We start from the raw sequence: 70,411 nt of genomic DNA, 5'->3' as shown, positions 1-70,411 counted from the left end.
CATGCTTCTGCCGCTTCCGGGTGGGGCGCCGGCGGCTGGAGAATGACGTCATCTACTCGCGTCGCGAATGCAGCTGTTTACACGTTGCCAAGAGACGAGATAGGGCGGTTGCTAGGAGACGGGGCTACAGGCGATTGGCTCCGGAGTTATCAGTTCCGGCCGATCATATAAACAAACACCGAGAGCCCCGGCACTGGGCATTGTGGGAAGGCGGAGATTCCTGTTATTGGAGCTTCCTGATTCCTGAGAAACACGCGGGGAAATGATGTGCTGGTCCCCAAAACTTTCTCTCTGTTCCCCAAAACGTTATCTATCTGCACCTTAAAACTTTCTCTCTGTTCCCCAAAACTGTCTTTCTGTTCCCCAAAACTTTCTCTCTCTCTCTCTCTCTCTCTCTCTCTGTTCCCCAAAACTTTCTCTCTGTTCCAAAAAAATTATCTCTCTCTCTCTCTCTCTCTCTCTCTGCTCCCCAAAACTTTCTCTCTGTTCCCCAAAACTTTTTCTCTCTCTCTCTGTTCCCCAAAATGGTCTCTCTGTTCCCTGAAACTTTCTCTCTCTGTCCCCAAAACTTTCTCTTTGTTTTCCTAAACTGTCTCTCTGTTTCCCAAAACTTTCTCCGTTCCCCAAACCTGTGTCTATGTATTTGCCTCACAGGCGTCCAAATATAATGAGACTGAATGAAAAGTCGCAGGTAAAAACGACATTCCCTTTGACACAACAGTCTGAATGTATAAAGCTGCGTCTGACAGTCAAACTGTGTCATTTTTACCTGCGACTTTTCATTCAGTCCCGTTATATTTGGCTCCTGCGACTACATCCGACGCGTCTCCTGCGTTATGTCCGATACGATGCAATGAAAGTCGCCCGTGGATTTCAGCCCGAACATCACCAGCGGGGGATGGGCCGCATTGCTGAGAGCGTTATTGCAGTCTCTGCACTAGAAAAGCTGAATTTCCCACTTAATGAGCATAATTTGGCTCTAAAAGTTACAAGGAGCGGCTTTTTGCCTGGGGGCCCCTGGGTACAGGGTGGAGAGGGGCAGATACCAGCCTTTGACTTGACCAGGAGGGCCCCTGCATGAGGGCTGGGGATTTAGCGACCTTCCCCTTGTGCTTTGGGGCTGATCTGTGGGGTGACTGTGCCCCCCTCCCACGGTGTGATAGAATGGAATACACAACTAGTGAGTAACATGAGATCTGGGGTGTGACCCCTATAAATCCCCCCATACTCCAGGCCTGATACTTTCTACAGTCAGGGATTATTATCAACATCATCTGCAGTGTTGTACAATCAATGGCTCTATAAACATACAAAGCAAGCAATCGCCTATAGAAGACATAAAGTGGACCCTGGCCAAAAGAGCTTGCAATCTAAAAGGCCAGAGGGGGGAAGATTCTCCAAAGAAACGTGAATAAGAGATCTTTTAAAGGAGACATTTAGTGTAAAAAATAAGCAGCAGCTAGCAGGACCTGATAGGGAACTGAAGCCTCTCTGTGCTTGTGTGACTGCAGGGCTGTGATTGGCTGTCCCCCTCATACTGTGCTTCTGCCAGGGACACGCCCACCCCTCATGTGAAACACAGACAGGGACCAGAGAACATGTATAGGGAGCTCCAATAAAGGGGCTATTTTTAAAGATAATATTAATTTTTAGCTCCATGTAAAAGCAACACCATATATTACTTATAATTGCCTACACAATTAGAGGTTTTTCATTTATCCTGTATGTCTCCTTTAAAGGCAGAGAGATTGGGAGAATGTTGGACAGACTGCGGGGGACGATTTCCAGAGAAGGGGAGGAGCCCTAGTAAAGGTCTGAGTGTGAGAAGCGAATGAGAGAAGAGCTGAGGGGCAGGTCGGTAGAGGGGGGTAAGTTCAGAGATAGAGGAGAATTAGGAACAGCTTTTGATCTTAGGGGCATTAGTTTGAATTGTATTCTGAAAGGCAGTGGAAGCCAGTGCAGAGACTAAGGTTGCTAAGGTGTATGAGCATAGCAACAGTATTCATTATAGAGTGGAGAGGTGCCAGACTGTTGTGGATGAAGGCCAATTAACATAGACTTACATAAGAATGATATAAGAATGAATCAGAATTTTCGCGGTATTCTGGACATTTCTCGCAGGTGCAAGTGACCTGATTTAGTGACTTGATATGGGGGTGCAGGACAGGGCAGAATCAAACATAAACCCAGGCCACTGGACCGAGGAGATGGGGGGATAATGGAGCTGTTAAGTGTAATAGACACTTCTGGGATGTTGCAGTGTCATTCTGCTTTTTCAGTTAGGGTCACTCTCATTTCAACCCTTTTCTCATATAAAATGAAGTAGAGATGAGCCTCGTATTGAACTGAAGAATGACTGGAGACCACAAACACCTTAATTTGTTTTATTAGATGATATAGTCAGTTTTTATTCGATAACATTTAAGAAATACCAGATCCCCATGGAAATTCCATAACCTGATTTTCCTTGCAATTCAGAAAACTTCCAATGCTGATGGTAAAATCTCTCTACCCCTCACCGAATAATCACTGATCACCCCTCTGTTGATAGGGATCCCCACAATCTGACTCTTCACATGATTGCAATGTTTATCCTTTGTTATATGTTGGTGTTGCCTTGTGCTCAGATATATTGGCTTGGCAGGACAGGGACATATCAAGCTGTTACATCCCTTGTTCTATTAAGCTTTCTTCATCTATAGAGTTGAGTTGGCTTCCTACAATAGTTCCTGCCCAAATCTCCTCGGAGTCTTTGACGCGCTCAGATACTGCAACGGAATTTGAGGTCCGTTCCTTCCATTCTCTTCTGGTACTCGGCATCAAACATCTCATTCTGCTGTACAGTGAAATGATTCTTCCAGTCAGAGACTTCCCCTAGAAGAGAGAAATGTGCAGCACAATGAGTATCAGAGGAACTTGTTGAAGCTCCATTGGCCTCTTGGATCACTAACATAAGAAACATCTATTTCATGGGTTGTGTCTTTTCTACTTACCTTTCCGCATAAACGGTGAGATGGTCTGGTCCAAGACACTGTCTGGCATGGCACTGTAATTAGCCATGGGGTTTTCCTTCATGGCCTTGAAAGAGGTGTGCTGACAGATCTTCTCAAGAAGGTCCTCAGATAACTCCTTCCCCAGGAACCTTATCACCTTGCGGATCTCACGCTTTGGGTCCTGTATAGAGAACAGTATGGAGCTGTAAGCCTCTAAATTTGTTTTGTTTGAAAGTTGAACTTTCCATGAAGTCATCGATTACCTCTTTCATGTCCTCATAGAAGACGTACAAGATTTGGTGTTTGGCCCTGGCTTTCCACCAGCCGATAACATGATGGAACCAGCCACCCCAGGGCACTGCAACAAGGAAGACCACAGATCATTTCCATTGAATAAAATGCCAGACTTAAAGGCTTCTGTCTTCTAACATGACTTCAGCTATAACCAGTTATAGTATTCTGATTACACTGGGTTGTTTATGACTAGTGATGGGTGTATCTGACCCGTCTATGGCCCAAGGCCCAAGTCTATGGGTGACAATTTTTTTGACCCATTTGAGTCTATGGGCATCTTTTTTATAGCGAAACATGTGAAACTTGTCTCTCATTACTATTCATGACCATACCATTTCCTTTTAAGAACTTTCCCACATACTCCTCCCAGGTGCCGGGGTGCGGCTGAGTCTTGTTCATCAGATCAAAGTAGTAATAAGAGACAGCATTGTCCTTTGCGTTGCGTGCAACATAGATCACCTACTGGAGACAGACAAATGGTTACCTCTCCTGTTCATTGACATTTGACCAATCAGTTTATTCTTATTCAGAAGATCTTTTAATTGTTGATGTTATTCCTCCATTTACCCCAATAGTCAAGGAGAGTCAGTAAAAGATACAGTACAGCTTCAGAGTCTCATGCTTACAGATAAGGAGGAGCTTATTATACATGGGTTTGAACTGGAAAGGGTAATATTACAGATCTCAGAAAGTCCACCAGGAACAGGCATTTCCACCAAATCTGAGCCATGGGGAGAAGTATCAAGTAGCCCAGTGTTAAACCAAAGTATCTACCAGTATCTTGTGGACCAATCTTTTATGAAATACATGGACCTAATCTACTGTGGCCTTTATTATTTCTTAGTATGGTTTTTAATAAACCGTGACCCCATAAACCTAAGTCAACAGAGACAGGGAAGGAAGACATTGTTTTTGTCTATGGTTGCTGAGGTCACTGTACTTACTGTATATTTTATTGTTATTCTAATTTTTTTCTACATTTTTTCCTATTTATCATCCGGTTTGATTTCCCAACTGTCCCATCTTGCTAGGGATTATCCTAAAGATACAGTAAATCATTTTAAAAAAAAGACCAATTACAATTGTATTGAAATTCTGCTGTCTACAATGAACAACTGAGACTATGTTTTTTTCAATGACTTGCCTTCATTTTCTTTCTTACCCTGAAATTGCTGCCTTCTTTCTGGGGGTCATAGAACCCTGCAAACGAAATTATGACTGTGGGGCTTTAATGTCATCAGTGTTATGGGTATTCTTATTTTTTTACTACAACTGATGTAGCGACGAATTAAAAGTTTTATTTCTAAGCCTGAAAAAAAATTCCAAACAAAAAATCATTCAAAATGTATTGCTGCAGTAACGAGCCGGAGCCAAAACATAAAGGGCGTGGGGTTTGTACTGTGATGCATTATTTTAGTTACTTATTAACCTGATACAAACATATTAGTTTAATGTGGGTTGGACTGAAGCAATGGCTGTTGGCAGACCTCCAGAACTGGACTTGGGAGCCACTGTTCTTCTAAACCTCAATAAGGACTAACCAAAATTTCTGCAAGGCATTGACAGTTACAGTAACTACAGTCCATTCTGTCTCCAGCTGCCTCCCATTTTCTACTCCATGGGTTTCCTTACCTTGCACTCATGTTCCCAGAAGGATTTCGGGATGAGTTCATAAGGAAGATGAGTTTTTATTATTCGTGGAGATTGTGTCTCTTCCAAGACATCGACTCCTGTCAGGCACAGAATCATCAGTCAGGTACCCACAAAAGTGTCATTCTGGGAACCCAAGTTCTGCTATAGATACAAGGCAAACTCACCACAAGGGACAGGTGAAGGGTTGCAGATTTCGAGGAAAGGGAATCGGACGTGCGTGGGGGCACGTTTTACTTTTTTCAGGTCTCCAGCGTTCATGATGGAATCCACTATCTCCTGCATCCAGGTGGTACCTACACAGCACCAGATATGGGAAGGCAGTATTTAATATCCGTTCATGTACCCTCAGAGTTATGCTGCCAAGCTACACTGGCCATATCAAGACAAGGTAGTGATAGCAGAAATCCAACCTCACCTGCTTTGGGATACGTTGCAATGAGGAGGTCATCTGGCTTGGCCTGAAATGTCTCTATCCTATCCCAGTTATCTGCAATGGGTTTCATAAAGGGAATCCCATGAACAGGGAGCAGCTGGAATCTGTAGAACAAATCCTGTGGTGCACCCATTATAACCTCGTTGTAATCCCCAATTTGGCTCATCTGTTGCCGGAGCAGAAAGGAAGATGTTAGTCATTACTTTTCCGGAGAACATGGTAGGGAGGTCTAACTAAAGCTTCAAACTTCAAATAAAGATCAGACTCTATGAACAGGAATCAGGTATCAATGCCATGGGAAGAATGTCCAGGGTTGACCCTGAGCCCTTAGAAGGGTTTGTATAGGGGTATGATAGGGTTTGCTATTGTTAGATAAGTAAGTTTTTCAGTGGGGCTGCCAGTAATATGTTGGGCTTCATCTAAAGATTTAAATGGACTCCAGGAAATAACAAATGATGGGGTTGATAAAGTCTAGCTATAGCAGGAAGAATTAATAATGTTTCTAATGTTAAATTAAAAGGGTTTGGTGGCCACTGAAGACAAAAGACAATAAAGAAAACAGATATAGAGAAGTAAAAAAAGGATTCTCATTTGAGATTCCCTTGAGATTAGTGGTGGGAATTTAATTTCCGTAACATTAAAAGATATGTATTTTATCTGTCTTAATCTGATTTCCTCTTCAACAAAAACCCAACCTCTACTCACCCAATGATCATATCCCATGAGTACTGACACACAGACTGTTCTCTTACAGTAGGATTTGAGCCAGGGGAAATTTTAGCCAACTTGCCTGTTATCCAAACAATATTGGCCCCAAGCTGTGTGGATGGATATTTTGTAGAATCAATCAGTTTGCCATTGAACAAGTGAATCTGAGAGGGAGCAATGTAATCCAATATAATGCCAAGGTCATAACGTAGGAAGCAGCCAATATACCTGACCAAATTCGGGTGTGCCTCCTTGAAGGCTGATTAGAATATCAATATCATATAAGCTAACAGTAAATGCTAAGTTCTTTCCACTGGGAAAACCGATATGAATATATAGCAACTGCCTCTAAGCCCCCAAAGTCTTCATTACTCTCCCCCTTATGTTCCAGAAGTAATAACCCACCAAACCCAAGTAATTCCCATCACTGTGAGACTTCATATACATCTACACACATCTACCTACAAACGTATACCTACACCCATACAACTGATTCCTGTCCTGGTAGTAACCACCACAATGCCCTTCAGTAGCCCTTTATCCTACCACTACCTCCTATTTGCCCCCACTAGACTCAGTAACCCTAGAACCCCAGTAATCCCCACTGATATGCCACTAGTAACTCCATTTTATTTGGCGGAGGCTGATAAACTTGATCCTTTTGCAGAACTGACGGAGTAACTAAGGGCTGTCAGAATAAGAGCCCTGTGGCTACTCACAGTTCCTGGGCTCCTGCAGTCTGTATAGTCCAGCCGTTCCCACCTCTATCCCTGCTCTGTTTGGAAGGAGCTGAGTGTATATGAAATATAAATAAGGTGGAAGGACTGGCGTCACCAAGCTGGGCTGGTCCCTGTGGGAGAGAGAATGAGAGGGCAGAGTCTAATACAATTTATCTTACAGAGGGGGAGAGAGGGGCAGGAAGTTATTCATCTACTAACCCATGTACAGACTTCACTAACACACACTTACTGGACCTTTTTATTTACCAACACACACATTTTATTATAAACTACAGAAATCTGACATTGGACCCAAAGACTGTTGTTCAACTACAAATTACAAAACCCACTTACAGCTGAATAACTTAAGCAACAACTATTGTTGGTCAGGTTGGGCAGTATTGATAAAAACTGCCACTGTATTCACCTTTTACTACTGTCTCCTTCTTGTCCTTCTGTCTTTATCTTATTCTACCGTTTCCTTCCCCTACTGTATCCTTCTTGCCCTACTGTCTCCATCTTGTCCTACTGTCTCCATCTTGTTCTACCGTCTCCATCTTGCCCTACTGTCTCCATCTTGTTTTACTGTCTCCATCTTGTCCTACTGTCTCCATCTTGTTCTACTGTCTCCATCTTGCCCTACTATCTCCATCTTGTTTTACTGTTTCCATATTGTCCTACTGTCTTTATCTTGTCCGTCTCCATCTCGTTCTTCTGTCTCCATATTTTCCTATTGTCTCAATCTTGCTCTACTGTCTCCATCATGTCCTTCTGTCTTTATCTTGTCCTACTGTCTCCATCTTGTCCTCCTGTCTTTATCTTGTCCTACTGTCTCCATCTTGTCCTCCTGTCTTTATCTTGTCGTGCTGTTTGCTTCTTGCCCTGCAGCAAGCCCGGACTGGCAATCTGTGAGTTCTGGCAAATGCCAGAGGGGCTACTGTAAGGTTTAATAGACAGTCACTATTTAGTGGGCTGGTCGAGGACTATTTGCGCCTCTGTGTACTTGTAATGCCAGGGCCTATTTTGTCCAGCTGTTTCCATCTTACACTACTGTCTCTTTCGTGTCCCACTGTCTGCATCTTGTCTTGTTGTCTCCATTTTGTTTCCACCCCTGTTGTCTCCATATTGTATTACTTTCTCCATCTTGCCCTAATATCACCATCTCCTAATGCCGTCTCTATCTTTCCCTATAATGTCCTTTTTGCCCTGTTGCCTTGTGACTTTGTCTCCATTTTGTCCTCTTGTCTCCCTTATGCCTCATTGTCTACATATAATTTACAGTAAAGGACAATGGAAGGCAAATTCACAGACGGTTACTTATATATTTGATACCCCAGTGTTTTCAATCATTGTGATATTGGTTTTTGTAGGGAAAATATGCACCAGCCCAGGGTAAAAAGTGCAGCCTATTCTGCCATTCTACTTACCTTTCTTAAGTGTCCCAAAAATCCAAAAATGTTCCTCAACTAAAAGCAGCAGATAACTACAGGATGAGGTTAACAGTAGAGTAATAAATGGATGAATCCCAAGCAATAACTTTTTTGGCATCTTTCAGACCTGAATGTGCCAGTTTTTTTTTTACTAAAGATCAAGCAGAGAATTTGAGCTGCTCTACAGATGGAATGTTAGAACTGGAGAGAACAAATAGAAAAAAACATTTGTTATCATTAGCTGCAGAGGAACTCCGGTTTCCTTCTACTTTGAATCAAGTCCAGAAGACACAAACATTCAGGTCAGGAAAAACAAGATTCCGTGTGGTTTGTCTTCCCTCCTGTCGGGGTGTTTGGATTTGAACTTACACAATTTATAAACATCACAGACTGTACAGACCACTGGTAAGTTTGTTTGTCCTTTAAATCTGTGACATTTCTACACAATTTAACAGTAAATATAAGAAAACCGACTTATGTAACTGACCTTCAGGATCCCTCGTGTCTGTGCAACAGTCACAGCCCTGTAAGTGTGAAACGCGAGGAAAGAGAATTTCACTGAGCGGAAAGGCCATTTCCCTTTGCCCTTCAGGCGAGAGAGCTGGGAATACAATGGGAGTGGGGGGGGGGGGCGACTCTTGAGGTTGTTTGGGAAAGTAAAGTGGAAATCAGAAAAAGAAAGAAAAAATGTCCAAACACATTGTAATTATTACAAAAAATGAGGTGTTAGTACCACACTTTGGCCACTTTTAAGATCACGTGTGAAGGCCCCTCGTTGAACGTGAGCCCTACACTATCCATTATTATTATACGTTTCTAGTGCATTTTTTCTTTCTCTTTGGGTACAAATATTGACTTTTTATCGTTTATAGCAGCTGGTCAACTTCAGAATATGGGTTAGACCAAGCGCTGCCACAAGGGTGTTTATAGTGGAAATCAGTAGCTGGAAGGACCAGATGGATTAAAAGAGGTATTGACGGGGGGAAGAATGCCATGCCATTTTGGACTTCATTGCTCAAATGGGGAAATACAAAGAAAAATAAAGAGAAGGGCAATTAAGTTAATAAAAGCAATGGAGGCTCTGAGGGAGATAGACAGGGCTGCCATCAGAAATCACGGGCCCCCGCACAACAACATTTTCTTGGCCCTACCCCACAGTAAAAAGGGAATTGTTTTATATGTACTATTGTCCCCTTTAATGCCTTGCACAAAATGCATGGTGCAGGTTCAAGACACAACCTATGAGAACCCCAGCCCATGAGAAGTCATACCTATAAATCACTGCCACCTATATATATATATGTAATGAACATTCTCTGCCAAGAGCGCCTCCTACAGGACAACTGCTCATAGTGATTTCTGTGGGAAGTCACATTACCTCCATTTGATTGGCTGGGATCCTCTTCAGGGTGTCAGTATTTGTGTATTTATCTTCTCTTGCTTAGGACCTGATTTCCTCAGACCCCTTCTGTATGTTCCTCTGCATAGCATTGGACCCCCAGCCTATTGTACTACTGGAAGAGAAGCAATACCCTGATACCCTCCTATTTATTTAAACATGAAATTACATGTATTTGTTCAGAGGTTTAACTGCTAATGTTACATTCTAGGTGTGGAGTTGGCACAAACCATGAAATCTCCTGGTATCATAAAAATCCACTTACCAATTAACCTGCTGCCCCCCTCCTTATGGGAGAAATGCCAAAGCAAGTTATTCTCCTCCTATTGTTCCATATGACCCAACTCATAAATCTGTCTATTTGTCCCTATAACAATCACTATAATAACCAATTTTACTTCATAAAACGCTCCCTATACTCCTAAGTCTTCCTACTTTTCAATAGATAATGTTCATCCACTGTGCCCATTATATATTCAGTTACTTACCTGTATGAAAATGGATTTATTTCATCCTTCAGGTTGTCTATGTTGTAAGAAATGCCAAGGACTGTATGGTTTCTTATTATTACTTCTAGAAGATGAACAAGGGTCTGCCAGATCCCAGAACCAGGGAGAACTTCTGGAGATGGTGAGCTCTCAGCTAAAAAGGAACCTTCATGTCTATTTATCAATGTCAACATTAGGAATCTGTATGAGAGAAGTAATAGCATTATTATTCCTAGTGCTTGGGGCAGGGTGGGGTTCATATCATTGAGGATCCTTAGAGAATCTGGGATGGATTTAGCACATTGCATGATGGCTGTGGGAACTAACTGATACTTCCTCAACAGATTAAGTGGTTTGTTTGCATTCTAACCCCATTTATTTAGTGATATGGGGCAATTGGTTTGGCCATGTGCTTCACTGGTGAAAAACTATGGGCAAACATCAGATACTCTTTCTCTTCTATGAGGATATGATTGACATGAGACGGTTGATCTGCTTGATAGTGTGAAAATATTACTATGACATCCCAGATAGAACATTTGTCCTTCTCATTCATTGTATGACCCAATGGGGGAGATTTGGAAAGGAATGAAGTTCCTTGGGGAGGACTTGTCTGATGAGGTTCTGGAGAACATCAAGTTTCACACTTCCTTCCAGGCAATGAAGGAAAACCCTATGGCAAATTACACCACACTTCCCAAGGCTATCTTTGAAAAAAATATATCTCCTTTCATAAAAAAAGGTATGGGTATTCCAGAAAGGTTTATGGTTGACTGTAGCACATACATTTCAGATTTTTTCAATAGATTATGGCATGCCAAGAAGAATCCAATCAATTCATGACAATGGCATAGGAAAAGGCCAAAGCAGTCATAATTGATTGAAAAGTATTTTATTGAGGAGGTGAATAGTGCTGCATGTTTCTGGGCTAGGCCCTTTATTATATGGCATTCAAACCACACCTCAATGGAAAACCAATGAAGGACATCCTGACTTTAAAAAGGTATCATTGTATTCATGCTCAAAATTTAATAAATTGAGTTTGAAGGTAAAATTATTAGAGTTGCAGTTCTATGACCTACCTGATGTAACATGTGACCTACACTTCCATCCCGTTCTCCTTCCCTATATTCTTTTGAGGGACATTATCTCGGTTTTGCTCTATTAGCCTTCTCTACCTTCCATGGTCAACTGTGGGCCTCTTAGCAAGGGGTATATATGAAATGAAGGGGAGCGCAAGTGCAGTAGATTGATTTTCATATTGCTTTGTTCTACGGACTGGGGGATTGGAAAACTCATTTCTTGGTGTCACAGAACATTATCTTTGATGATGAATAGAAGAAGAAGATGGAGGGCAGTGGGTTAAACATCTACACTAAACTGTGACAGAGAGTGGCATCTAAAGACCCCTGTACCTCATCTTCACCGTGGGGTCAACCTGTGCCCACATGAATGTATAGAGGAGCGTGAAGCTCAATAACAGACTTTCCCACTTCTCCCTGTCTTGGTAGCACTTTTGTGCCTCTGTATAGGACATAAGGAACCTGTTCAGCTAAAGTATAAATGAGTCTATTGTACAGAAGAGCAAATGCCTTGAGTCATTGGTTGTAGGTCTTGGATTGAGGAAAACAAAGTCAACCGCCCACCCACTTCTGGAAACTGAAGGAAAACTTATAATGCAGCTAGCAGACTTATGGGCATTACAGTGGTGTAGTTGGTACCTACAGGGAGTTTGTATGTTCTTCCCAAGCCAGTTACTTGGCAACTACTGACTTAATGTTTAAGGGACCCAAGATTGTAAACTCCACGGGGGCAGAGCTGTGCAATATGTTGGTGCTGTACCAGTAAAAGATATCAATAATCTCCTGAGGGTGGGCCAATCCATTTTCATGTGTGAATGGGAATAAACCAGCCTTACCTTCATGTGCAGGTCAGGCTTGGAAATATTTCTGAAAGAAGTCAAAGTCAAGCTGCCTATATCCACTTAAATCCACTCCACTTGTGGTAGGGGGTACAGTAGGGGGCCTATGATAGGCACACATCTCCGAAAATAGGTCAGGGATATCTAAATAGGAAATAATATCCAGAACCACAGCTCTGTCCTATTTTGGGATCCCGGAAGGGTTGAGGGATTCCTGATAAATGCCCTCACTTTCTATTAACTCATTTGGGCATTAGCCTTAATGCATACACGCTTACAACAACAGCACAGCTCTGGGCACCAGGGAGCATCTGGTGATTGGGCAGGCTTAAATTAGCCAATCCCACGCCATAAACGGGTACCAATGTCACATGCAAAGCCTTTCACCTCAAGCAGGGTTTTTTTACCCTCTCAGGGGTCAATAGGAGCACAACCAGGGGCACTTTGTGCACAATGTCATGGATGGTGCATCTTCGGCCAAGGTTAGAGCATTCCCAACTTGAGATGACCAAGTAACCACAATACTTCATGTTGGGATTAATAAAGCTGAATAAATGCTGAATAAATGCAAGAATAAAGTTAAATTGCTAAAACTTCCCCATATCTGATGCTAGTTACCATGTATTGTCCCCATAATTATGGTCAGTTTCATCGTCATGAGGCTCTCGAAGTCAGATGTGTAAAAACAGTTGCAATGTGCACACGGCCTGCAATGAACAACACAATGGCCTTGGTGATCTTCTGGTCTGATATATGAGCCTGGCTGAGGGTTTCCTTTTGTTTAGCCCATCATGGAGTTTCTACACTGGGTGCACTGGTCTCCTTATGGGTAAGGGGCGTCTTAAGAGCTTAGTGAGAAGGTTAATAGCTATTATGCAATTCTCCAACTTCCAACTCCAACAGCCATATCTGACATCTTGTGTGTTTATTTATGATGGCAGCAGTTGGCACAGGTTTATGAGCGTGATATGAGCGTTATTACGAGGCTTGAGACAGAGCCCTGAGGCAATGAGTATGGAGAGAAGCGAGGGCATCGGGAGCTCAGTGGTTCCTCAGTAAGAAGCAGCTGTGAAGAGCCAGGTAACTTGTTTCCTATGAACTTTTGTAGCTAAGAGGAAGAAATACAGAATAGCCATGTTTATTTATAGCAAATCATGCCTAAAGGCTACTTACAGGATTACAGAAGATATTACAGCATTGTATAATCAAGAGCTCCCGAGGTATTTGCCATGTTTCTCAGGAACACTTTACTGCACTGCTGTGCCAGTCCCTATAAAGTTCCCCTTCAGGGGACTCACGTGCCAGTCCCAGTGCCAGGTGTATATCTTCCTCTCATTTTACTTGTCAGTATGCCAGCCAGGGTCTTCAAATAAAGTTCATTAAACAATATTAAAGGACAAGTAAACCCTTTGGATCCTTATTGTAAAATACATTAAAGGGCAAGTTATCCATTCTAATCATACATTTAAAACATAGATTTAAAAACATACATCCTATGAGGATAATTGATAAAGATGGTAAAAAATCAGAAAGGTAAAAAAAGAATCCAAATCATTATTAAGGCCATTTGTTTGTAATTTATTTTGAAAATCTGATTTTCTCTTTCTCTGAATACTGATATTAAAGGGATACTGTCATGGGAATTTTTTTTTTTTTCAAAATGAATCAGTTAATAGTGCTGATCCAGCAGAATTCTGCACTGAAATCCATTTTTCAAAAGAGCAAACTGATTTTTTTATATTCAATTTTGAAATCTGACATGGGGCTAGACATTTTGTCAGTTTCCCAGCTGCCCCTGGTCATGTGACTTGTGCCTGCACTTTAGGAGAGAAATGCTTTCTGGCAGGCTGCTGTTTTTCCTTCTCAATGTAACTGAATGTGTCTCAGTGGGACCTGGATTTTACTATTGAGTGTTGTTCTTAGATCTACCAGGCAGCTGTTATCTTGTGTTAGGGAGCTGCTATCTGGTTACCTTCCCATTGTTCTTTTGTTTGGCTGCTGGGGGGGGAAAGGGAGGGGGTGATATCACTCCAACTTGCAGTACAGCAGTAAAGAGAGATTGAAGTTTATCAGAGCACAAGTCACATGACTTGGGGCAGCTGGGAAATTGACAATATGTCTAGCCCCATGTCAGATTTCAAAATTGAATATAAAAAAATCAGTTTGCTCTTTTGTGTATTACTTTATGTATTACTTTCTCTCTATCCTGTCCTACAACCTCCATCTATTCCTATTGCCTCCATTTGTCCTGCTGTCACTGGCTGTTACCAACTTTATTATTCTTTTATTATATTATAACATTATTTCTCCAACTTGCCCTTCTGTCTCAGTCTTGAATAATTTTACTTGACAGAATTGTGTCTCTGCTGCTGGTGGGAAGAGGAAGGGGCCCCTCATTGTCGGGGTATCTGCTCATAACACTGGATCAGTCCCACTAATATACAGACCCTGACATCCCAAATACACAGAGGCAAAACAGCCCCCCCCCCTACAGTTTAATTTCAGCTAAAACTTTTCCTCCCCAACTCCCATGAACCCAGGGAATCCCAGCAGCCAGTGGGAGAGGCGACAATTCCCAGTTATAGGATCAGGGAAATTCCTTGGGGTGGGACAGGAGTTTTCAGACTCAGAGATACAGGAGATGGGACAATGGTGCCCCCCTCCTCCCCGTTCCTATAGGAGCACAGGAAGAAGGGGGGACGTGGGGGAGGAGAGGCTGTGGGGGGAGAGAAGGGGAGAGGGAAAAGACGTTACACAAGGAAGGAGCGAAGGTTTAAAGAGAAAAAAGAGCCAGGAGATTCCAGGACAGGACAGTGCCTCTGTCTAACACCCTGACTGCAGGTAATATGGGAGCACAGGCCAGTCCTTGGGAGCCTGTCACCCCAACTCCCCTCTCCTGTTACCCCTTCTTTTTGTTGCTCTTTCCTCTACCTGTTGTACCAACCAATCACAGTCTCTGTTCCCCACCAGTATGGACCCAGCAGCGCTGAAAGAACTGGAAAAGGAAATGCAGAATTTCCAGGTTACTATGGGCAATATTGAGGGGGTCCCTCTCCTAGGGGCCACATGTGACGAGTGGGACACTATATACAATTTCCAGGCCCGGGAGGACGACATTCTTATTGCTACTTACCCCAAAGCAGGTGAGTGACCAGAGCTCCCTAATATCCACACAGATCCCTTGCTACATGCACCCTAAGGTGCCCCCCAGCCTCAAATAGCTGCATTTTCCCTATAGAGCCCCATACAGGATCCTCATGTAACAAATGGTGAAAGTAGCCTCACCTGATGATGGAGAGGAGGGAGCTCATTATAAACTCCTGTCACCCACCAAATAAATCCATTGGCTACTGACTGGCTGTGACTTCTATAGGCGCAACTACAGCACCAAATACACTGCATGGGGTTTTCTAATCATTAAGGTTCAAACTCCATTAGTAGGACTATAATTGGGCAGGTCTGTAACTACTGCTGTGCCATTCTGTACATGGGGCAACTCCCTGTAACCTGGGGTATTATTCATGGAATTTGCCCTGTATTTATCCTGCCGTGTTTTCTGGGGTAATAAATATGGAATTGGCTCTGTATTTATCCTGCTGTGTGTTCTGGGGTATTATACATGGAATTGACACTGTATTTATCTGCTGTGTGTTCTGGGGTATTATACTGGGTATTTATGGGTACTTATACACTGAATTAGCCATGTATTTACTCTGCTGTGGGTTCTCAGATATTCTACATGAAATTGGCAATGTATTTATCCTGCCGTGTGGTTCTGGGTACTATACACAGAATTGTCATTATAATCCACATGGGAATTCATATAATTAGTCCCCCTGCCTGTGAGTGTAAGGAATAATGTCTGGGATACAATTATCACATGCCCTGTAGCTCTGGGATTCACGCAGAACAATTTTATCCTACAAGGAATGACCAAACCCACAGGTGAAACTTTACTGTCAATCACAACTTTCTATGAGATTTTTTAGGACTGTATTTAACTCTCAGTTTCATTTAGACTAGAGAAAACTTGGAATTTCCCCTCTGGTGAATGTGCTGAGTATGATTTCAGCCCCTCTATATGTGCCTGGTATTAAAGGGGACAATGAACCACAATCCCATAAATACAAAAAGGTCTCTATATTCCAGGGAGGAGGCAATATCACCTATCCACCTAGAGGTGAGGCCCAAAGATATTAAGGCGTGGTTTGTCCTTAACCTGTACAGGTGTGTTTGTGTCTGTGTGTAGGGACAACGTGGATGCAGGAGATCGTGGATCTGATATTACAAGAGGGAGACGTACAGAAGAGCATGAGGGCCCCGTGTTATGTCAAAGTGCCCTTCATAGACCTGGTACCAATGAAGCCCATGCCAACAGGTAATAGACTCAACCCCCAGCGCTCCTGGAGTCCTGTGCTCATGCAGCTATTGGGATGTGCAGGACTTTTTGTTCAGCCCCTGTTAAATTTCTTCATAATAATTGAAATCATTGTGCAAAGATCTAAGGGGCCATTTATGTCCACTACCTCCCTTGTACCCTGTGCAGACGTCCCACTTACACCAAACACCAGAAATACGGAAAACTTTCAGCACAATTGTGTTTGATTTTCAGTAAAGTGCAAGCTCACTTGTATTCATATTGATACATCAGTCACAAATGGGTCAGACTCAACCCCCCTGGGGCGCACAACAGCCCTGGAATTTAGGGGAGGAAATGCTGTGTTATCAGAAAGACCATGGCGATTGCACTAGTTCTATAGAAACAACCCATGAACACTGCCCTCGGGATGAAAACTTTCATAGGCACTGCATTAGTATCCTTTAATTATATATATAGCTACCCCACTGAGCTTACCATCTGAGGTCCCTATCACATTCCCATCAGCCCCTTCCCAGGGAGCTTACAATCAAAAGTTCCTATCACATTCCCAGCAGAATCTGCCCCAGTGAGCTTACAATCTAACGTCCCTTTTACATTCACACACACTATGGTTAGCTTTATTTGATTAAAATATTTCATTAAATGCATAATATTTACATTCCTTTCTTCACTGGTACAACTGCTAATGTTACATTCTAGGTGTGGAGTTGGCACAAAGGATGGCATCTCCCCGTATTCTAAAAACTCACTTACCAATTAACCTGCTGCCCCCCTCCTTTTGGGAGAAAAATGTCAAGGTCAGTTATTTTACTGTTATTGTTACTTTCCTCTTAACTCCTCCTATTTTTCCATATAACCCTCCCTCTAACTCCTCCTACTGCTTCCTGACTGGCGTGGGAAGTTCTCGGCATAAACAATTCTTCCACTAATCCAATCACAATGGCTCATTGTAACTCTTCAGAGATGTGACATCTGAAGAAATTCACAGAGGTGTAGATTGTGTGTAGTTACTGTGATAGGATTATCCAATGTGTCATGTGACTCCTAGATACAGCTGTTACTTGTGAGAGTTGCATGAATGGACGTGTGACGTGTTCTGAATCCGCCGGGGTACAGAAGTTAGAACACATTGTATGTAGCAGACAAGTGGTGTTGAAGGCCCCCACCTCTGTTCAGGGATGGTCTCTCCACCTTGACATGAATCGCCTCTTTCACGCCTCGTTCAAACCAGCGTCTTCTTTATCCAAGATTTGGACCTTGTTATCTTCAAAGGAGTGTCCCTTGTCTTTAAGGTGTAGAAAGACAGCCGAGTCTTGCCCTGTAGAGTTCTCCCTCCTATGCTGAGCCATTCGCTTGGTGAGCAGTTGTTTTGTCTCCCCAATGTATAGATCTGTGCTCTCCTCACTACACTGGACTCCGTATACCACATTGCTTTGTTTTTCTCTTGGTGTTGGATCCTTTGGGTGTACCAGTTTTTTGTATCAGTGTGTTGCCAGGTTTGAAATACACAGGGATTTGGTGTTTGTTGGAAATCCTCCTGAGTTTCTCTGACACTCCAGCTACATATTGACTATATTTTGACCTACTATGTTTCTCGGGGTGGTTATTTCTTTGGGTGTTCCTGTTGGGTTTGGTTGCTGTTGTTTGACAAATGCCCAGTCTGGGGAGCCACACGCTTTCACCGCTCCTCTGAGATGTTTATGCTCCTTGTCCTTGGACTCATTGGTAAAACTCAAAGACTTATGGGCTTCTCAGCCAGTGATGTTTATGCCTTTATTCACTTCCCTGGCACAAGGAAGTTTGACATCAAGTTGCCCCAGAATCTGAAGATTTTCTGGGAGATTTTCCATAAAACAAAGAGAGATCCTAAATTGAAAAACCTAAAGCTGGTTCAGCTAACTAAACAGAGCACTGTGGGCATCACAATTCTATTGCATTCTGAGTCTGTGCAATTATCTGATATCTTGTTGAGACAATGTCAGGTTCTGGAAGAGCCTCAAAGAATGTTTGATTATGAAGGTTATTGGATTGGCGGCTGGAAAATTAAAGTCAGATTGTCACAAGATGGAGGCAGAACCCATAATTCCTCATTGGCTCAGAGAAAGGTGTCTGTTTTTATCCTGACCAGCCCAGAACCTGCTACAAGTGTGGGTCCAATAGGCACATTGCCTACAGCTGTGATAAGATCAAATGCTCACAATGTAACAGCATGGGACACACCAATAAGGACTGTCAGAAATACGTTGTATGTAACCTGTTGTATGTAACCTGTAGTATGTAACCTGTGTTCTGCTATGGGTCACTATTTCAGCAACTGCCCTAAAGCTTCTCATATGGTGGAGGAAGTTCTGGACTCTCAAATGAATGAGGCACTTGATGAATTTCTTGAGACATAATTGGATGAAAGCAGAGATTTGGCACCAATGGAAACTGTTTCCCAAGTGTGATACAAATGTGACATGGCAGGCCATGTATGAATGTGAGTGTGATCAAGTGCATTCAATATGGCTCCTTAGTTGTAAAATGGATGTACTGATATTAGCAGGAGACCAGGGAACAACTGGAGTTGAGTTATTCAGTCATTAGCAGGAGAACAGGGAATAGTAGGAGTTAAGGTAATAGACTCATAAACATATAAATGTTTATTAAGGAGGAAGCTCATATCTTATTCACATAGTTATAATCAAAATACACAGCAATTATACACAGCAATTATTTTCATTCACATGGTTATTTCCATTTTCATGGTCATTCTCATGGCCATGTCCTGGGCATGTAGCCATTATTATTATTTTATATGTCTATGTGTAATGATCTATTACTTTGTTATTGTACCAATATAAAAAGGAGCTCAGCTGGGGGGGCTTCGGGACTTCATCTACAAGCAGACGTGTTGTGTAGAATAATTGGTCTTGTAAGGACCATTGGCCGATTGATGTGCTCTGGGAGTCGCTGTATTTGATTTGGGCCCGGGGTCCCCCAGCTGATGTTCCTCTCAGAAGTCTGCCAAGGGAAGCTCGGCTAGACGTTGCGTTGTCTTCAATCGGTATTGTATTACTTTTCTTACAATATATTATTCTTCTCTAATGATGATCAATGTGTGTGTGTTTTATTTCCACCCCTATATTTGATAAGTCTGCTGGGGGAAGTGCTCAGTAAGACATTTAGTTTGTGATAAGTCTGCCAAGGGAACTTGTAGCAAGACACCAAGTTACCCAGGAGGCTGATAAATCAGATGATTCTGTGATGGAAGTTGCTGAGATGCCACCTAAGCAAGAATCACTTCATACACCAGAAGCCTCCCCAGATGATGGGTAACAGTATAAGAAAAGGAGGAAAGGAAAAGCACCAGTGATGATTCAGAGCAGTCACCCTATAAAATTACTTCTGGCAAATTTGGAGCATTGGAATCATTTACTGAGACTGAAGAACACGCTGAACATGAACAGACACTATAGAGATCACAGCCTGCTGAGGAACTGCTGGAGAGACATGATGAACCTTTGTCTTATTTAGTTAAAAGATGGGGCTCACATGGTTGAGTCCTGCACTGAACCGATTTTTGAGAACCGGACCCAAACCCACAGCCCACGACCTGATCTGCATATTTACCCACTTGGATCTGCTACCCGACCCAGCATGCAACTGCCTCATCTGCAACCCGATCCGCAACCCACCTAACACCATTAAACAGGAAGTGCTGTTGCTGCAAACCAGAAATGACATCATCAGAAGTGGGTCGAGATAGAAAAAAAGTTTTGTAAAATGTTAGGAGTAAAAAATAGACAATATAAGATAAGATAAGAAATATAGATGAGACTCGCAACCCACAGACCCACATTTTTTTGTGCATTTTTTTGTTTTAAATATTTATTTGATGTGAATTGTTACCTGTATGTGTTTGTAATTTAGATGCAAGAATAATAAAAAATTCCTATAAGACATCCAGTGACTCAATATAAACATCCTAATAACTCCTCCTATTGCTCATTACAACCCTGCCCATAATGATAACTCCTCCTGTTTCTGTGTATTACTTCCCATTCATTATATTGTGTTTAATGTTTAGAATGTGTCTATTATATATTCAGTTACAGTGACTATACCTGTATGAATATGGATTTCTCTCATCCCTCAGGTTGTCTATGTTGCCAGAAATGCCAAGGACTGTATGGTTTCTTATTATTATTTTCAGAAGATAAACAAGGGTCTGCCGGACCCTGGGACCTGGGACAATTACTTCTCAGCATTCCTATCTGGAGATGGTGAGCATACTGGGGTCCTTTAATAAAGTGTTAAATTTATTAAGAGCAAAGTTAGGAATCGGGGATAGAGAATGTAGGCCATAGGAAGTGACTACTCCTTGCACAACAATAGATGAAGTGGTTTTATTGATTCATATTCTTGCAGTGCCATGGGGGAGTTGGTTTGACCATGTACTTGGCTGGTGGAAAGCTGTGGACAAACACCAGATACTCTTTGTCTTCTATGAGGACATGATCAAGGTGAGTAGGTGGATCTGCCTGATACTAAGCAAATGTCAGTGTAACATCCATGATATAACATGTGTCCTTATTTATTGTAGGACCCAATGCATGAGATTCAGAAAGTCATGAAGTTCCTTGGGAAGGACTTGTCTGATGAGGTTCTGGAGAACATCAAGTTTCACACTTCCTTCCAAGCAATGAAGGAAAACCCTATGACAAATTACAGTACACTTCCCAATATAGTCTTTGACCAAACCATATCTCCTTTCATGAGAAAAGGTATGGGTATACTTTGTAGACTACAGAGAATAATTTCTAGACTGGTCAACCTACTTTACAACTCAATGTAAATGGATTGAGCAGAAAGTTTCTATCACCTTATATCCTGCCTAACATTTCCACATTTTTCTCTTTGACTTCCTTTGTTTCCTTTATGTTTAGTCAGTTATACTCTGGGTTGTGACATTATCTCAGCTTTGCTCTCTTCCTTCCATGGTCAAGGTCTTTTTACAAGGGGTAGATATGAAATGAAGAGAAGCCAAGTGCAGTAGATTTTTATTTTGCTTTATTCCAGGGATTGTGGGGGATTGGAAAACCCATTTCTTAGTTGCACAGAACATTATCTTTGATGAGGAATACAAGAAGAAGATGGAGGGCAGTGGGCTAAACTTCCACAGTGAACTCTGATAGAGAACAAGATCTAAAAACCCAGTGGAAATTGCCTACCTCGTCATCACACTGGGGACAACCTGTGCCCACAAGTTTGTACAGAGGAGCAATAGGCACACGAAGCTCAATAATTCTCCTACTACTTTTTATTTTTAATTTGTCAATATAAGTAAATGGTTTGTTAAATATCTGTTCTTTGTGAGATGCTGAAGGATTTTTTTCATTTGTAAAACTGTTTGCAAGAATTTTGATAAGTTCCTGAAGGCCAACTGAGAATTCAGTAACCAGCCTTATGGCCATAAAGGGCAGTATGGTGGAACAGTGGTTATGAGCAAGGGTCCTAGTTCCTCATCTGCAATGAGTTTATATATTCTCTGCAGGCACATTAAGTGGTTCCTAATGGTATAAGTGATAGGAACTTTAGATTGTAATGGGAATAATATATAATCTCTATAAGAAGCTGTGTAATATGTTGGTGCTAGATGAATAAAAGACTATATAAATAAAAGATTATAATCTGCTGAATAAGAGACCAATCCATTTCCACATATGTGCAGAAGAAGCCAGACATTGCCCTTATCTTATCTTCTTGTCTGTATGACTATGAAGATTTTCATTCATCCAGGTCATGGTATATCTAGTATAGGTAACTAAAACAACTGGACTTGCTGAGTAATCAATGAAGACGTTTCACTACTCATCCGAGCAGCTTCTTCAGTACAACTGACTGGTGTGGGAAGTTCTCGGCATATAAACTCTTCCACTAATCCAATCACAATGGCACATTGTAACTCTTCAATGAGGTGACATCTGAAATTGTCATCTTGTCTAGGCCAGTTGTCTAGTAGTATTGCCAGAAGCTTGGCACAAATAAAGCCTCTGATAGTTTCATATTTTATATCTTATATCTATTATCTAAAAGAAAGTTATACTGGAGCTGGACATACCCATGCATTTTTTGGTATAATTGTCAGATAGGGTTGGTCTTTCACGGGGGGGTGCTACCTTAGTAAGCTGGACCCTCCCCATCAGCCCCTTTCTACTCTTCCTTCCTCACCTAGAAATGAACCCAACACTTCTATGCAAAAAGGGGAGTGCCTGCTAAACAATATGAAGATTAATAAGCAGATGTTGGTGGGGTGGAACTCTGGAGTGTGGAGACAGCTGAATCCCCTCAAATATCTGTCCTAGGAGCCAGTTCATGTTGGTTGCATTCCCATTTGTAGACTTATGTTCCTATCTACATAACCAGTGATATACAGAACAGTCACTCTGTCTTGACTCCCTGAAGATTAGATTGACTGGGCCGCCATGAAAAGTGTTTAAGGGGGTTTGGGGAGATAAGGGTGATTTTTTTACTTGATCATCAGCATACCACTGAAGCCCGTTTAAAAGACAGTTATGGCTTAAAACATATTAGCAGTCTTTCATTCTTAAATCGTTTTGGGAAATTCAACAATTTAAATTTAGTTTAATGCTAAATTAATCATAAAGCAAAACTTTGAACCACATACAATTAAAGAAGCCAACTTCAAGGCCACAACATTTTAGACCTACTTGTAAGGCTCTATATCAGAGATCCCCAATCTTTTTTTTTTTTTTACATGTGAGCAACATTCAATTCTAAAAAGAGTTGGGGAGCAACACATACATGAAAATGTTTCCTGTGGGTGCCACATAAGGGCTTTAATTGCCTATTTGTTAGCCCATAAGTGGACTGGAAGTCTACAGGAGGATCTGTTTGGCAGTACATCTGGTTTTATGAAACCAAAACTTGCCTCCAAGCCTGTAAAAAAATAATAATCACCTGGTTTGAGGCCACTGGGAGCAACATCCAAGGGGTTGAAGAACATCATGTTGCTCATGAGCCACTGGTTGGGGATCACTGCTCTTTCTGCTAAGAGGCTAATGAATTCAAAGCATCTTAGCAAAAGGAATTCATCTTGAATATGTCTAACTTGATTTTCTTTTGATTCAAAGCAAGAAGGAAAATTAAAAGCATTTGGGGTGGGGTTCCAAGTTGTGGTCTGCAGATATATTTTGATTGAACATCTCATATCCACTGCCCAACAATCTACATCTTCTTGTTGTGATCCAAGAACAGGCAACGTTATAGGTTCATTAATATTGAAATGTGAAACTACTATAGGAAAAGTCGAGAACAAAATTGGCTTGAAAAATTCTGCATGGGGGGGTCTGCTGCTAAAACCTGGATTTCGCCTACTTGCTGAGCCCTAATCCAGAGCTATATTGACTTGAAGGACATGTTGCATAAGGCTGAAACTGTGGAGACGCTAGGGTATTCAGCATTAACAGTTGATATCAAGGTGGAGCATGTGGTTTAAGTGAAGGACAAATTCTGAATATTGTCTTCAAAGGGTGCTGCATTGACAATGTAAAATAGCCAAAAAAGTACTGTTAGTCAATTTAGTCAAAGTACCTTCAAGTCAATTTAGCTCTGCATTAGGGCTCAGCAAGTAGGCGAAATCCAGGTTTTAGCAGCAGACCCCCCATGCAGAATTTTTCAAGCCAATTTTGTTCTCGAGGCCATTATCCAGCATCTGAGCATCTGTGGGAATGAAGACTCGAAAGGATAATCCCTTCCACTAATGTTCATGTGCAAAAAAAGTCTCCCAATTTTTATTAGACCGGTCGAAGCAGGGTCTCTGCTACCTTCTCAGATCACTTTTCTTCCTGTTGTTTCCCCTACTCAATGTATCTGAATGTGTCTCAGTGGGACCTGGATTTTACTTTTGAGTGTTGTTCTTAGATCTACCAGGCAGCTGTCTTTTTTTTTTCCGTAAATTATTTTTTATTAAATTTGTAAAATAAATCCAGGGGTACAGAAAAGAAAAAGGGGGGGTGCAGTAAAAGCAGTACATGTCATTAATACATTGTATTAGTCTTGAACCACTAACATCAGCATAAAAATCCACAGCAAATAGTTTGAAGTACTAATCTATGTAGGCACAGCAATTCAATACAAGAGATATAAGAATGGATAATCATGTCAAAAGGGAAGGGACTAGGAATGCCTAGTCTAGGAGAGGGGTCTCTTGTAAATGTATGTTGTTATTTCAGGAGTTAAATGAGTGTGTTATGGGCTTACTAATTGTTTGTATTCAGACGAATCTTTATACAGGAACCATCGGAGCCAAGTGTCCCTATACTTTGAGTAGTGATTGCCGGAGACTGTAGAAAGTTCCTCAAACTTGGCGATTTCGTTAACTTTATCTATCCAATTTTTAGTAGTTGGAGGAGTGGAGGATTTCCACATCCTAGGGATAGGAATTTTGGCCGCATTAAGTAAATGTCTTTCCAGTACGAAGTCCAGGACCCCTTCCTTGGTTTCCCCATCCCAGAAAAGCAGCGTGCGTGCCGGAGAGGCTGGTACATCTCTGCCTAGGATCTGGGAGCAAGCATGTATGATTGTTGACCAAAAGCTTGAGAGGTCAGGGCAGCTCCAAAAAGTGTGCATTAGCGTTCCGACTTCCCTTTTGCATCTCCAGCATATATTGCTTGTAGCTGGATATATCTTGTGTAGTCGGGCTGGAGTGTAATACCATCTGCTCAAGATTTTATAATTAAGCTCCTGTATCTTGCAACATCGTGAGCTATATATCATGTTTCTAATCAGATCTTTGTATGAGTTTTCTGGTATTTCTATATCCAAGTCATGTTCCCAGGCTAGTAGAAAGGTTAATTGATCTTTCTTGTTATCACTGTCAAGCATATTGTATAGGGCAGATATAATATGTTTTGGTGGTGTTGCACTACTACAAATCCTTTCAAACGGGGTGAGAGGCCTACCCAACTTATTAGTTCCGCCTAAATACCCGTAGAAGTGTCGTATCTGGCAATATTGGTAATCCTGTAAAACTGCCGTAGGTCTAGCCTTCCGGAGAAGTGGTAAATCAGCTAATCGCCCATTGTCTAGTAGATGGAAAAACTGTAGATGTCCATCCACAAGCCACTCCTTGAATTCAGTGGAGTGAATTGCAGCAGGGAATGCAGTGTTGTTTGTAATTGGGGTTAATGGTGAAGGCCAAGCTGTGATATTTGAACTTTTGTAGGCCCTATCCCATACTGTTAATGTGCTGTTAAGTAGAGGATGAGAGTTATGTATTATCCTACAATGTAATTTGTCTATCCATGGCAGGTGAAGCAGATGTGTGGCTGTAGATTGCTGTTCTATTTCTATCCACCCCTTGTTATCTAGATGGAAAGACCAGTCTACCACCCTAGCAAGGATTACTGCCCTTAGGTATCTGGTACAGTTTGGGAGAGCAAGCCCTCCTCCTGTCTTTGTCTTATATAAAATTGTAGATCTCAATCTGGGGGGATGGTTGTTCCATACGAAATTGGTTATAAGGGATTGGAATGCTTTCAGCCATGTCGTAGGGTATGACAAAGGAATGCATTGGAACATATACAGTAGGCGTGGCATAATGTTCATCTTAATTACGTTAATCCTTCCAATCCAGGATATAGGTTGTGTCGTCCAGTGTCTTAGGTCTTTAAGAATTTTGTTATACAGGGTTTTGCAATTCACATCTATCCAATCATTGTAGTCCTTAGTGATTGTTATTCCGAGATAAGTAAAGTGTCTGTTTGCCCAGCTATATGGAAAGTTCAGCGAGAGGTCCTGTAGTGTTGTGAGAGGTAAAGAGACATTCATAGCTAATGATTTGGAAAAATTGATCTTGAAATTGCTGATGTGGCTATATGTTTCAAAAAGTAAATTGAGGTGAGGGATCGTGGAGAGAGGGTTCGTAATAAACATTAATAAGTCGTCAGCATACGCTGCAATCTTATAGTGTCGATCTCTAATGCTGATTCCCGTGATATCTGGGTGCGATCTGATTTGAATAAGGAGAGGTTCCAGGGCTATAGCGAATAAGGTAGGTGACATCGGGCAGCCTTGCCGAATACCATTTTGGATTGTTATGTACTCTGACAGTATTCCATTCACCCTAATTTTAGCTATCGGTCCTGAGTATAGTGATTTGATCCAATGACAGAGGTGTTCACCAAATCCAAATTTGGCAGCTGTTATCTTGTGTTAGGGAGCTGCTATCTGGTTATCTTCCCATTGTTCTGTTGCATAGTTACATAGTTACAAATTGGTTTGAAAAAATACATCATCAAGTTCAACCCCTCCAAATGAAAACCCAGCCCCATACACACACCCCTCCCTACTGTCACATAAATGATATATACCCATATCTATACTAACTATAGAGTTTAGTATCACAATAGCCTTTGATATTATGTCTGTCCAAGAAATCATCCAAGTCCCTCTTATAGTCATTAACTGAATCATCACCCGGCAGTGCATTCCCCAACCTCACTGTCCTCACTGTGATGAACCCCCTACTCTGTTCCTTTAAATGAAACTTCTTTTCCTCTAGTCTGAAGGGGAGGCCTCTGGTACGTGATTCTCTTTATGGGTAAAAAGGTCCCCTGCTATTTGTCTATAATGTCCTCTAATGTACTTGTAAAGTCTAATCATGTCCCCTCACAAGCGCCTTTTTTCCCCCAGAGAAAACAACCCCAACCTTGTCAGTCTCCCCTCATAATTTAACTCTTCCCTCCCTCTAACCAGTTTAGTTGCACTTAGTCTCTGCACTCTCTCCAGCTCATTTATATCCCTCTTAAGGACTGGAGTCCAAAACTGCCCCCATACTCCAGATGAGGCCTCACCAGGGACCTATAAAGAGACATAATTATGTTTCATCCCTTGAGTTAATGACCCTTTTTATTTGCTTTAGTAGCCACAGAATGACACTGCCCAGAATTAGACAACGTGTTATCTACAAAGACCCCAAGATCCTTCTCATTTAAGGAAACTCCCAACAACACCCTCTCAGGGGTCAATAGGAGCACAAGCAGGGGCACTTTGTGCACAATGTCATGGATGGTGCATCTTCGGCCAAGGTTAGAGCATTCCCAACTTGAGATGACCAAGTAACCACAATACTTCATGTTGGGATTAATAAAGCTGAATAAATGCTGAATAAATGCAAGAATAAAGTTAAATTGCTAAAACTTCCCCATATCTGATGCTAGTTACCATGTATTTTCCCCATAATTATGGTCAGTTTCATCGTCATGAAGCTCTCGAAGTCAGATGTGTAAAAACAGTTGCAATGTGCACACGGCCTGCAATGAACAACACAATGGCCTTGGTGATCTTCTGGTCTGATATATGAGCCTGGCTGAGGGTTTCCTTTTGTTTAGCCCATCATGGAGTTTCTACACTGGGTGCACTGGTGTCCTTATGGGTAAGGGGCGTCTTAAGAGCTTAGTGAGAAGGTTAATAGCTATTATGCACTTCTCCAACTTCCAACTCCAACAGCCATATCTGATGTGTTTATTTATGATGACAGAAGTTGGCACAGGGTTATGAGTGTGATCTAAGTATGATAGGAGCGTGATATGAGCGTTATTACGAGGCTTGAGACAGAGCCCTGAGGCAATGAGTATGGAGAGAAGCGAGGGCATCGGGAGCTCAGTGGTTCCTCAGTAAGAAGCAGCAGTGAAGAGCCAGGTAACTTGTTTCCTATGAACTTTTGTAGCTAAGAGGAAGAAATACAGAATAGCCATGTTTATTTATAGCAAATCATGCCTAAAGGCTACTTACAGGATTACAGAAGATATTACAGCTACATTAGATTTAAACATAGATTTAAAAACATACATCCTATGAGGATAATTGATAAAGATGGTAAAAATTTAGAAAGGTAATAAAAGAATCATAAACTAAAAAGATGCAAATCCAAATCAATATTAAGGCCATTTGGTTGTAATTTATTTTGAAAATCTGATTTCCTCTTTCTCTGAATACTGATATTAAGTATTACTTTCTCTCTATCCTGTCCTACAACCTCCATCTATTCCTATTGCCTCCATCTGTCCTGCTGTCACTGGCTGTTACCAACTTTATTATTCTTTTATTATATTATAACATTATTTCTCCAACTTGCCCTTCTGTCTCTGTCTTGAATAATTTTACTTGACAGAATTGTGTCTCTGCTGCTGGTGGGAAGAGGAAGGGGCCCCTCATTGACACCTCCCTAATGTCGGGGTATCTGCTCACAACACTGGGTTAGTCCCACTAATAGGATCAGGGAAATTCCTTGGGGTGGGACAGGAGTTTTCAGACTCAGAGATACAGGAGATGGGACAATGGAGCCCCCTCCTCCCCGTTCCTATAGGAGCACAACAAGAAGGGGGGACGTGGGGAAGGAGAGGCTGTGGGGGGAGAGAAGGGGAGAGGGAAAAGACGTTACACAAGGAAGGAGCAAAGGTTTAAAGGGAAAAAAGAGCCAGGAGATTCCAGGACAGGACAGTGCCTCTGTCTAACACCCTGACTGCAGGGAATATGGGAGCACAGCCCAGTCTCCCTACAGCTCCTCCCTCTGTCACCCCTCTCCCTACGGCTCCTCCCTCTGTAATCCCTCTCCCTACAGCTCCTCCCTCTGTCACCCCTCTCCCTACAGCTCCTCCCTCTGTCACCCCTCTCCCTACAGCTCCTCCCTCTGTCACCCCTCTCCCTACAGCTCCTCCCTCTGTCACCCCTCTCCCTACAGCTCCTCCCTCTGTCACCCCTCTCCCTACAGCTCCTCCCTCTGTCACCCCTCTCCCTACACATCTTTCCTATCCTGTTACCCCTTCTTTCTGCTGCTCTTTCCTCTACCTGTTGTACCAACTAATCACAGTCTCTGTTCCCCACCAGGATGGATCCAGCAGTGATGAAAGAACTGGAAAAGGAAATGCAGAATTTCCAGGTTACTATGGGTCATATTGAGGGGGTCCCTCTCCTAGGGGCCACCTGTGACGAGTGGGACACAATATACAATTTCCAGGCCCGGGAGGACGACATTCTTATTGCTACTTACCCCAAATCAGGTGAGTGACCAGAGCTCCCTAATATCCACACAGATCCCTTGCTACATGCACCCTGAGGTGCCCCCCAGCCTCAAAAAGCTGCATTTTCCCTATAGAGCCCCATACAGGATCCTCATGTAACAAATGGTGAAAGTAGCCTCACCTGATGATGGAGAGGAGGGAGCTCATTATAAACTCCTGTCACCCACCAAATAAATCCATTGGCTACTGACTGGCTGTGACTTCTATAGGCGCAACTACAGCACCAAATACACTGCATGGGGTTTTCTGATCATTAAGGTTCAAACTCCATTAGTAGGACTATAATTGGGCAGGTCTGTAACTACTGCTGTGCCATTCTGTACATGGGGCAACTCCCTGTAACCTGGGGTATTATTCATGGAATTTGCCCATTATTCATCCTGCCGTGTTTTCTGGGGTAATAAATATGGAATTGGCTCTGTATTTATCCTGCTGTGTGTTCTGGGGTATTATACATGGAATTGGCACTGTATTTATCCTGCTGTGTGTTCTGGGGTATTATACATGGAATTGACACTGTATTTATCTGCTGTGTGTTCTGGGGTATTATACATGGAATTGGCACTGTATTTATCTGCTGTGTGTTCTGGGGTATTATACATGGAATTGGCTCTGTATTTATCTGCTGTGTGTTCTGGGGTATTATACATGGAATTGACACTGTATTTATCTGCTGTGTGTTCTGGGGTATTATACATGGAATTGGCACTGTATTTATCTGCTGTGTGTTCTGGGGTATTATACATGGAATTGGCTCTGTATTTATCTGCTGTGTGTTCTGGGGTATTATACATGGAATTGTCCCTGTATTTATCTGTTGTGTGTTCTGGGGTATTATACATGGAATTGGCACTGTATTTCTCCTGCTGTGTGTTCTGGGGTATTATACATGGAATTGGCACTGTATTTATCTGCTGTGTGTTCTGGGGTATTATATATGGAATTGGCCCTGTATTTATCTGCTGTGTGTTCTGGGGTATTATATATGGAATTGGCACTGTATTTATCCTACTGTGTGCTCTGGGGTATTATACATGGAATTGGTACTGTATTTATCTGCTGTGTGTTCTGGGTATTATACATGGAATTGGTACTGTATTTATCTGCTGTGGGTTCTGGGGTATTATACATGGAATTGGCACTGTATTTCTCCTGCTGTGTGTTCTGGGGTATTATACATGGAATTGGCACTGTATTTATCCTGCTGTGGGTTCTGGGGTATTATACATGGAATTGGCCCTGTATTTATCTGCTGTGTGTTCTGGGGTATTATATATGGAATTGGCACTGTATTTATCCTACTGTGTGTTCTGGGTATTATACATGGAATTGGCACTGTATTTATCCTGCTGTGGGTTCTGGGGTATTATATATGGAATTGGCACTGTATTTATCTGCTGTGTGTTCTGGGGTATTATACATGGAATTGGTACTGTATTTATCTGCTGTGTGTTCTGGGTATTATACATGGAATTGGTACTGTATTTATCTGCTGTGGGTTCTGGGGTATTATACATGGAATTGGCCCTGTATTTATCTGCTGTGTGTTCTGGGGTATTATATATGGAATTGGCCCTGTATTTATCTGCTGTGTGTTCTGGGGTATTATATATGGAATTGGCCCTGTATTTATCTGCTGTGTGTTCTGGGGTATTATATATGGAATTGGCACTGTATTTATCCTACTGTGTGTTCTGGGTATTATACATGGAATTGGCACTGTATTTATCCTGCTGTGGGTTCTGGGGTATTATATATGGAATTGGCACTGTATTTATCTGCTGTGTGTTCTGGGGTATTATACATGGAATTGGTACTGTATTTATCTGCTGTGTGTTCTGGGTATTATACATGGAATTGGTACTGTATTTATCTGCTGTGGGTTCTGGGGTATTATACATGGAATTGGCCCTGTATTTATCTGCTGTGTGTTCTGGGGTATTATACATGGAATTGGCCCTGTATTTATCTGCTGTGGGTTCTGGGGTATTATACATGGAATTGGCACTGTATTTATCCTGCTGTGTGTTCTGGGTATTATACATGGAATTGGTCCTGTATTTATCTGCTGTGTGTTCTGGGGTATTATACATGGAATTGGCCCTGTATTTATCTGCTGTGTGTTCTGGGGTATTATACATGGAATTGGCACTGTATTTATCTGCTGTGTGTTCTGGGGTATTATACATGGAATTGTCCCTGTATTTATCTACTGTGTGTTCTGGGGTATTATACATGGAATTGGTCCTGTATTTATCCTGCTGTGGGTTCTGGGGTATTATACATGGAATTGGCACTGTATTTATCTGCTGTGTGTTCTGGGGTATTATACATGGAATTAGCACTGTATTTATCTGCTGTGTGTTCTAGGGTATTATACATGGAATTGGTACTGTATTTATCTGCTGTGTGTTTTGGGTATTATACATGGAATTGGCACTGTATTTATCCTGCTGTGTATTTTGGGGTATTATACATGGAATTGGCCCTGTATTTATCTGCTGTGTGTTCTGGGGTATTATACTGGGTATTTATGGGTACTTATACACTGAATTAGCCATGTATTTACTCTGCTGTGGGTTCTCAGATATTCTACATGAAATTGGCAATGTATTTATCCTGCCGTGTGGTTCTGGGTACTATACACAGAATTGTCATTATAATCCACATGGGAATTCATATAATTAGTCCCCCTGCCTGTGAGTGTAAGGAATAATGTCTGGGATACAATTATCACATGCCCTGTAGCTCTTGGATTCACGCAGAACAATTTTATCCTACAAGGAACGACCAAACCCACAGGTGAAACTTTACTGTCAATCACAACTTTCTATGAGATTTTTTAGGACTGTATTTAACTCAGTTTCATTTAGACTAGAGAAAACTTGGAATTTCCCCTCTGGTGAATGTGCTGAGTATGATTTCAGCCCCTCTATATGTGTCTGGTATTAAAGGGGACAATGAACCACAATCTCATAAATACAAAAAGGTCTCTATATTCCAGGGAGGAGGCAATATCACCTATCCACCTAGAGGTGAGGCCCAAAGATATTAAGGCGTGGTTTGTCCATAACCTGTACAGGTGTGTTTGTGTCTGTGTGTAGGGACAACGTGGATGCAGGAGATCGTGGATCTGATATTACAAGAGGGAGACGTACAGAAGAGCATGAGGGCCCCGTGTTATGTCAAAGTGCCCTTCATAGACCAGGTACCAAAGAAGAACATGCCAACAGGTAATAGACTCAACCCGCAGTGCTCCACTACCTCCCTTGTACCCTGTGCAGACGTCCCACTTACACCAAACACCAGAAATACGGAAAACTTTCAGCACAATTGTGTTTGATTTTCAGTAAAGTGCAAGCTCACTTGTATTCATATTGATACATCAGTCACAAATGGGTCAGACTCAACCCCCCTGGGGCGCACAACAGCCCTGGAATTTAGGGGAGGAAACGCTGTGTTATCAGAAAGACCATGGCGATTGCACTAGTTCTATAGAAACAACCCATGAACACTGCCCTCGGGATGAAAACTTTCATAGGCACTGCATTAGTATCCTTTTATTATATATATAGCTACCCCACTGAGCTTACCATCTGAGGTCCCTATCACATTCCCATCAGCCCCTTCCCAGGGAGCTTACAATCAAAAGTTCCTATCACATTCCCATCAGAACTGCCCCAGTGAGCTTACAATCTAACGTCCCTTTTACGTTCTCACACACTATGGTTAGCTTTATTTGATTAAACTGTTTGATTAAATGCATAATATTTACATTCCTTTCTTCACTGGTACAACTGCTAATGTTACATTCTAGGTGTGGAGTTGGCACAAAGGATGGCATCTCCCCGTATCCTAAAAACTCACTTACCAATTAACTTGCTGCCCCCCTCCTTTTGGGAGAAAAATGTCAAGGTCAGTTATTTTACTGTTATTGTTACTTTCCTCTTAACTCCTCCTATTTCTCCATACAACCCTCCCTCTAACTCCTCCTACTGCTTCCTGACTGACGTGGGAAGTTCTCGGCATAAAAAAGTCTTCCACTAATCCAATCACAACGGCACATTGTAACTCTTCAGAGATGTGACATCTGAAGAAACTCACAGAGGTGTAGATTGTGTGTAGTTGTGATAGGATTATCCAATGTGTCATGTGACTCCTAGATACAGCTGTTACTTGTGAGAGTTGCATGAATGGACGTGTGACGTGTTCTGAATCCCCCGGGTACAGATGTTAGAACACATTGTATGTAGCAGACAGGTGGCGTCGAAGGCCCCCGCCTCTGTTCAGGGATGGTTTCTCCACCTTGACATGAATCGCCTCTTTCACGCCTCGTTCAAACCAGCAGTCTTTTTTATCCAAGATTTGGACCTTGTTATCTTCAAAGGAGTGTCCCTTGTCTTTTAAGTGTAGAAAGGCAGCTGAGTTTTGCCCTGTAGAGTTCTCCGTCCTGTGCTGAGCCATTCGCTTGGTGAGCAGTTGGTTTGTCTCCCCAATGTATAGATCTGTGCTCTCCTCACTACACTGGACTCCGTTTACCACATTGCTTTGTTTTTCTCTTGGTGTTGGATCCTTTGGGTGTACCAGTTTTTTGTATCAGTGTGTTGCCAGGTTTGAAATACACAGGGACTTGGTGTTTGTTGGAAATCCTCCTGAGTTTCTCTGACACTCCAGCTACATATTGACTATATTTTGACCTACTATGTTTCTCGGCGTGGTTATTTCTTTGGGTGTTCCTGTTGGGCTTGGTTGCTGCTGTTTGACAAATGCCCAGTCTGGGTAGCCACACGCTTTCACCGCTCCTCTGAGATGTTTATGCTCCTTGTCCTTGGACTCATTGGTAAAACTCAAAGACTTATGGGCTTCTCAGCCAGTGATGTTTATGCCTTTATTCACTTCCCTGGCACAAGGAAGTTTGACATCAAGTTGCCCCAGAATCTGGAGATTTTCTTTGAGATTTTCCATAAAACAAAGAAAGATCCTATATGGAAAAACCTAAAGCTGGTTCAGCTAACTAAACAGAGCACTGTGGGCATCACAATTCTATTGCATTCTGAGTCTGTGGAATTATCTGATATCTTTTTGAGACAATGTCAGGTTCTGGAAGAGCCTCAAAGAATGTTTGATGATGAAGGTTATTGGATTGGCAGCTGGAAAATTAAAGTCAGATTGTCACAAGATGGAGGCAGAACCCATAATTCTTCATTGGCTCAGATAAAGGTGTCTGTTTTTATCCTGACCAGCCCAGAACCTGCTTCAAGTGTGGGTCCAATAGGCACATTGCCTACAGCTGTGATAAGATCAAATGCTCACAATGTAACAGCATGGGACACACCAATAAGGACTGTCAGAAATACGTTGTATGTAACCTGTTGTATGTAACCTGTAGTATGTATCCTGTGTTCTGCTGTGGGTCACTATTTCAGCAACTGCCCTAAAGCTTCTCATATGGTGGAGGAAGTTCTGGACTCTCAAATGAATGAGGCACTTGATGAATTTCTTGAGACATAATTGGATGAAAGCAGAGATTTGGCACCAATGGAAACTGTTTCCCAAATTACCCAGGAGGCTGATAAATCAGATGATTCTGTGATGGAAGTTGCTGAGATGCCACCTAAGCAAGAATCACTTCATACACCAGAAGCCTCCCCAGATGATGGGTAACAGTATAAGAAAAGGAGGAAAGGAAAAGCACCAGTGATGATTCAGAGCAGTCACCCTATAAAATTACTTCTGGCAAAATTGGAGCGTTGGAATCATTTACTGAGACTGAAGAACACGCTGAACATGAACAGACACTATAGAGATCACAGCCTGCTGAGGAACTGCTGGAGAGACATGATGAGCCTTTGTCTTCTTTAGTTAAAAGATGGGGCTCACATGGTTGAGTCCTGCACTGAACCAATCTTTGAGACCCGGACCCAAACCCACAGCCCACGACCTGATCCGCATATTTACCCACTTGGATCTGCTACCCGACCCAGCATGCAACTGCCTCATCTGCAACCCGATCCGCAACCCACCTACCACCATCAAAATGGAAGTGTTGTTGCTGCAAACCAGAAATGACATCATCAGAAGTGGGTCGAGATAGAAAAAAAGTTTTGTAAAATGTTAGTAAAAAATGTTAGAAGGAGTAAAAAATAGACAACATAAGATAAGATAAGAAATATAGATGAGACTCGCAACCCACAGACCCACATTTTTTTGGTTTGTTGTTGTGCATTTTTTGTTTTAAATATTTATTTGATGTGAATTGTTACCTGTATGTGTTTGTAATTTAGATTCAAGAATAATAAAAGATTCCTATAAGGCATCCCGTGACTCAATATAAACATCCTAATAACTCCTCCTATTGCTCATTACAACCCTGCCCATAATGATAACTCCTCCTGTTTCTTTGTATTACTTCCCATTCATTATATTGTGTTTAATGTGTAGAATGTGTCTATTATATATTCAGTTACAGTGACTATACCTGTATGAATATGGATTTCTCTCATTCCTCAGGTTGTCTATGTTGCCAGAAATGCCAAGGACTGTATGGTTTCTTATTATTATTTTCAGAAGATAAACAAGTGTCTGCCCGACCCTGGGACCTGGGACAATTATTTCTCAGCATTCCTATCTGGAGATGGTGAGCTTACTGGGGTCCTTTAATAAAGTGTTAAATTTATCAAGAGCAAAGTTAGGAATCTGGGATAGAGAATGTAGGCCATAGGAAGTGACTACTCCTTGCACAACAATAGATGAAGTGGTTTCATTGATTTATAACCCCGCTTACTCCTTCTTGCAGTGCCATGGGGGAGTTGGTTTGACCATGTACTTGGTTGGTGGAAAGCTATGGACAAACACCAGATACTCTTTGTCTTCTATGAGGACATGATCAAGGTGAGTAGGTTGATCTGCCTGATACTAAGCAAATGTCAGTGTAACATCCATGATATAACATGTGTCCTTATTTATTGTAGGACCCAATGCATGAGATTCAGAAAGTCATGAAGTTCCTTGGGAAGGACTTGTCTGATGAGGTTCTGGAGAACATCAAGTTTCACACTTCCTTCCAGGCAATGAAGGAAAACCCTATGACAAATTACAGTACACTTCCCAATATAATCTTTGACCAAACCATATCTCCTTTCATGAGAAAAGGTATGGGTATACTTTGTAGACTACAGAGATTAATTTCTAGACTGGTCAACCTACTTTACAACTCAATGTAAATGGATTGAGCAGAAAGTTTCTATCACCTTATATCCTGCCTAACATTTCCACATTTTTCTCTTTGACTTCTTTTGTTTCCTTTATGTTTAGTCAGTTATACTCTGGGTTGTGACATTATCTCAGCTTTGCTCTCTTCCTTCTATGGTCAAGTATTGGTCTTTTTACAAGGGGTAGATATGAAATGAAGAGAAGTCAAATGCAGTAGATTTTTATTTTGCTTTATTACAGGGATTGTGGGGGATTGGAAAACCCATTTCTTAGTTGCACAGAACATTATCTTTGATGAGGAATACAAGAAGAAGATGGAGGGCAGTGGGCTAAACTTCCACAGTGAAATCTGATAGAGAACAAGATCTAAAAACCCAGTGGAAATTGCCTACCTCGTCATCACACTGGGGACAACCTGTGCCCACAAGTTTGTACAGGAGCAATAGGCACACGAAGCTCAATAATTCTCCTACTACTTTTTATTTTTAATTTGTCAATATAAGTAAATGGTTTGTTAAATATCTGTTCTTTGTGAGATGCTGAAGGATTTTGTTCATTTGTAAAACTGTTTGCAAGAATTTTGATAAGTTCCTGAAGGCCAACTGAGAATTCAGTAACCAGCCTTATGGCCATAAAGGGCAGTATGGTGGAACAGTGGTTATGAGCAAGGGTCCTAGTTCCTCATCTGCAATGAGTTTATATATTCTCTGCAGGCACATTAAGTGGTTCCTAATGGTGTAAGTGATAGGAACTTTAGATTGTAATGGGAATAATATATAGTCTCTATAAAAAGCTGTGTGATATGTTGGTTGTAGATGAATAAAAGACTATGTAAATAAAAGATTATAATCTGCTGAATATGAGACCAATCCATTTCCACATATGTGCAGAAGAAGCCAGACATTGCCCTTATCTTATCTTCTTGTCTGTATGACTATGAAGATTTTAATTCATCCAGGTCATGGTATATCTAATATAAGTAACTAAAACAACTGGACTTGCTGAGTAATCAATGAAGACGTTTCACTACTCATCCGAGCAGCTTCTTCAGTACAACTGACTGGTGTGGGAAGTTCTCGGCATATAAACTCTTCCACTAATCCAATCACAATGGCACATTGTAACTCTTCAATGAGGCGACATCTGAAATTGTCATCTTGTCTAGGCCAGTTGTCTAGTAGTATTGCCAGAAGCTTGGCACAAATAAAGCCTCTGATAGTTTCATATTTTATATCTTATATCTATTATCTAAAAGAAAGTTATACTGGAGCTGGACATACCCATGTATTTTTTGGTATAATTGTCAGATAGGGTTGATCTTTCACAGGGGGGGGTGCTACCTTAGTAAGCTGGACCTTCCCCATCAGCCCCTTTCTACTCTTCCTTCCTCACCTAGAAATGAACCCCACACTACTATGCAAAAAGGGGAGTGCCTGCTAAACAATATGAAGATTAATAAGCAGATGTTGGTGGGGTGGAACTCTGGAGTGTGGAGACAGCTGAATCCCCTCAAATATCTGTCCTAGGAGCCAGTTCATGTTGGTTGCATTCCCATTTGTAGACTTATGTTCCTATCTACTGTGATATGGTAAAAGGAAAATGCATGTTAGTTCAGGGGTTAAGGGCCCTGGATGAAGGATATGGCAGTTAAGAAACTGCATTGTTATTCTTCTTTAGGGTATCCAGGGCTGGAATGGAGGGAAGGATCTGGGCGGGCCTTCCATTCCACTCCAGACTGACCTGGGTGTGGTGTTAGCTACCTGCTCATAAATTAATCAGGTGTCTAATTTCAGTGTGTGTGAGGGGCTGAGGAGCCTGCTGTGAACTCAAACTGAGAGTGACACAGAGAGATCATTACAGATTTGCCTGTTTAAAACTACAAGCCTGGAGCCATTGCTTGGCACACCAGACACTGAGGAAACTGAGCTGAATCAGTAAGTGCTGGACTGTGATACGTTTTATTTGTTTTATTTCAATCTGCTGAAACCTTTTCTTTATGCTGTCTGTGTGAACGGCTTCAAATAAAGCAGCCCAGGCTGAATTGGACTGAACTAAGGCTCTGTGTGCTGATTCTGTGCTACAAAAGTGCCGTGGTCAAGATTCCTGCTACCTGAAATCTCACAATTGGTGGAGTTTGCGCTGGCACAAAAAAACAGTTAAGCACAGAATCTTAAAGGGCCAGTAATATTGGACTGTGTTTGGAAAGGTTTCTCGCTACAACATGGAGAAAGTTTTGGAGCAGCTAATTGTTGCTAATGCAGCACAGCAGCAAGCCAATGCTGCCCAGCGAGAAACAAATTCTTATTTGCAACAAGCTGTTGTGCAGATCAGTGAGGATCAGAAGCGTGCAAACAAGTTGCTGGCTGAACAGCTACAAGCAGAGAGGGAGTCTACTGTTACACAGGTGTCGGCCTTGAGAGATTCCCTGATGGCCCAGCAGGAGTTGGTGCAACAGCTCACACTGAGGGCCCAAGCTGTTCCGGTAGTATCCCAGCATAATTTGAGTGGTACTATCAGAGCCAGTCATTTTCTACAAAAATTGACACCGCAAGATGATGTGGAAGCGTTCTTACACACATTTGAACGTACAGCTGCGAGAGAAGCTTGGCCCAAGGAGCAGTGGGCGGGGCTGTTGGCTCCATTCCTCTCAGGGGAACCCCAAAAAGCATATTTTGATCTGCCAGCCGAGGATGCCGAGGACTATGAGAAGTTGAAGCTGGAAATTGTTACAAGGCTGGGGGTTACCACGTCTGTACGGGCTCAGCGGGTACAGAGTTGGATTTACGTTGCTGACAAGTCGCCCCGGTCTCAAATGCATGACTTAATATACCTGGCGAAAAAGTGGCTGCAGCCGGACACCCTGACTAGTCCCCAAATCGTGGAAAGGGTTGTCATGGATCGTTTCCTGAGGTCCCTCCCGGTGAAAGTGCAAAAGTGGGTAAGTCATGCAGACCCCAGGTCAGCTGACCACCTAGTGGAAATGGTGGAGAGGTACCTGGCAGCTCAGGATTTGGCTGACCCTAAATCTTCGCAGCAACATTCACCCATTAAACCGAGATCTCCCATGGCACTCGGTAGGAACATTCCAAGAGAGAAGGTCGGTACTGGGGTCAAAGATTGGCAGGCCAAGTCAGGAGGGCCTCTCCCTAATAAAAGACTTGGTCAAGAGGCAATTAAGTGCTTTCGCTGCCATAAAATGGGACATATGGTTGCAGACTGTCCTCTTATAGATGAACCAATGCAGTGTGATTTTTCTGTCATGAATAAGAACCAATCATTATTTGCTTATGTTGCATGTTCGGATAAGCCTGTGGTTTATAAGGAAAAGCAAATGTGTGTGGTAACTGTGGGAGGTAAACAAGTACATGCCTTGCTGGACTCTGGTAGTTCAGTTACTTTGATAAAGTCAGGTCTAATACCTCCGGTAATTTGTCAAGGGAAAAAGCTTGCTGTAGTCTGCATACATGGAGACATTAGGGAGTATCCCATAGCAACTATTCAGGTTGATACCTCATTTGGGTCTGTGGCCTGTTCAGTTGGAATAGTTCCACAACTCTTACATGATTTCATAATTGGGAGAGATTTTCCTTATTTCTGGGAACTTTGGGAAAACCAAACTCAGAATAAACCCCAGTCTGTAGATAGTGAGGTTAAATCCTCAGAGAACATTACTACCCAGGACCCCCTTGTTTTTCCCTTTTCTGTGTTAGCGGGAGATCAGGAGAGTGACTCTGAGGACAATTCTGCTCCTATGCAGGATAACCTGAGCCCCACAGACACAGAGGGTCCTCTAGGACTACCTAACCTAGAGGTTCATAAAGGAAATTTTGGTACTGAGCAGTTAAAAGATTCCACACTGGCCAAGGCTAGAGAGAATGTAAAAATGGTGGATGGAAAGCCTACAGAACCTGAGATGAGGCTGTCCTATCCTTATATGGCTATGAATGGAGGGTTGTTATACCAGATGTACAAAAAAGGGGAGGAGGTTATTGAACAGTTGGTAGTTCCCCAACCCTATAGGAGGATGGTAATGGACCTGGCACATGGGCATGTCATGGGTGGTCACTTGGGGGTGGAAAAAAACTATTGAGAGGGTTCTACAAAGATTTTTTTGGCCAGGAGTGTACAAGAATATTCGAGATTATTGTGCTTCCTGTCCTGAATGCCAAATTTCTTCACCCCTGCCCCACTTTCGTAGTCCCCTGGTGCCCTTACCAATAATTGAAACTCCCTTTGAAAGAATTGCTATGGATCTGGTGGGTCCCTTAGTAAAATCTGCTCGGGGACATCAACATATCCTAGTGATTATGGACTATGCTACCCGCTATCCTGAAGCAGTTCCATTGCGCAATACATGTGCTAAAACGATTGCAAAAGAGCTAGTTCAGGTATTTAGCCGGGTAGGTATTCCCAAGGAGATCCTGACAGACCAGGGACGCCATTCATGTCTAGAGTGACTAAGGAGTTATGTAAATTGTTCCAAATCTCACACCTCAGGACCTCAGTATATCATCCACAGACAGATGGGCTTGTGGAACGGTTTAATAAAACCCTTAAAGGCATGTTAAAGAAGGTAATAGATAAGGATGGGAGAAACTGGGATCAACTCTTGCCTTATCTGATGTTTGCCATTAGGGAGGTTCCCCAGTCATCTACAGGATACTCGCCTTTTCACTTACTTTACGGGAGACATCCCAGAGGGCTTTTAGATATAGCCAAAGAGACATGGGAGGGAGAAGTGACACCTTATAAAAGTGTGATTGAACACATCTCCCAAATGCAGGATCGAATTGCAGCAGTAATGCCAATTGTTAAAGAACACATGGTGCGTGCTCAGGCCATGCAGCAACAGGTATATAACAGGGGTTCTCGGGTACGTACTTTTGCCCCTGGTGATAGGGTCCTGGTGTTAGTCCCCACGGCAGAAAGCAAATTCCTTGCGAAGTGGCAAGGTCCTTTTGAAGTAATGGAAAAAAGTGGGGAAGTGAATTATAAAATTCATCAGCCAGGAAAAAGGAAGCCTGTGCAAATCTACCATGTTAATTTGTTGAAACCATGGAAAGACAGAGAGTCCCTAACTGCTGAATCTGCTATACTATATGCAAAAACATTCAGTAAACAACCTTTAATTCCAGAGGTGAAGATTGCAGAGACCCTTTCGGGTGTTCAGAAACAAGAGGTAAAAGAATTTCTCATGAGAAATAGAGAAGTTTTTTCAGAACATCCAGGTCATACCTCTATTGTTGAACATGACATTGTTACTAACCCTGGGGATCATGTAAAGCTAAAAACCCTATAGAATACCAGAAGCTAGACGACAGGTAGTAGCAGAAGAAGTAAAAAAAATGCTAGATCTGGGTGTTATTGAAGAGTCATGTAGTGATTGGTCTTCTCCTATTGTACTGGTTCCAAAACCAGATGGAAGTTGGAGGTTCTGCAATGATTTTCGTAAGCTCAATGCAATATCCAAATTTGATACATACCCTATGCCACGTGTGGATGAGCTTATTGACAGGTTAGGTACTGCCCGTTACCTAACAACCCTAGATCTTACAAAAGGTTATTGGCAGATCCCTCTTTCCCAAACGGCTAAAGAGAAAACAGCTTTTGTAACACCAGAGGGAGCATTCCAGTATAGAATGATGCCTTTTGGATTACAAAATGCGCCTGCAACATTTCAAAGGGCAATGGACAAAATTTTAAAACCCCATAGACAGTGGGCGGCTGCATACCTAGATGATGTTATCATACACAGCCCTGATTGGGATTCACATTTGCCGAGGGTCCAGGCTGTGTTAGATGCTCTCCAGATGGCAGGTTTTACAGCCAACCCAAAAAAATGTGCTATTGGGTTAGAAGAGGCTAAGTATCTGGGGTACATCATTGGTAGGGGGGTTATAAAACCCCAAGTTAATAAAACTGAGGCCATTCATGCCTGGCCACGCCCTCTAAATAAAAAGCAGGTCCGAGCTTTTTTGGGGATTACAGGATACTATAGGAGGTTTATCCCAAACTTTGCTACCCTTGCAGCGCCTTTAACAGATTTGACAAAAGGGAAAGAATCTGTAATGGTAAAGTGGACACCGGAGACAGAGAAGTCTTTTCAGGCTTTAAAGGATGCATTATGTTCCAAGCCAGTATTGTTTTCACCAGACTTCTCTAAAACTTTTATTGTGCAAACAGATGCATCCGATGTAGGGCTAGGGGCAATTTTGTCTCAGGTTCATAATGGAGAGGAACATCCAGTAGTCTACATTAGCCGAAAATTAAATGAACACGAGAGGAAGTACGCAGTAGTTGAAAAAGAGTGTCTGGCCATAAAGTGGGCACTGGAGGCACTACGGTATTACCTCTTAGGAAGGGAATTTGAGTTAGTGACAGATCACGCACCGCTGAGATGGATGTGTGATAAGAAGGAGACTAATAGGAGAGTTACCCGCTGGTTCCTGGCTATGCAAGAGTTTAAGTTTACGGTAACACATAGGCCAGGAGTTCAGATGAGCAATGTTGATGGCCTCTCCAGAATCCATTCCCTCTTTGGTGCATCTATCCCAACAGTGGGGATGGTACAAGAAAGTAATGTACATAGTAAAGAGTTAAACAGGATATCTGGGAAAGTGCTTGATGGAATATATGTTTCTCCCAGGTTTTTGTCTGAAAAATGTTGGTCATTAGCATAAGGTGGCTTTAAAGTATGGGACTTCACCAGTGTCTCGTCCTCTTGTAGATCACTCTACTAGTGATCTAGGGGGGGGGATATGTGATATGGTAAAAGGAAAATGCATGTTAGTTCAGGGGTTAAGGGCCCTGGATGAAGGATATGGCAGTTAAGAAACTGCATTGTTATTCTTCTTTAGGGTATCCAGGGCTGGAATGGAGGGAAGGATCTGGGCGGGCCTTCCATTCCTCTCCAGACTGACCTGGGTGTGGTGTTAGCTACCTGCTCATAAATTAATCAGGTGTCTAATTTCAGTGTGTGTGAGGGGCTGAGGAGCCTGCTGTGAACTCAAACTGAGAGTGACACAGAGAGATCATTACAGATTTGCCTGTTTAAAACTACAAGCCTGGAGCCATTGCTTGGCACACCAGACACTGAGGAAACTGAGCTGAATCAGTAAGTGCTGGACTGTGATACATTTTATTTGCTTTATTTCAATCTGCTGAAACCTTTTCTTTATGCTGTCTGTGTGAACGGCTTCAAATAAAGCAGCCCAGGCTGAATTGGACTGAACTAAGGCTCTGTGTGCTGATTCTGTGCTACAAAAGTGCCGTGGTCAAGATTCCTGCTACCTGAAATCTCACACTACATAACCAGTGATATACAGAACAGTCACTCTGTCTTGACTCCCTGAAGATTAGATTGACTGGGCCGCCATGAAAAGTGTTTAAGGGGGTTTGGGGAGATAAGGGTGATTTTTTTACTTCAGCATACCACTGAAGCCCGTTTAAAAGACAGTTATGGCTTAAAACATATTAGCAGTCTTTCATTCTTAAATCGTTTTGGGAAATTCAACAATTTAAATTTAGTTTAATGCTAAATCAATCATAAAGCAAAACTTTGAACCACATACAATTATAGAAGCCAGCATGGTTTTATGTGTAATAGATCTTGCCAGACTAACTTAATTTCTTTTTATGAGAAGTTGAGGAGGGACTTTGATTCTGGGATGGGAGTGGATGTGATTTACTTAGACTTTGCTAAAGCATTTGATACAGTGTCACACAGAAGGTTACTGGTTAAATTAAGGAATGTTGGCCTGGAACATAGTATTTGTACCTGGATAGAGAACTGGCTAAAAGATAGACTACAAAGAGTGGTGGTAAATGGATCATTTTCTAATTGGACCAGTGTTGTTAGTGGAGTACCGCAGGGCTCTGTACTAGGTCCCTTGCTTTTCAACTTGTTTATTAATGACCTGGAGGTGTCCATTGAAAGTACTGTTTCTATTTGTGCAGATGATACTAAATTGTGCAGAACTATAGGTTCCATGCAGGATGCTGCCACTTTGCTCAGTGATTTGTCTAAACTGGAAAACTGGGCAGCAAACTGGAAAATGAGGTTCAATGTTGATAAATGCAGGTTATGCACTTTGGCAAAAATAATATAAATGCAAGTTATACACTAAATGGCAGTGTGTTGGGAGTTTCCTTAAATGAGAAGGATCTTGGGGTCTTTGTAGATAACACGTTGTCTAATTCTGGGCAGTGTCATTCTGTGGCTACTAAAGCAAAGAAAGTTCTTGTATAAAAAAGGGCATTAACTCAAGGGATGAAACATAATTGTGTCTCTTTATAGGTCCCTGGTGAGGCCTCATCTGGAGTATGGGGGCAGTTTTGGACTCCAGTCCTTAAGAGGGATATAAATGAGCTGGAGAGAGTGCAGAGACTAAGTGCAACTAAACTGGTTAGAGGGAGGGAAGAGTTAAATTATGGGGAGGGGAGACTGACAAGGTTGGGGTTGTTTTCTCTGGGGGAAAAAAGGCGCTTGTGAGGGGACATGATTAGACTTTACAAGTACATTAGAGGACATTATAGACAAATAGCAGGGGACCTTTTTACCCATAAAGAGAATCACGTACCAGAGGCCTCCCCTTCAGACTAGAGGAAAAGAAGTTTCATTTAAAGGAACAGAGTAGGGGGTTCATCACAGTGAGGACAGTGAGGTTGGGGAATGCACTGCCGGGTGATGATTCAGTTAATGACTATAAGAGGGACTTGGATGATTTCTTGGACAGACATAATATTAAAGGCTATTGTGATACTAAACTCTATAGTTAGTATAGATATGGGGATATATCATTTATGTGACAGTAGGGAGGGGTGTGTGTATGGGGCTGGGTTTTCATTTGGAGGGGTTGGACTTGATGATGTCTTTATTTCAAACCAATTTAACTATGTAACTATATAACTATGAAGTTTATCAGAGCACAAGTCACATTACTGAGGGCACCTGACAAAATATGTCTAGCCTCGTGTCAGATTTCAAAATTAAATATAAAAAAAAATCTGTTTGAAGTCTCTTTTGAGAAATAGATTTCAGTGCAGAATTCTGCTGGAGCAGCTCTATTAACTCATGTGTTTTGAACATAAACATGTTTTCACATGACAGTATTCCTTTAGTAACAGTGTACACAGAATGACAGCTGTCTGCTTACTGTGATCATGTAATTCCAAGACTGATGGAAACAACATTTAAATAATAAATATAGTAGAAGCACAAAATATAGAATAACAAACCAAGAGCAACAAAGAAAAAAACAAAATACCATAAAAAAAAAATCTGAACAAAACAAAAATTACATTAGAGTAAAGAAAAATAAATAAATAAAATACTTGAATGAAATAAAAAAAACATTAAAGCACTTAGAACATTAAATGAGAAATTATTAGATAATTTTTTGACTATTCAATTCCCTTATTCAGATGACCTTATGAATCTCGATTTAGTCAGCAATTCTTTCTTGGAGCATCAAATAATTCCAGATATCTGGACCGTAGACAATAAAAAGAATAAGAGGACTTTCCTTTCACAAAATTACTGTATATACTCGAGTATAAGCCGAGTTTTTCAGCCCCCAAAATATGCGGAAAAACTCTACCTCGGCTTATACTCGGGTCAATCACAAAAACGGTCGCCGGCATCTAAGAATAGTCATCGGTGTCCAAGAATAGTCTCTAAGAATATTCGCCAGCATCCAAAAACGAGACGCAGGCACCTCCAATGGGAGCAGAAACCCACAATTTTTTGATTGAAACTGACCAGAAGCTGCTGCATTTCTCACCCTAGGCTTATACTCGAGTCAATAAGCTTTCCCAGTTTTTGGAGGTAAAATTAGGTACCTCGGCTTATACTCGGGACGGCTTATACTCAAGTATATACGGTATATCCAAATGCTTCTTGTAAGCACAACTGGCTTAGAGAAATAAGAAGCTCCTTTAAGGTCGGAGTTTCCTTCCACATCCAATATAGAACTCATGAAAAGGTGTAATAAATTCAATACCTCCTTCTCAAATTTCAAGTTTGGGTTGTCACAAAAAATATCACCCTCAATTAAATCAAATAAAACAAACGTTGGATATCATTTGATTTCCCTTTCTAACCTGACAGAGAGGAACCTTTCCAATTTCTCCCATAATTGAGGGATTAAAGGGCAGGACCAAAAATAATAAAACATGTCCACATTCTCAGCCTCACATTTTGGACAATAAGAGCAACTATTAAACTCCCTGGTCTTAAATATGTCCCACTTGAATTTTTGAGATTGATCACAGAAGAAATAGTGACAATTTAAATGAGAAACTTTGCCGAAACCAATTGAGATTTTATAGAGATAAATAGGGGGCTTCTGAGTTGAACTTGAACTTGAATGAATCACCTCCACGTCTATAATTCTAAAGGGGTTTCCCCTCTCGGTATAAATTACTGTATTTAGTTATTTTTCTGTTTTCAAAGGCCTCACATTGTTTAAGATCACATTTTAAATATAATCATCCAGTTTATTTGAGTGGGTTTCTCAGAGGAAATCCATTTTATATTAGGAATTGTCTCAGTGGGTAATAGAATATTGGCATTAGATACATTAAGGGGCAAATTTATCAAGGGTCGAATTTCGAAGTAAAAAATACTTTGAAATTCCACCATCGAATTGAATACTACGAAATTCGAAGTCGAATTCGTAAGATTTTTTGCATCGTACAATCGTATTCCGATCGTAGTACGATCATACAATCGTACTCCGATTTTATCGTACGATTTTCCTTCGAATACAAAAAATATGCTCTGGAAGGTCCCCATAGGCTTACATAGCACTTCAGCAGGTTTCAGTTGGCGAAGTATTGAAGTCGAAGTTTTTTTAAAGAGACAGTACTTCGATTATCGAATGGTCGAATAGTCGAACGATTTTACTTTGAATCGAAGGTTGAAGTTGAAGTCGTAGTAGCCTATTCAATGGTCGAAGTATCCAAAAATGACTTCGAATTTTGAATTGTAAAAGTTTGAAAATTCCCTCGATTTCACTTCGACCCTTGGTAAATCTGCCCCTAACAGTGTTTTAGTTGCCCTTTAAACAGCACACAGGCATCAGTATCATCTTTAGCCAATCAGTTATAAGAGTCCAATGTGTTTCTTCTCCTACGTGATGGGATTTTATCCCCTGAATGAACATGTTCTTAGAAAGCATTAATACCGGCTCAGGTTCCTCCAGGGGTTACTATTGTTTACTCCACCTGAGAGCTGATCAAACAGGTGAGAAATGAGAAATTTATCAAATCAATTAAACTGAACTTCCTTTATATGAGAAATAAGTTTCATTGAGCTCCGTAACGGCCCTGAACTCCCAAAAACCCAAATAATCCAGGCAGCCAGTGGGGGGCGCTGCAGGAGCGATGAATATCTGAGAAACAGGGAATGGGACAATGGGCCCCGCTCCTCCCTACATTTCATCTCCCCAATGAGAGAACATGAGTATTGGGAACAAAGGTGACAATGGGCGGAGGGAATCAGAAGAGGGTTAAAGGGAGAGGCGCGGGATGGAGAGGAGGGGACAACAAACAAAAGTCCCAGCGTAAACACAGTAAGGAGCAAAGGTTTATAGGGAAAAGCTACACAGGCACCAGCAGGACATTCCAAACGCAAAGGAGGACTGACTCTCTGACTGCAGGTAATATGGGTCCAGTCAAGGCACCGAGCCAACCCCCTACCCAACCTTCAGTCCCTCTCCCTACTGTTCCCTCCTCTGTTTGTAACCACTTTTAGCTCCTTCTGGTCTCAATTAGGGGAGGGTATTGTAAATAATGTATCACAAAACTATTGCTCGAAACTATCAGCCCAATTAATTCCATCCAGGATGTGGCACTTGCAACAGGATCTTGACTAACTGGCAATCTGGGCAGCTAAGTGGCAAATGAGATTCAATGTTGATAAATGTAAAGTCCTGCACCTGGGATGTAACAATATCCACTTATACCCTTAATGGGACTGCACTAGGCAAATCCATAATGGAGACGGAGCTTGGAGTCCTTGTAGATAATAAACTTGTCTGTAACAAGCAATGCCAGTCAGCAGCATCAAGGGCAAATAAGGTCTTGACTTGTATTAAATGGGGCAGAGAGTCACGGGAGGAGGGGGTTCCACTGTATAGAGCACTATATGATAAATATGTATAAATATATAAGGGGATCATATAATAATCTCTCTAATGATTTATTTACCAGTAGGTCTTTCCAGCTGACACAAGGTCACCCATTCCGATTAGAAGAAAAGAGGTTCCAGCTAAATATTGGGAAGGGGTTTGTTACAGTGAGAGCTGTGAAGATTTGGAATTGTCACCCTGAATCAGTTGTACAGGCTGATACATTAGATAGGTACAAGGAAGGGTCGGATGCTTTATTCACCAGTAGCTCCTCCCAGCAGACAGGAGGGAGCCAATGAGATTAGAGGAGGGAAAGGGGTGTTACAGGGAGAGCTGGGAAGTGAATCAGTGGTACAGGCTGATACATTAGATAGGTACAAGGAAGGGTCGGATGCTTTATTCACCAGTAGCTCCTCCCACCAGACAGGAGGGAGCCAATGAGATTAGAGGAGGGAAAGGGGTGTTACAGGGGGAGCTGGGAAGTGAATCAGTGGTACAGGCTGATACATTAGATAGGTATAAGGAAGGGTCGGATGCTTTATTCACCAGTAGCTCCTCCCAGCAGACAGGAGGGAGCCAATGAGATTAGAGGAGGGAAAGGGGTGTTACAGGGAGAGCTGGGAAGTGAATCAGTGGTACAGGCTGATACATTAGATAGGTACAAGGAAGGGTCGGATGCTTTAATCACCAGTAGCTCCTCCCAGCAGACAGGAGGGAGCCAATGAGATTAGAGGAGGGAAAGGGGTGTTACAGGGAGAGCTGGGAAGTGAATCAGTGGTACAGGCTGATACATTAGATAGGTATAAGGAAGGGTCGGATGCTTTATTCACCAGTAGCTCCTCCCAGCAGACAGGAGGGAGCCAATGAGATTAGAGGAGGGAAAGGGGTGTTACAGGGAGAGCTGGGAAGCGAATCAGTGGTACAGGCTGATACATTAGATAGGTACAAGGAAGGGTCGGATGCTTTATTTACCAGTAGCTCCTCCCAGCAGACAGGAGGGAGCCAATGAGATTAGAGGAGGGAAAGGGGTGTTACAGGGAGAGCTGGGAAGTGAATCAGGGGTACAGGCTGATACATTAGATAGGTATAAGAAGGGGTTGGATGGTGTTTAGCAAGTGAGGGAATACAGGGATATGGGAAATAGCTCATAGTACAAGTTGATCCAGGGACTGGTCCCATTTTGGAGTCAGGAAGGAATTTTTCCCCCTCTGAGGCAAATTGGAGAGGCTTCAGATGGGGTTTTTCGCCTTCCTCTGGATCAACTGGCAGTTAGGCAGGTTAAACTTGAACTTGATGGACGTGTGTCTTTTTTCAACCTAATTTACTGTGTTACTATGTAATCCATAATTCCCAACCTCCAGCTCCTGCCGGTTCCTGCCACCCCTCCCTATAGCCTCTTCTTCTGCCTTTCATTCCTCTAACCCCTACTTCTCCTTCAAATACTTCTGATTAAAGTAAAACACTAAGTACCTTTTGCCCCCCAAAAGCCACAGTCTCTGTCCCCCATCAGTATGAATCCAGCAATGATGGAAGAACTGGCAAAGGAAATGGAGAATTTCCAGGTTACTATGGGCCATATTGAGGGGGTCCCTCTGCCGGGCCCCACCTGTGACGAGTGGGACACTATATACAATTTCCAGGCCCGGGAGGACGACATCCTAATTGCTACTTACCCCAAATCAGGTGAGTGACCAGAGCATGAAATCAGTGTCTCCTATAACCCTATAAGGAGACCATCTCCACCAAAGACCTTCTGCTTTATTATTATCTCATTATTATTCCCAGGGGGTGTGGTCTGATTTTGTTGAGGTTCTGGTTGGAAGGAAAGCTTGTAATGGAGTATACCAAGAAGAGAAGGAAGAGCAGCGTAGGTTTGCCCATAACCTGTACAGGTGTGTTTGTGTCTGTGTGTAGGGACAACGTGGATGCAGGAGATCGTGGATCTGATATTACAAGAGGGAGACGTACAGAAGAGCATGAGGGCCCCATGTTTTATCAAAGTGCCCTTCATAGAGATGATACCACCAAAGTCCATGCCATCAGGTAACAGTAACGTCTCTAACATCATTGGCACAGCAAGAAGCAGTTCCATTGTAGAGTAGGAAGAATTATAGGGAGGGTTATATGGAGAGGTATGAGGTGTTATATAAAAGGTTATGAAGGGTAACTAAAGGACATGGCCTATAGCAAAGGATTATTTAGCTTTGCAGGGGCTCCAACATTATCATTTATCCTCTGCTTATATAGAACCAACATAGTCCATAGAGCTTTACAAACAATAAACATCATTCCTATCAGTCCCTGCCCCACTGGAGCTTACAATCTAAGGGCCCGTCACATTGTTTATGCTTATGGAGTCAATATACATCACATTGGATTTCCATATATTTAGAAAATGTCATAACTTTTTTCCGCTATAATTTTACAGAAAATGTTTGAAACAGGCTGCTGACTGGGAAAAAGCAACTAAAAGCAAACAAATCAACTGAAAAAAATGGGGTTTGATTAGTTGCACCTGAACAGACTGTATAAATAGAAGCCCTGGGACTCCAACTTGCTCTAGTGTTTAGCTGATCTTAAGTGTTGGCTCTGTAAGTGGGGGGTCTGTAAGTGGAGTTACAAACACAGGAGTTTGTAACTAAAGGACGTTCAAACTAGGTCAAAAGTTTGTTCTAAACCCTAATTTTTTTTAAAATTTTTTTTTTTTTTACTGTTTTGATCTGTAACTGGGATAATGAGTGCTAGCAAGATTGAAGGTCTGACTCAGTGCACAGTCTGCCATATGTATGTTGGGAACATGAGATCCACAATACTTACCTCTGTGGTGGTTGTGAGCAAATTGCCACTTTGGAGGCTCAAGTTAGAGTCACTAGAGCAGTGATCCCCAACCAGTAGCTCGCGAGCAACATGTTGCTCTCCAACCCCTTGGATGTTGCTCTCAGGGTCCTTAAAGCAGGTGCTTATTTTTGAATTCCAGGCTTGAAAGCAAGTTTTGGTTGCATAAAAACTGAGTATAGTGCCAAGTAGAGACTCCTGTAGGCTACCAGTCCACATAGGGGCTACCAAATAGCCAATCACAGCCCTTATTTTGCACCCCAAGGGACTTTTTTATGCTTGTGTTGCTCCCCAACTCTTTTTACATTTGAATGTGGCTCACAGGTAAAAAAGGTTGGGGACCCCTGCACTAGAGCAACAAATTGCAACACTGCGGTCGATTGACAATCTTGAAAGGAATAACTCTCTTTTGTACCTGTAATAACTAATAATACTGAACTCATCTCTAACATTTGTGTGGGTGAGGGGCATTTAGGGAATAGTGATCATAACATGGTCTCCTTTGAGATTCTGTTGCAGAAGCAATTCTATAAGGGACCAACTAAAACACTACATTTCAGACGTGCAAACTGTGACAGTATAAGGGCATCTCTGCAACATATTAAGTGGGAAATGCTTTTCACAGGGTTAAACACAGAACAGAAATGGGAAGTCTTTATAATAAATCTACTTGTCAGTATATTCCACTTGTAAGCAAGGAACGTCGTCGCAAAGCAAAACCTTTTTGGTTCAATAGAAGCGTTGGTGTTGAGGTGGGTAAGAAAAGACCTGCTTTTAAGGCTTTCAAGTTAGCTGGTACAGCCGAATCATTTATAAGGTAAAGAAGCTATAAGGCAAGCTAAAATTCATATAGAAAAGGATATTGCAGCAAGCAGTAAAAAAAATTAAAAAAAAATTAAAAAAATTATTTTTTAAATATGTTAATATTAAAAAAATTAAGCAGGAAGGGTTGTGACCCTTACTATCAGAGGGGGGTCAGCTGGTTGATGAAAACAAAATAAAAGCGCAGATTCTGAACTCATATTTTTCATCTGTCTACACAAATGAGGAACCAGTTAATAAAGGTTTCCATCTTAATATTCCCAATTCTAGTAATACAACTAATGATGCATGGTTCACACATGATGAAATTCAAAAGAGACTAGAACATGTTAAGATTAACAAAGGTCCGGGGCCAGATGGTATTCATCCCAGGGTAATTAGCGAGCTTGGCTGTGTGATTGCCAAACCTCTTTACTTAATTTTTCAGGATTCATTGAGATCTGACATTGTGCCGAGAGACTGGCGAATTGCTAATGTGGTGCCTCTATTCAAAAAAGGATCCCGTTCTCAGCCTCAAAACTATAGGCCAGTTAGTCTGACGTCAGTGGTAGGAAAGCTTTTCAAAGGGTTAATAAAGGATAAGATACTGGACTTTATAGCAAATCATAATACTATGAGTTTGTGCCAGCATGGTTTTATGCGTAATAGATCTTGCCAGACTAACTTAATTTCTTTTTATGAGAAGGTAAGTAGAGACCTGGATTCTGGGATGGCAGTGGATGTGGTTTACTTAGACTTTGCTAAAGCATTTGATACAGTGTCACACAAAAGGTTACTGGTTAAATGAAGGAATGTTGGCCTGGAACATAGTATTTGTACCTGGATAGAGAACTGGCTAAAAGATAGACTACAAAGAGTGGTGGTAAATGGAACATTTTCTAATTGGACCAGTGTTGTTAGTGGAGTACCGCAGGGCTCTGTACTAGGTCCCTTGCTTTTCAACTTGTTTATTAATGACCTGGAGGTGGCCATTGAAAGTACTGTTTCTATTTGTGCAGATGAGACTAAATTGTGCAGAACTATAGGTTCCATGCAGGATGCTGCCACTTTGCACAGTGATTTGTCTAAACTGGAAAACTGGGCAGCAAACTGGAAAATGAGGTTCAATGTTGATAAATGCAGGTTATGCACTTTGGCAAAAATAATATAAATGCAAGTTCTACACTAAATGGCAGTGTGTTGGGAGTTTCCTTAAATGAGAAGGATCTTGGGGTCTTTGTAGATAACACGTTGTCTAATTCTGGGCAGTGTCATTCTGTGGCTACTAAAGCAAATAAAGTTCTTGTATAAAAAAGGGCATTAACTCAAGGGATGAAACCTAATTGTGTCTCTTTATAGGTCCCTGGTGAGGCCTCATCTGGAGTATGGGGGCAGTTTTGGACTCCAGTCCTTAAGAGGGATATAAATGAGCTGGAGAGAGTGCAGAGACTAAGTGCAACTAAACTGGTTAGAGGGACGGAAGAGTTAAATTATGAGGGGAGACTGACAAGGTTGGGGTTGTTTTCTCTGGAAAAAAGGCGCTTGTGAGGGGACATGATTAGACTTTACAAGTACATTAGAGGACATTATAGACAAATAGCAGGGGACCTTTTTACCCATAAAGAGAATCACGTACCAGAGGCCTCCCCTTCAGACTAGAGGAAAAGAAGTTTCATTTAAAGGAACAGAGTAGGGGGTTCATCACAGTGAGGACAGTGAGGTTGGGGAATGCACTGCCGGGTGATGATTCAGTTAATGACTATAAGAGGGACTTGGATGATTTCTTGGACAGACATAATACAAAGGCTATTGTGATACTAAACTCTATAGTTAGTATAGATATGGGGATATATCATTTATGTGACAGTAGGGAGGGGTGTGTGTATGGGGCTGGGTTTTCATTTGGAGGGGTTGGACTTGATGGACTTTGTCTTTTTTCAACCCAATTTAACTATGTAACTATTTTGTATATATCGATAGGAGTTGCAGGAGGCACAGTGAGGCTCATTTATCAACACTGGGCAAATTTTCCCATGGGCAGTTACCTATAGCAACCAATCAGTGATTAGCTTTTTATAGCCAGCTGCTAGTAGAACAATGAATGCAGAAATTTGATTGGTTGCCATGGGTTAATGCCCATGGGCAAATTTGCCCAGTGTTGATAAATTACCTCCACTCACTTCAATGCATTCAAAGTGTTGTCTTTTTATTTCTGGTGAGATCTCAGATCTAATATATTTATAAAATGTAAAATAACATCTATTTGTTCAGTGGCTTAACTGCTAATGTTACATTCTAGGCTTGGAGTTGGCAAAAACCATGAAATCTCCCCGTATCCTAAAAACTCACTTACCAATTAACCTGCTGCCCCCCTCCTTTTGGGAGAAAAATGCCAAAGTAAGTTATTCTCCTCCTATTGCTCCATATAAACCTCCCTTGCTCCATATAACTCCTCCCTATAACTCCTCCTACTGCTCCATATACCCCTCCCTATAACTCCTCCTACTGCTCCATATACCCCTCCCTATAACTCCTCCTACTGCTCCATATAACCCCACTATAGCTGTATATAGCTTCTAATCCATATGGATTTCTATCATCCTCCAGGTTGTTTATGTTGCCAGAAATGCCAAGGACTGTATGGTTTCTTATTATTACTTTCATAAGATGAATACATTTTTGTTGGACCCTGGGACATGGGACAATTTCTTCTCAGAATTCCTGTCTGGAGATGGTGAGCTCATGGGACAGGTTGGGGTGCGTTTGCATCAGGGGGCAAAGAGAATCTGTTGCAAAGTGTGTCCATTTCATGGCAGTTGTAGGACGTGACATCTGACAACACATTAAGTGGTTTCTTTGATCTCTAACCCCAATTACTCCATCTTGCAGTGCCATGGGGCAGTTGGTTTGACCATGTGCTTGGCTGGTGGAAGGCTATGGACAAACACCAGATACTCTTTATTTTCTATGAGGACATGATTGAGGTAAGACGGTTGATCTGTCTGATGATATGGAAATGTCATTGTGACATTCTCATTTATTGTAGGACCCAATGTGGGAGATTCGGAAAGTCATGAAGTTCCTCGGAAAGGATCTATCTGATGAGGCTCTGGAGAATGTCAAGTATCACTCTTCCTTCCAGGCAATGAAGGAGAACCCTATGACAAATAATAGCACAGTTCCCAATAGTATCATGGACGACACCATATCTCCTTTCATGAGAAAAGGTATGGGCATATTTTGTAGACAAGAGGTCTAGATGGATCGATCTTCAGCCTAACCCTTAGGCAATGAATTAAGCACAAAATTTCAATCAATTTATTTCCTGCTTTACACTTCCCTTCCTCATTCACTTCCTTCCTTCCCTTCATGTTTAGTCAGTTATACCCTCTGGTATGACATTATCTTGTTCAGCTCTACAAACTTTCTCTATGGTCAAGTTTCGGCCTTTTTGCAAGGGGTAGATATGAAATGAAGAGGATCTCCAGTTCCATTAGAATGCTTTGAATGTTGCTTTGTTCCAGGGATTGTGGGAGATTGGAAAACCCATTTTTCGGTGACACAGAACTTTATCTTTGATGAGGAATACAAGAAGAAGATGGAGGGCAGTGGGTTAAACTTCCGGACTGAACTCCGATAAGGAATGAGATCTACAGACCCTTCTTCCTCATCTTCACACTGGGGACAACCTATGACCACAGAGGAGCAAGAGGCACATGAAGTTTAATAACAGATTCTCCTACGACTCCCTTTCTTGGTGAAACCTTTGTGCCTCTGTACAGGACATAAGGAACCTGTTGAGCTAAAGTTTATATCTGTCTATTGTGCCTTAAATAAGTAGAAGAAAGAGCAAATAAAGAGCCCAGAGCATTTAGTTGTAGATCTGGGATTGAAGGAAGCACTGAAGTCACAACCCCATGTGTCCCCTTCATTAGAAACTGTTTGTTCATTGATATATTAAAATATTGCAATAGAGATATAGATGTGTATATGTGTAGCACCAGTTGTTACTGATTTAATAATCCCCTCTCAGGCAAATTGGAGAGGCTTCAATAAAAACGGTTTTTCACCTTCCTCTGGATCAACTGGCAGTTTAGGCAAGTTATATATAGACTTAAAAGGTTGAACTTGACGGACGTGTGTCTTTTTCCAAGTTGAGTTACTACATTTAATGTACCTTAATTAATCAGTTATAGCTTTATCATAAATCACACATTTGTTTCTGAAATCCTTATGTCTCAATTGTACCCGATCCCTAACCTTTAGTTTTAAACCCGTGCGAGTAGGCCCCTCTATTCTTATTATACTCTGTAACCCTGGTTTGTTCACCATTTGTCCCTGTTCCTTATAAACTAATGTAAAGCGCTGCATCACTTGTTGGTGCTATACAAACAAATGAAGATGATAACAATCTTTTCCTGCTGACTCCATCTTGCCCTACTGTCTCCATCTTGCCCTACTGTCTCCATCTTGCCCTACTGTCTCCATCTCGCCATACTGTCTCCATCTCGCCATACTGTCTCCATCTCGCCATACTGTCTCCATCTTGCCCTACTGTCTTCATCTTTTCCTACTGACTTCATCATCCTTACTGTCTCCATCTTTCCTTTCTGTCTCCATCTTGTCCTACTGTCTCCATCTTGCCCTACTGTCTCCATCTTGCCCTACTGTCTTCATCTTTTCCTACTGACTCCATCTTGCCCTACTTTCTCCATCTTGCCCTACTGTCTCCATCTTGCCCTACTGCCTCCATCTTGTCCTACTGCCTCCATCTTGCCCTACTGTCTCCATCTTGCCCTACTGTCTACACCTTTTCCTACTGTCTCCATCTTGCCCTACTGCCTCCATTTTTTCCTACTGCCTCCATCTTGCCCTACTGTTTTAGTCTTGTCCTACTGTTTCCATCTTGTCCTACTGTCTCCATAATGTCCTACTGTCTCCATCTTGTCCTACTGTCTCCATCTTGCCCTACTGTCTCCATATTGTCCTACTGTTTCCATCTTGTCCTGCTGCCTTCATCTTGCCCTACTGTCTCTGTCTTGTCCTACTGTCTCCATCTTGTCCTGCTGTCTCTGTCATTCCCTACTGTCTCCATTTTGTGCCTTGTTTGGGCCCCAAAATACACCCTATCCTCCCAGAAGCACAGATCAAACAGAAAAAGATTTGGAACTGACCTGCCTTTCCCACGGTTCTCTAGGAATATAATAGCCCTAGCCAAGCACAACGACACAATGCTGAGACATATGAGCCACTCACTGGCCAGGAGATCACAATACTGGCTGAGGAACTGGAGGAACCAGAAAGTCTAGCAAGTTCTCCACTCTGTAGGGCAGATCTATTGTGCCCCTGACCGTGCCCAAACCTCTGAGATCTGACCAATGGAGCCTGTAGTAGAGGGACTTTCATGTGACTTTGTAGCTTTTTCATTGTGGGGAGTTAATTGTAATTTGGGTATAAATTATGGGGAGTGGGAGTCTATTACTGTGAGGGACCAGGTAAAGGGGGCAGAATAGGGGGGCCCCCTGTGTGGACATGTCTATAAATCTGCTGGGGTCAAATGCAACTGGGACTGCAAGTGGGACTGCAAGTGACAAAATCAAACTATTTGTTCAGTGTAATAAGGAAATATTGGGGACTTTTCCTGGTGTGAAAGGTTAATATTCTCTGAATGAACAATTTCCCAGAATGCACTGGCTGTGCTTGTGCCAGGGTTACTATAGTTTTCTCCACCTTATTGAGATTCCTCCCAAATGTGACTTTTCATAAACTGGAGAAGTTGAAGGTGAGGTGACAAAAGTTCATGGCAGTTCATAAAGGAAGATAAATCCGCTGTCCATAAAAATCCCTGGGCTGGAGTCGCACACAGTCACTATGAGAAGGGAGGGACAATCCTCCAGCTCTCCCGGCCTCCTCTCAAATAACCTGAACGCACAATTACTGAGGTTTATATTCCCTTTAAGGATCACGTGCAGCACTTTCCTTACACAACTGCCAATCCCCCCACTATTTGCCCCTGATCACTCCCAGTTCAGGTGAATGAGAAGAATGAGGGGGGGGTTTATCGGATGAGGGGCCCGGCCCTAAAGCTGAGCTTCTTGTATGTGACAAATCGGTTCCATTGAGTTCCATAACTAATAAAAAGCTCCTCCCTCACAACTCCCATTAACCCAGGGAATCCCGGCAGTCAGTGAGGAGCAAATCTGAGACACCCCTCACTCCCTGCCCCAACCTTCCACCAAAGTGTGATCATCGGAAAGGGAAGAATTAGGATGTGGGGAGAGGAGGGTTAAAGGGAGAGGAGGGGAGAGGAATGAGACAACACATATAAATATAAAGGAGCAAAGGTTTAAACAGCAGATCAGCCAGGAGATTCCAGGATACGAAGAAGTGCGGCCCCGTCTAACACCCCGACTGCAGGTAATATGGGTGCACAGCCCAGTCCTTGCTAGTCTGCCTTTCCTTCTACCGCTTATCCATTTCAGGTCCCTCTCCCTACAGCTCCATCCTCTGTCACCCCCTCTCCCTACATCTCTTTCCTCTTTCACCCCCTCTCCCTGCATCTCTTTCCTCTTTCACCCCCTCTCCCTACAGCTCCATCCTCTGTCACCCCCTCTCCCTGCATCTCTTTCCTCTGTCACCCCCTCTCCCTAAAGCTCCTTCCTCTGTCACCCCCTCTCCCTGCATCTCTTTCCTCTGTCACCCCCTCTCCCTACATCTCTTTCCTCTGTCACCCCCTCTCCCTGCATCTCTTTCCTCTGTCACCCCCTCTCCCTAAAGCTCCTTCCTCTGTCACCCCCTCTCCCTAAAGCTCCTTCCACTGTCACCCATTCTCCGTGCATCTACTTCTTCTGTCACCCCCTCTCCCTACAGCTCCTTCCTCTGTCACCCCCTCTCCCTAAAGCTCCTTCCACTGTCACCCATTCTCCGTGCATCTCCTTCCTCTGTCACCCCGACTGCAGGTAATTTGGGTGCACAGCCCAGTCCTTGCTAGTCTGCCTTTCCTACTACCGCTTATCCATTTCAGGTCCCTCTCCCTACAGCTCCTTCCTCTGTCACCCCCTCTCCCTACAGCTCCTTCCTCTGTCACCCCCTCTCCCTGCATCTCTTTCCTCTGTCACCCCCTCTCCCTAAAGCTCCTTCCTCTGTCACCCCCTCTCCCTGCATCTCTTTCCTCTGTCACCCCCTCTCCCTAAAGCTCCTTCCTCTGTCACCCCCTCTCCCTGCATCTCTTTCCTCTGTCACCCCCTCTCCCTAAAGCTCCTTCCACTGTCACCCATTCTCCGTGCATCTCCTTCTTCTGTCACCCCCTCTCCCTACAGCTCCTTCCTCTGTCACCCCCTCTCCCTGCATCTCTTTCCTCTGTCACCCCCTCTCCCTAAAGCTCCTTCCACTGTCACCCATTCTCCGTGCATCTCCTTCTTCTGTCACCCCTTCTCCCTAAAGCTCCTTCCTCTTTCACCCCTTCTCCCTACATCTCCTTCCTCTGTCACCCCCTCTCCCTACATCTCATTCCTCTGTCACCCCCTCTCCCTACATCTCATTCCTCTGTCACCCCCTCTCCCTACAGCTCCTTCCTCTGTCCCCCCCTCTCCCTACATCTCCTTCCTCTGTCACCCCCTCTCCCTACATCTCCTTCCTCTGTCACCCCCTCTCCCTACAGCTCCTTCCTCTGTCCCCCCCCTCTCCCTACAGCTCCTTCCTCTGTCCCCCCCTCTCCCTACATCTCCTTCCTCTGTCCCCCCCTCTCCCTACGTCTCTTTCCTCTGTCACCCCCTCTCCCTGCATCTCCTTCCTCTGCCCCTGCCTTTATGTGGTCCTGCTAATTTGCACTGTATAGAATTCTCGCAGTGAATGTTGTACATCAGGGGAGCCCAAAAGATAGATGGGGACCAGTAGATCTCAAGACTCAGCCAACAAACAGCTTGTCTATATCACCCTCCTGTTTCATGTTTTTCATTTCTTTTTTATGTTGAGGTTACATAACAAATACATATTTCTAACATAATATACATTTTCTCATAAATCAGTATTTAAGTAATATTTCCCATGGAACAGAATTCTAACAATGCTTTTATGGATGTAGATCATAATGGGACATGACTAAAGGTAGACCTGACATTAGTAACGTATGGGCCCTCCTGTTGTATATAGTTGTACTTATCCTTAATCTGAACTGCCCCCCACCCTGAACTGTCCCCCACCAGTATGGATCCAGCAGCGATGGAAGAACTGGTGAAGGTAATGGAGAATATGCAGTTTACTATGGGCCATATTGAGGGGGTATCACTGCCAGGCTTCACCTGTGATGCGTGGGACACAATATATAATTTCCAGGCCCGGGAGGACGACATCCTCATCTCTACCTACCCCAAAGCAGGTGAGTGACCAGACCACCCAAATCAATGTCTGTCCCTTTCCATTCCTTTATTCAACATGTTGAACTACAACTCCTAGCATCAAACTGACAGCTAAAGGCTACTGGGAGTTGAAGTACATAAACATATATGTATAGGGGTCTCCAGTGGTACCAGAGGGCTCACTCACTAAAGTTCAGCTCCAAATCACCATGTTGCTTGCCCACAATGCACCTGGTCATCTTTGGGTGTTCCTGGTGTCCTTAGGTTTAGCTCTCCTGCTCTGCCAAAAGCTCATCTTCATATGTGTTGCCTGCATGAGCATTGGTGCAGAGAGATGAAGTTCTACCCATGGGCTGAGGCACAAGTGCTGCAGGCTCTAAGGGGAGCAATGGTGTGCCCTTTGCAGCTCTTATTGCCCCTTACTGTCCCTCACTGCATGCTGGGAATGCTGCAATTATCTCCAGCCTGACTTTGGAGAGGAGGAGCTCATGATAACGAGAAACTCTTGTGACCCATCAGCTCCAGAGTCCATTGGCTACTGACTGGCTGGGACTTGAATGGGTCCAAATACACTGCATGGGTTCTTGTGTGCTTTTGAGTTCAAAGTCCATTTGTAGGAATGTGTCTGATATGTTGAGTACAAATGGTCAGGCCTGTGGCTGTTGCTGTGTCATTCTGTACATAGGGCAACTCCCTGTCACCCTCCCTGCCCAGTGTGTGGCCCCTGTGGGAATAAAGTCTATGTCTTCTGTACAGAGATACAGAAAGAGGCAGGGTCACTGTTATATGATTTCAAAAGAAAATGAGACACACAACTGGAACTCAAATGATAAATATATCGCCCGAAGGTCCGGGGAGTTTCCTTGCATGGGGCTTATTTAAAGGAATTAGGTCATGATATTTATGGTATAGTTTTCCTAGGAAAGGGGGAGGGTAACATCGCTCCAATTACAGCAGTAAAGACAAGTCAAGTTTATCAGTGCACATGTCACATGGCTAAGGGCACTGGGGAAAGTAAGGAAATGTCTCACATTCAATTTCCAAATCAAATATAAAAAATTCTGTTTGTTCTTTTTGAAAAACAGATTTCAGAGCAGGATTTAGCTGGAGGAGAGCTATTAACTGATGTGTTCTGTATAAAAACATGTTTTCCTGAGACAGAGTCCCTTTAACTCCCAGTCACCTGAGCAGAATCCAGTCTGGCTCCAATTCAGCCCAAGTCAGTGCCCAGGGGATAATATTCCCAATAACACAATGGGGGTGTTACGGAGATCGGGTTTATCATCAGAACAACAGGGTGGGTGGCACAGGGAAAAAGATTTAGCAGAACTAATAATCCCTGCCATTGTCTGCCTGGCAATACATCATTAAGCAAAAGAACTTCTCTTGCCTTTGTGTAATGGGAACACTGTACAATCATGGTGGAATCTCACTCAGCCTGCAGTTTCAGTCTTGTATAAGAACTCCATTGTTCTTCAATGTCTGCCCATAACCCTCCTTATCCTCCCTATAATCCTTTTGTTGTGTTATTATGTCTGTATTATTCCCTGGGGTTCATCTGATTTTTGAAGGGGTTTGGTTACCCAACCAAGTCCAGTAATGGGACAGTCCAAATATAATATTAACCCTGTGCGTTCCCTGTTCCATGTTTGTGTCTGTGTGTAGGGACAACGTGGATGCACGAGATCATGGATCTGATATTACAAGAGGGAGACATACAGAAGAGCATGAGGGCCCCGTGTTACGTCAAAGTGCCCTTCATAGAGATGGTAACACCAAAGCCCATGCCATCAGGTAACAGCCACCGAAAATATCACTCCTGGAGTCCTGTAAGGGATCATGTGGCCTATAGATTTAGCATTCCTGCTCGATCATCATATGAAGAACAAGGAGCTTTGAACAGTAGGAGGAGTTATAGGGAGGGTTATATGGAGCAATTGGAGGAGGGTTATATGGAGCAGTAGGAGGAGTTATAGGGAGGGTTATATGGAGCAATAGGAGGAGTTATAGGGAGGGTTATATGGAGCAATAGGAGGAGTTATAGGGAGGGTTATATGGAGCAATAGGAGGAGTTATAGGGAGGGTTATATGGAGCAATAGGAGGAGTTATAGGGAGGGTTATATGGAGCCATAGGAAAATACATAGGGAAGGTTATATGGGGCAGCATAAATGATGCAAAATGTTATATGGAACAGCTGGTGGAGAGGCTATATCAATATTATGATGCATAATGGTTTCATGAGGCTCAGTTATTATAATTATCCTTCTATTTTTATATTCCAGTATGTCATTCCCACCCAATCATCCCTGCCCCATTGGAGTTTACAATCTAAAATCGCTAAATAGAGAAAGGTGGATACCCTAATTTACTAATTTAACAAAAATAATCTTATCCTGAAAGTTACTGCAGAGAGTTAATTACTTGCAAGAGAGTATTTTTAAGAGAAAAGTACCCCGCCTGTAACTAGCTAATAATTCAAGAATTATTTGGTTTTAAACCTAAATGAACTTTTATTTGTTAGCTTGGTCTGGGTCTTTTGTGGGTGTGGGTTGAAGTGACCATTACTCCAATCCTTTCTTCCATATATTCAACTCTTCCTTCATTTCTATAGGGTCGTGGATTTGTGGCTTTTTAGTTATAGTTCAGCCTCTCTCAGAGATTAGGGCAGTGATCCCCAACCAGTAGCTCGTGAGTAACATGTTGCTCTCCAACCCCTTGGATGTTGCTCTCAGTGTCCTCAAAGCAGGGGCTTATTTTTGAATTCCAGGCTTAAAGGCAAGTTTTAATTGGATACAAATAAAGTATAGGGCCAAGTAGAGCCTCTTGTAGTCTGTCAGTCCACATAAGGACTACCAAATAGCCAATCACAGCCCTTATTTGGCACCCCAAGGGATTTTTTCATGCTTGTGTTGCTCCCCAACTCTTTTTACATTTGAATGTGGCTCACGGGTAAAAAAAGGTTGAGGATCCCTGGATTAGGGCAAGTTAAATTACGAGGCCACAGTCCCGTTTACACTGTCCTGCCTTCAACTTTGTGGTCTCTGAGTCTTAGTAAATTAAAAGGCAGGAAGTTTTTGGGACAACTCCACCATCTACATTTTCCAATTTCTCCCAACTACTTATTGGATTTGAGTATTGTGGTTACATAATTTATCCTAATTATTGGACACAACTTTCTTAGAAAAATCATTCTTAGTATATTAATTACACTCACTTGTATTTATCTAAATTAATTATATTTATTGCACTGCACTTTAATTGATTATTCCATCTAAGATATGAATTTGGAATGAATTTATAATCGAACTTTCTGTACTTTAATTAATTTATACATGTTCTAATTAGCACCTTATATATAATTAATTGGTCTCTTCTTTTTTAATTAATTATCTATTTACAAACTGGATTAATTGCCACTGCACTTTAGTTTAATTTTCCGATATATGAGAAACTTTGAATACATAGATAGGGTTGTATATATTTTTCAACCACTGAGTGTTGATAATTCGTTTTTTCTTTGACTACTATTACTTGATATGCTAGTTACAGGAGGGGTACTTTTCTCTTAAAATACTCTCTTGTAATCTAAAATCCCTATCATATTACCATCAGTGCCTGCCCCAGTGAAGCTTACAATCTAAAGTCCTTAGCACATTCCCTTCCCCATGAAGCTTACAATCTAAGGTCCTATCATATTCAGCCATATTATTGCCAGTTTTATCAGGAGCCAATTAAAGGGCTTGGATGTCTCTGGAGTGAGTATGAATCACCCTCATGTTGGGATGCCTTATTTTTTTTAGGGGATTTATTGCTTTACTGTGCAACTGCTTCACTTACAAAATGGGAGAATGCTTGCAATGTTCTTAAAGGAGACACATAGGATAAATAAAAAAAAACTAATTTTGTAGGCAATTATAAGTAATATATGGTGTTGTTTTTACATGGTGCTAAAAATTTATATTATCTTTAAAAATATCCCCTTTATTGGAGCTCCCTATAGATGTTCTCTGGTCCCTGTCTGTGTTTCAAATGAGGGGTGGGCGTGTCCCTGCCAGAAGCACAGTAGGAGGGGGACAGCCAATCACAGCCCTGCAGTCACACAAGCACAGACAGGCTTCAGTTCCCTATCAGGTCCTGCTAGCTGCTGATTGGTTCCTGTCCTACAGTGCAGTGAGCTGAGTGCACAGCCTGGGAATTCAGGGAGCAGCAAGTGGAAGAGAAGGGAGGGATTATTAGGGTTTTTGCAGAAATATTCAATAAATCTGCCTGAAACACTACTTTTTAAGCACAATTCTTCTATATCTAAATGAGTATAATGCACTGGTACATTCTTATTTTTTACACAAAATGTCTCCTTTAAAAAAATATAGAATCTATAACTGGTTTATAAGAAATAATGTTTCTTTTTTAAGTCTACACGTTACAATATAGAATGCAGAGTCTGCTAAAGTAACAATATACGCCCTTTATAGTGTGAAATATTGTTTAACTGTTGTTCTAGGTGTGGAGTTGGCAGAAAAGATGGCATCTCCTCGTATCCTAAAAACTCACTTACCAATTAGTCTGCTTCCACCCTCCTTTTTGGAGAAAAATGTCAAGGTAAGTTTTTGTCCTCCTATCATTCCATATGATCTCTCTCTCTATATATATATCGCCTCTTATTGCTCCATTTCACTTCTCCCTATTACTCCTCCTATTGCTCCATATAACCCTCCCTATAACTCCTCCTATTGCTCCATATAACCCTCCCTATAACTCCTCCTATTGCTCCATATAACCCTCCCTATAACTCCTCCTATTGCTCCATATAACCCTCCCTATAACTCCTCCTATTGCTCCATATAACCCTCCCTATAACTCCTCCTATTGCTCCATATAACCCTCCCTATAACTCCTCCTATTGCTCCATATAACCCTCCCTATAAATCCTCCTATTGCTCCATATAACCCTCCCTATAACTCCTCCTACTGCTCCATATAACCCTCCCTATAACTCCTCCTATTGCTCCATATAACCCTCCCTATAACTCCTCCTATTGCTCCATATAACCCTCCCTATAACTCCTCCTACTGCTCCATATAACCTTCCCTATAACTCCTCCTATTACTCCATATAACCCTCCCTATAAATCCTCCTATTGCTCCATATAACTCTCCCTATAACTCCTCCTATTCCTACACAGAACTTCCAATCACTGTGGCCATTATATATTGTATTACAGTGACTTACCTGTATGAATATGGATTTCTTTCATCCTTCAGGTTGTCTATGTTGCCAGAAATGCCAAGGACTGTATGGTTTCTTATTATTACTTCCAGAAGATGAACAAGGGTCTGCCGGACCCCGGAACCTGGGAGAATTACTTCTCAACTTTCCTGTCTGGAGATGGTGAGCTTCATATCTAGGGTTCATTTATTAATATCAGGAATCTGTATCAGAGAAGAACCAGCATTATTTATAGTGCATGGGGCAGGGTGGGATGTATATGATTAAGGGGCCAATAGTACTATGTAAGTTCCAGATTTTGCACATTGCATGCTGGCTGGATTAAATAACTAATTCCCACCCAACAACGTTGGAGAAAAACAGTCACCTACGTTAGATAACAAAACCAAAGATCTGGTTGGTTGCTATGGGCAACACCACCAGTGATATTTACCTCCAATGTTAATAAATATGCCTCCAAGTGATTTGTTTGATTTCTAACCCCAGTTATTCATCTTGCAGTGCCATGGGGGAGTTGGTTTGACCATGTACTTGGTTGGTGGAAAGCTGTGGGCAAACACCAGATACTCTTTGTCTTCTATGAGGACATGATCAAGGTGAGTAGGTTGATCTGCCTGATAATATGTAAATGTCACTGTGAATAGTTATGAGTGTTTGTGTTCCTTTTAGCTTCTCCAGAAAAATTGCAGGATATTGAAAAATTTGCAGAATGGTGAAAATGTGCAAAATGGATTGAAATCAAAAGGTGTTTTTTCACACACAATATTGTAGTCAATAGGTGGGGTTTTTCTTATTTGAAATGCATTATAGTCAATGGGCGTTTTTTTTTCCTGCCATTTTTCTCCCTCCAGATGCATTAAAGTCAAAGGGGGAAAATGTAATAAAATACACAAAGAGCAAATCTTTGCATATAAAATATCACCAGTTGCAGTGTAATATTCTTCTTTAGGCTTTTATTGCATTGGGAATATTAATTGTGCTTTGAGAACCTTTAACACCTGCTCTGGAGCTTCATTAAATATTTTGTCCAAAAAAATGGCTTGCGAAATTTTATTACATACACTGCGAATGTTCGCAATAGCAATTTGGTCGCAAACTTTTCAAGGAAGTCGTTGAGCTCTTTAATCAGTCAAAAATGGCACAAACGTGGTCGCAAACACCTTTGCGAACGTTTCTTGCGCTAAAGAAACATATTACATTCCCCCCAAAAGGGTTTTTTGTACAGCATTTTTCGCAAAAAAATGTAAGAATGGTGAAACATGGAATTTCACCACAAATCCATGCCTGGTGAAAAACTTTGCTCATCACTTATTGTGACATCCAAGATTAACTAATAAATTTCAGTTTTTTCCGCAAATCTCTAAAAATTTTTGGTTTTCCGATTTTTTTTTTAAACCTTTAATAATTGGATATTTATCAAAGGTAAACACAACAAAAACCTCTAATACAAAAATACACCAGATAAAAGTTGTCGAGGTCCTATAGTGAATGGAGAGCTGCATTGATCTTATTCCACTGTTTTAAATCAGTTTCAGATTTTTTTTTTTTTTTTGCTTGAAATTGTCCGAAAAACCCAAATTTTTATAGGTTTTCGAGGTTCTTTATTTTTTTGGGCATCATTCAGAACTTTTTTACATTTGTACTCATTATATATGAATCTTTTAATAAATTCCCTGACAATTGTGGTTTTAGAGTTTGTGAATTTAGTCATGGTTTCAAAAAACCTCTAAAACCGCTAAAATGAGATTAATGATAAACATGTTTTCCTTCTCATTTATTGTAGGACCCAATGTGCGAGATTCGGAAAGTCATGAAGTTCCTCGGGAAGGATTTATCTGATGAGGTTTTGGAGAACATTAAGTATCACACTTCCTTCCAGGCCATGAAGGAGAACCCTATGGCAAATTACACCACACTACCCAAGGCTATCTTTGACCAAACCATATCTCCTTTCATGAGAAAAGGTATGAGTATATTTTGTAGAGAATGGAGTTTTCTATTGAGTGATCATCTTCAGGGTCATGTTTATAAGCTAAAGCCTCTATCTCTCTCTTTCTCCGTCATGTCAATGTCACCTAGAAGCAGATTTTAAATCACACTTTCTCAATCAGATCCTATTGTTAGAAGCAAACATTTGCCTCAGTAGCTTTAAGATGTTCGGAGACGTCCCAACAGTTCTGCATATACTAGCACACATCACATGCACTAGCTTGGACAATATAAAAAATTAATTGTATGGACCAAAAAGAGATGCCCCAAACTGTTGGGTTTGGTTGGTCTCCTTGAAATACATGGGTGGCAATTTGACCTATTCCAACAGATGGACCAAGGGCATCGTTTCCATCACCATGTTTCCAGCTTTACTCTTCCATCCCTTCCTCTTTCACCTCCCTCCTTCTCTTCATATATAGTCAATGATAGCCTCTGGTGTAGAACTATCTCTGTTTTACTCTACTTTCTTTTCCTTCCATGATCACATCCCAGCCTTTGTGCAAGGGGTAGATATGAAATGAATAGGATCTCCAGTTCCAGTTCTCTGTTTTACTCTACTTTCTTTCCCTTCCATGATCACATCCCAGCCTTTGTGCAGGGGGTAGATATGAAATTAAGATGATCTCCAGTTCCTTAAGAATTATTTTATTGTTACTTTGTTCCAGGGATTGTGGGGGATTGGAAAACCCATTTCACAGTGGCACAGAACATTATCTTTGATGAGAAATACAAGAAGACAATGGAGGGCAGTGGGCTAAACTTCCGCACTGAACTTTGATAGAGATTGGCATCTAAGAACCCATCTTCACACCGGGAACAACCTGTGCCAACAAGATTGTACAGAGGAGCAAAAGAGGCACATGAAGTTCAATAACAGACTCTTCTACTTCGCCCTTTCTTGGTAGCACCTTTATTCTTCTGTACAGGACATAAGGAACCTGTTGAGCTAAAGTTTATATCTGTCTATTGTGCCTTAAATAAGTAGATGGAAGAACAAATGGCAAGACTTTAGTTGTAGGTCTGGGATTGAAGGAAGTCACACACACCCACACAGAGTTGCTGACTTGTATTCTTACCTGAAAGAAGATTGAAAAAAAGTAGAGAGACAAAAAAACACAATAAATTAAGAGAGAGAAACCATGTTGTTATAAAGAATGACTGCTGGGTTTGGTATAGAGCAGTTTTCTCTTTTATGAGGTATAATAATGTTATTTAGAGAATGTTTAGCTTCAACATGAAGCAATAAGTACATACTGTATATTGTTTTACTCATGAGACAGGGGACAGTTGATTCACTACATTCCCTTTTATGGCCTCAACATTTTTTTTCCTTTATAAACAGGACATTCAGGTTTGTGAGCATTGATTGTACCAGGGGTCCAATGCTGTTGGTCAGAGGGCAGAGGAAAGATAAAATTTGTAGATATTTGTGATTTTTATGAGGAGACCATTACGTTTTTTCAAAGTTATATACATGGGCAAAGTACAGTATATAACTATGTAACACATGTGCAACTTGTATCTTCCCTCCTTCGACTGTGTTCATCCACTGGGTTATACCGTCACTTAGCTCTTACCTGGGTACTCTGGGTACTCTGTTCTACTTCCACCACTGCTGGACATGGCTACTTGCCTTTCTACCTACCCAGGCACCAGAATTCCTTTGCCAAATGCTGCCACCTGAGCCATATCCATGTGTCCTAGTTTAGATGTCAAACAAACCATCAATTGTGCAGGCAATTCTTTCCCAAAGTGCCCGCCACATCCGCTCTCCTTGTGCGCTGATACCTAAATGACATGCTTCCAGGTTTGGCGCGGTGCTGCATCTCTGCATCACGCATTGGCGAGAGATTCGAATATTTAAAAGGCCCGCGACCAGTAACACACTGCCTAATGTAGGTCTATTTCCAGTAGTTCTTGACCTTGCCTGTCCCCGAACTTGTCTAGTTTGCTGCCTGTCCTGTTTTCGACTACCCTCTTGGATCACTATTCTGTACTGCGCTACTGGTGTGTTTAACCCGGTCTGTGACCTCAACTACTCTTTTGCCTCCTGATTTTGAACCGCTCTGCCCAACTGGTATTGACCCAACCTGTTTCATGACCAGGCTTCTAGTTCCCCATTCTTCTTGTTAACATTTGGTTACCTTGCCTGCCCAGAACTCACTCCCTGGTCCTCTCACCTGGTGGCATCCGAGTAGTGGATGGCTCCTCCGCAAAAGGCGGTTGTTATAGGCGAAAGCATGAGCCGAGGCCGGGACCTTGGGGTTTGGGATACCATACACAGGGCCGCCATTAGAAATCACGGGGCCCCGTACAACAAAATTTTTGGGGCCCCCTGGGCCCCGCC

The 70,411-nt window shown here is 42.1% G+C and overlaps 6 protein-coding genes across 9 annotated transcripts in view; 4 read left to right on the top strand and 2 right to left on the bottom strand.

Annotated features, from left to right (window-relative positions):
• The window catches only part of LOC108704190 (phosphatidylinositol transfer protein beta isoform-like), a 7,646-nt gene extending 7,599 nt beyond the window's left edge, over positions 1-47 (bottom strand). The window contains exon 1 of the mRNA XM_041578392.1: positions 1-47. This exon is cut by the window's left edge and continues 101 nt beyond it. The gene's annotated coding sequence lies outside the window, so the exon portion shown is untranslated.
• A 2,323-nt stretch (positions 48-2,370) lies between these two features.
• sult1b1.S (sulfotransferase family 1B member 1 S homeolog) lies at positions 2,371-6,852 on the bottom strand. The gene is given in 8 exon segments (NM_001092284.1): positions 2,371-2,874; positions 2,994-3,174; positions 3,257-3,351; positions 3,620-3,746; positions 4,920-5,017; positions 5,105-5,233; positions 5,356-5,539; positions 6,801-6,852. Coding segments are annotated over 7 exon segments (894 nt in total). The 5' UTR covers positions 5,507-5,539; positions 6,801-6,852; the 3' UTR covers positions 2,371-2,761.
• A 6,179-nt stretch (positions 6,853-13,031) lies between these two features.
• sult1c2.S (sulfotransferase family 1C member 2 S homeolog) lies at positions 13,032-22,097 on the top strand. 2 transcript variants are annotated; one of them, XM_041577836.1, is made up of 8 exons: positions 13,032-13,118; positions 15,009-15,181; positions 16,288-16,416; positions 17,119-17,216; positions 20,558-20,684; positions 20,830-20,924; positions 21,005-21,185; positions 21,481-22,097. In XM_041577836.1, the coding sequence occupies exons 2-8, from the start codon at positions 15,010-15,012 to the stop codon at positions 21,591-21,593; spliced, it is 915 nt and encodes a 304-aa protein (XP_041433770.1). In that variant the 5' UTR covers positions 13,032-13,118; position 15,009; the 3' UTR covers positions 21,594-22,097.
• Positions 13,062-37,582, top strand: LOC121393085 (sulfotransferase 1C2-like). Of its 2 annotated transcripts, none has more exons than XM_041579079.1 (8): positions 13,062-13,118; positions 29,314-29,486; positions 32,612-32,740; positions 33,325-33,422; positions 36,018-36,144; positions 36,304-36,398; positions 36,479-36,659; positions 36,960-37,582. In XM_041579079.1, the coding sequence occupies exons 2-8, from the start codon at positions 29,315-29,317 to the stop codon at positions 37,070-37,072; spliced, it is 915 nt and encodes a 304-aa protein (XP_041435013.1). In that variant the 5' UTR covers positions 13,062-13,118; position 29,314; the 3' UTR covers positions 37,073-37,582. The 2 variants fall into 2 exon arrangements, with proteins under 2 accessions (XP_041435013.1, XP_041435012.1); XM_041579078.1 differs by lacking the exon at positions 13,062-13,118 and adding an exon at positions 27,990-28,125.
• A 10,650-nt stretch (positions 37,583-48,232) lies between these two features.
• LOC447130 (MGC85375 protein) lies at positions 48,233-56,461 on the top strand. 2 transcript variants are annotated; one of them, XM_041579077.1, is made up of 8 exons: positions 48,233-48,379; positions 50,361-50,533; positions 50,765-50,893; positions 54,786-54,883; positions 55,094-55,220; positions 55,376-55,470; positions 55,533-55,713; positions 56,011-56,461. In XM_041579077.1, the coding sequence occupies exons 2-8, from the start codon at positions 50,362-50,364 to the stop codon at positions 56,124-56,126; spliced, it is 918 nt and encodes a 305-aa protein (XP_041435011.1). In that variant the 5' UTR covers positions 48,233-48,379; position 50,361; the 3' UTR covers positions 56,127-56,461. The 2 variants fall into 2 exon arrangements, with proteins under 2 accessions (XP_041435011.1, XP_041435010.1); XM_041579076.1 differs by having other exon boundaries at positions 50,338-50,533.
• Positions 56,462-58,655: 2,194 nt separating this feature from the next.
• sult1c4.S (sulfotransferase family 1C member 4 S homeolog) lies at positions 58,656-69,201 on the top strand. Its single transcript, NM_001110734.1, is given in 8 exon segments — positions 58,656-58,903; positions 60,691-60,863; positions 62,509-62,637; positions 65,347-65,444; positions 66,108-66,234; positions 66,574-66,668; positions 67,856-68,036; positions 68,730-69,201. Coding segments are annotated over 7 exon segments (915 nt in total). The 5' UTR covers positions 58,656-58,903; position 60,691; the 3' UTR covers positions 68,843-69,201.
• The last annotated feature ends 1,210 nt before the right edge of the window (positions 69,202-70,411 follow it).

The sequence above is a fragment of the Xenopus laevis genome, chromosome 9_10S, assembly GCF_017654675.1.
Source record: "Xenopus laevis strain J_2021 chromosome 9_10S, Xenopus_laevis_v10.1, whole genome shotgun sequence".
Lineage (NCBI taxonomy): Eukaryota > Metazoa > Chordata > Amphibia > Anura > Pipidae > Xenopus > Xenopus laevis.
This window is presented reverse-complemented; position numbering and strand designations above follow the sequence as displayed.

What these genes read in the sequence shown, in the direction of transcription:
- sult1c2.S (XM_041577836.1), top strand. Translation starts at nt 15,010, where the DNA reads ATGGACCCAGCAGCGCTGAAAGAACTGGAAAAGGAAATGCAGAATTTC. An exon ending in TTTGGGAGAAAAATGTCAAG is followed by an intron (nt 17,217 to 20,557) that starts GTCAGTTATTTT and finishes CTCATCCCTCAG; the next exon opens with GTTGTCTATGTTGCCAGAAA. An exon ending in TCTATGAGGACATGATCAAG is followed by an intron (nt 20,925 to 21,004) that starts GTGAGTAGGTGG and finishes TATTTATTGTAG; the next exon opens with GACCCAATGCATGAGATTCA.
- LOC121393085 (XM_041579079.1), top strand. Translation starts at nt 29,315, where the DNA reads ATGGATCCAGCAGTGATGAAAGAACTGGAAAAGGAAATGCAGAATTTC. An exon ending in AAAGAAGAACATGCCAACAG is followed by an intron (nt 32,741 to 33,324) that starts GTAATAGACTCA and finishes GTTACATTCTAG; the next exon opens with GTGTGGAGTTGGCACAAAGG. An exon ending in ATCTCCTTTCATGAGAAAAG is followed by an intron (nt 36,660 to 36,959) that starts GTATGGGTATAC and finishes GCTTTATTACAG; the next exon opens with GGATTGTGGGGGATTGGAAA.
- LOC447130 (XM_041579077.1), top strand. Translation starts at nt 50,362, where the DNA reads ATGAATCCAGCAATGATGGAAGAACTGGCAAAGGAAATGGAGAATTTC. An exon ending in TTTGGGAGAAAAATGCCAAA is followed by an intron (nt 54,884 to 55,093) that starts GTAAGTTATTCT and finishes ATCATCCTCCAG; the next exon opens with GTTGTTTATGTTGCCAGAAA. An exon ending in TCTATGAGGACATGATTGAG is followed by an intron (nt 55,471 to 55,532) that starts GTAAGACGGTTG and finishes CATTTATTGTAG; the next exon opens with GACCCAATGTGGGAGATTCG.